Here is a 70,214-nt window from a genome sequence, read left to right as displayed (position 1 = left end):
TAAACACGGGAGATCAGGTGGGGAAAATCTAAACCGGAAGTGGGAATCAGTTTTAAGCGCACCTGGGCGTCTGCATTAGGGCACTTCCTTTCTCAGCAGGTAAGGCTGCAGACAAGTGGTATCGAGAAGGTAGTCAGAACTGCACCCCAAACCTTGCGCAAACTGGAGCTATACAACACTGAAGAGGCAGCCGGTAAGAAATTCCTTTTAATATTAGCGCTGTGGTTTGACGCGCCTGTGCCACGTAAGGCACGGCTTTTTTTTTTGGATGAGACGGCCGCTGGTGACGCGCGCCTCACTTTAGTTATTGGTACTAGATTAGAAGTATTAACACGGTGCAATTGGTCAGAAAGTGGGATCTGGAACACCGTCGATCGCCTGTGTCGCGTAGGTGCACACGGCGGCTCGCGGTGGTTCATTTAATTGGCACCAATTGAGCTGATCAGCGAGCTTTGGGCATCGAAGGAACGCGCTATGCTCATTTCTTTTCAGTGGGCCTATATTATTTAGAGCTTTTATAGTAATAATTTTAGTTAGTTGACAAGAGAGGCGCAATGCAAATAGTTTAATAAATAGATCAAATAAAATAACGAAATAATGAAGAAAGAAATGAAGTAAAGAATAAGTTAATAAATGCAGGTTAAGGGGACAAAATTATTTCCAACCGTTGTTAAAATGTTTAATGGTTAATATACTGCTGAACAACATGATTTATATCTTATATAAATACTTGCATATGTATATTATTGTGCATATTATATATATTTAGGAATATGTATATTGTGTATACTTATACTTTCCCCTTTTTTTTTTATTTTGAAGGTTTTCACCTATGCGTGCTATGCACTATGCGTGCTATGTGCTGTGCTACGCTGTGCTGTACTGTGCTGTACATTGTCACAACAAGACTTGTGCCTCACTAAATAAAACCCAAAACAGCAAAAGCATCGAGTGGATCCAGTCTTTCCTCAGTGTGGCTACTCGGACCCCCTTTTTCAAGTTCAGGGGATGCGCAAGGCTAGAAGGAACTTGACAAACACACCAAAAAATTACAAGTCCAGATGAGGGATTTTGAGGGGGGTTGGACGGAGGTCCGCTATGGGAGGAGGCGCCAACGCCTCCGTCAACCACAGGGGGACCGGGATGGCAGGAACGACTGGGGGATGGAGCGTGCTCCTCCTGCCCCATTCAGGGGACGGGCTCAGACCCTCCCGCCTAACCCTAACCCTAACCCTAGCCCTAGCCCTAACCCTAACCCTAACCCTAACCCTAACCCTAACCCTAACCCTAACCCTAACCCTAACCCTAACCCTAACATTTCCCTCCTGTTTATCACACATTTATCTGTTTGCAGTCCCTCCTAGGCTCTCCTCTCGGTTTTCACCTAGCAGGTCATCTATGTCAGAAATTGTGCTTACACCTGAACGGAAGTGTTCTCGTCTTCTGAGTCAAAGTACTTTTCTTGGTCAGGAAACAAGTCAGGGGCATGTCCATGATGGCTATCTGAGTCGTCACTGTCATCGCTGCCACCTGCCACCAGTAGGGGGTACATTTCATTTACCTTGTTGTAATTGGTGCCATGGCTAAATCCACAGTCCATGTGATTGTAACCTTCAGGATAGGGATACAACAACATCCACATAAGGCACACAAAAGAAGGGCAACAGCGAGTGCAATAAGCACGGACATCACATAAGGAGACCATTGTCCCCAAAGTTTTCTCCAGTCACCGAACATCTCAGTGTCAACACCAGTGTTCCTTCATCTTGGTGTTTAGCGCCTTTAAACCAGAAATCGCATGCAACAGCATTCCTGTGGAATCTGTATTGTTGGGGATGGACATGCCACATTGGTCGCCAAGCATGGCGCACACTCCATGCTGATTTGCCAGCAGTCCATCCAAGGCGATGCGATTCTGGAAGGCCATGAGTGACGTGGCATGGAGTTGTTCTCCAATTGCTGTGAGTCCGGCCTCGGTGTAGTTCCCAAGCTTTTGTATGTTATAGTGGAGGTAGTTAATCCTATCCGCATTTTTGTTAACTGTTATCCATGGGATAATACTTTTCAAACCTGATGCAACCTGATTTACTAGTTTGTATTCGTCTGGTACCCCTCGTGGCACGCTGATGGCATCGATGTCGGTGGGATTGTCTTGCATCATCCAGTCGGGGGCTGGAACTTCTCTCTTCCTTTGGAAGTAGTTTGGGATGTGGTGTTTATCTGCTTCAATGATAGCATTTAGTAACATGTCAACATTCATAGGGTAAATAGATATTGGAATCAGTAATGTCACTACTGCACATGTTCCGGTCATGTTATAAACGATGTCATCGAGGTATTCGTCCTCGCACCACTACCACACGTCTGCTCTAAAGTACTAAGTTGATGGGGGTGTGTTTCCTCCTTCTGTGTTGTAGGTATCTTGATTTTTTTTTACATGTCTACAATATTTGAACTCAACGTGACCTACATTTTTTTGCGGTTCCTTTTAGCTGTACACTGGTGAAATTTGCTCGGGCTACTTTAGTAGAGAATGGTGGGGGCCTTTTTGTCTCATTGACTACTGGGAATATAGTGTTTATATCATATAAACATTCTCGACAAAAACATTCTAATATTCTGAACATGATGGTGACAGTGTGGACATTTTTGTCATTACTTCAGGGACTCAAGTAGCATTGATCAGTGCTGGTACAATCTGGAGAAGTGGGGTCATGGTCATACATGCAACACAACTAATATTTTTAACATAGTTTGCTGCACTTTTTGCTGCTTGTTCAATGTTTAAAACCCAGTTGTTAAAAGTTCCTGAAATGGTTCCATGGTGATGCCTTCCATTTTTACTATTGGATTCATTACAATAATCATATAGACATAAACATTTATTAATTATTATATTATTTATAGCTTAACCCGACTACAATAGTTATTGGTAAGCCGGGGGACATTTTGGTTACTGTTTCATTTTTGTGCCATTCTGCTACAGTGCCCTCAAAACCAGGAAGCATTGTTGGGTTTTCTGGCCAAGGGTATGTGTTATAATCTTCACTGCTCAGCACGATGCCCCAGAGTCTAGGACTCTGAAGTCCCCTGCGTCACAGACGGGTCTTTACCTTCCTCGTCAGACTCCCGAACAATGACTAGTTTACAATGCGATTGATGTACCTCTTTTTGCAATTTCAATGTCGTCAATGTCGTTAACAATACTTGATAAGGTCCTTCCCACTTGGAAGAGTGTCAGTGTTTTCTTTTTACACTTATAAAACAATAAAGTCCATGTGTATTACTTGAAATAAATATTGTGGTTTTTGAAATTGGCCACACCGAGGTCGGAAGCTGCCCTGGGCATTGTGTTTTGCACACATTAAACATGCTCTACAAATTTTTTGGAATAAGAATTAAATTCATACATAGTAAAGTGGGTGTTAATAGTGTGGCACATCCCTCCTGTTGAGACATGTGCAAAACCATGGCTCAAAATAGCGTCCCACTTATGCAAATTTTTTGGCAAGATTGTTTTATTATCTGTCGACATATTAACCTTTTTGTCCAGGGTTGCTTTATTCCTAAGACAGTGGTCAATTTCTTGCTTTGGACTCTGTTGTTGCATGTCTGCCAGAATCTCAAAGTCTACTTGTAATTTTTTAGTGTTAAGATGGTTCAGTTCCTTTAGTGCTGCTTGTTTTATCATTTTATCAGCGAACGCATTTCCTAAGGATATCGGATCAGTATTATTTGTAATATGTGTCATGCATTTACATACAGCAATTTGTTTTGGCAATTGCACTGCTTCTAGTAATGCTGTTAGTAATCCGTCATGAGTTACTGGTTTTCCGTTGATGTTATCATACCTCTGTTTTGCCAATATTGTGCAAAGGTATGTACTGTTGAATATACATATTGGCTATCAGTATAAATTTTCACCTTTTGACCTTTCATTAATTTGCATGCTTCTGTAAGCGCTACTAATTCTGCTGCTTGCACAGAATAAGAGGATGGTAAATGTTCTGCTTTCAACACCATATCTTGTGTAACAACTGCATAGCCTGTTATTGTTTGTCCAAAATTATTTTTCTTCAAGGAACCATCTACAAAATCTCCTCTTTTTGTTAGTGCCTGATCTAATATGTCTGGTCTACACTTTGTAGTTTGTGTTGTTAGTTCATAACAATCATGTGGTTGGCCTTCCTCAGGGAGTGGTAGAAGGGTAGCTGGGTTGAGCGTGGTGCATCGCTCAAGTGTTAAATGTGGTTGGGACAAAAGTGTTGCCATGCAAGACAGATGTCCAGCAGGAGACAAAAATGTCACGTTAGTCTGTAATAGCAGGGTGGAAACCGCATGAGGTACTTTCAGTACGAGTAGATGGAATAATACAATGGTTGCACTTGTTTCCACGGCTATACATGCTGCTATTACAGCCCGCACACAAGGTTATGTAAAGACCTTTACAATCTACTGTTTGTATAAATGTTTTGCTGTAATCAGGTAGTGCTAGAATCGTACTTCCTACCAGTATATATATATATATATTTTTTTTAACACAGAATGCTTTTTCTGCCTCATTCGCATTTACGTTTGCAAAAAAAAACAAATATATATATATATATATATATATATATATATATATATATATATATATATATATATATATATATTAGGGTGTTCAGCCCTTATATGGTGATTTTTTTTCTTTCAAAATTTGAAGCGGCTAAGTGCTGAATCGGTTCCATTTCGTAAAACCATTAACTGAGCAAAATAACAGCTTTTTTCACACACGCATTCCCGTGCCTCACTATACCCAGGTATGTGATAACAACATTGTACCAGTACCAGGTGCCCACTGAAGGACGAAGTTGCATGCACTGCCAGCCGAGCCCAGTCCAGTTTGCTGCCCCTAGGCGAAAGCTCCTATAGTCCGCTGCCACAGGGGCGAGAAGCCGATGCCTTTATTTTCACATTACACATAGGTAGACACCATTACACGCAGCCAATGCCATTACCATGTGTTGCTATAGTGTGAAGGTGCGTTCACTGTACATGCTGTTAACTCGTAAAGTAACTGTTTTGTTTGCGTGTTCTGTTTGTTCTCTGTTCAGTATGCACATTCGGCATACTAAACACGGACCAACAAGGCCAGAATGGTGTCACTACAGACCATCGGATCGGTTCACGAAGGATTTTTTGGTTGGCTGGTACTCCTGACGGTGATGCTGAACCACTTGGAAGATGAACTGCCGCTCCTCTTCAGACTTGGTAAGAGCCACGTTGTAGTCTGTGGCGAGCTTTACAGCTCGTTCAGCGGCGTCATTGACCACCTTTAGTGCTGCCAGAGCCTGAGGCATGATCTCCAGGTCCTCCAGAGTTCGCGGCGTGTCGACCATCAACTTCAAGAATAGGTTCTGAGACCGTTGTGTGACGAACAGACTTAACTTCAAGTCAGCTGTTTTTGGACCAGCCTTCACGTTGAGGTTCACCCGACGGAGGTCCTTCTTTGTTGGCGGCACAGATGCCATGTTCTCCAGCATCTCCTTCTTCTCGTCTGGCGACACCTTCTTGGAGAACAGGGCAAGACCAACGAGATCCTCGCTCAGGTACCATAAGTGGTCCTTTACTTTCTGCATCGCCTTCCCCGCCACGTCAGCGTCGACCAGTTGACCATAGGCTTCGATTTCCTTCACCAGAAGCAGGTCGTTGATCGGAGCATCCGCGGCGTAGGGAGCCTCGAACCAGTGGCGACAGAGACCAGGAAGGTACACAACCGCTGGATGGCCTGTTCCTGGTGCTTGCTGATGGCGAAGTTCGCTGCTTCCTTCAGCTGCCGTCGGAAGAGGCATATCTTCAGACAGTAAAGCCCCTTTGCCATCCAGCGGGCTCGGTGGTAGGCTCCAGGTCGGCGGAATGCCATCTTGGGCTTCTTCCCCAAGTAGGCCAGTGTCAGGTTCAGCAGCTCCAGGTAGTCGTCCCTGGTTTCGGCCTTCTCCCAACTCTGCCATGTGATGACGGCATGCCAGGAAGAGGAGTCGGGATCCAATAGCTCGCTCCACTACAGCACAAGCGCCACCGTGAACGCCTGTGTTGGCAGCTGTCGTATCGAAGCAGAGTCCCGCCAGCCAAGGTTTGACTTGAGGCCATTCTTCCAAAACCTTCAGGATTGCTCCTCCCATGGCCACGCCAGTCCCTGCCGGGATGGAGGGGACGGACAAAATCTTCTCCAGACCCATTCCTGTCAACACAATCGCCAAGCGATCGCTTCGCCCACCCTCAGGATCCGGGAGGAGCTTGCCGTTGAAGTGGAGGATCAGGGGGACTTATGGTTTGAACTCTTCTTGAAGTTCTTGCAGTTCAGTACGCACCTCTTTTCTAGCTTCATGGAGTGATCCAACAGACAGAGTCAGTTCTCCAACGTTGACCCCCGCAGCCATGAGGGCAGGAGTGACGCCATGCATGGCGGCCCTCGTGGATACCCCGGCTCGGTCGCAGGAAGCAACGAAGAGTGGATCATCGATGACGCGGCGCCGATTGACTGACGGCCCTGGCTGAGGTTCATTCCCCAGGGGTGATACTCATTGTCGTTGTGATCGTCTTCAGATGAAGTGGCTTGAGATTGCTCACACTCAACCGCTGATTTGGCCAAAAGTCTGTCGATTTCACTCTTCGACTTCCAGCGACGCCTCTCGAGGTCCTTTTGTTTCTTGTCTTTTGCCTTGATTCTCGCCTCGTACTTCTTATCCACTTATTCTTACCACCTAGGAACATCACCCGGGCACCGCGTTGATCCCTCAGGAAGTCCCTGTCTTCTTGAATTTCAATGTGGGACATCACGTTCCCTTTGGCGATGTCGAAAAGACCTAGACAATACTTATTGTACTCTGCTTCTTTCTTTTCCTGCGCTTCCCCTCCCCTGGCGTGGTTTTTCATCACTTTCCGGTATTTCTCGTATTCCACCTTCAACTTTTGAACGGCGTTACGTTTTTCTGCAGTAGTAATGGAGGATTGGTTCCACAAACGGATGACCTCCTCAATGACCAGCGCTGATGCTGAACTCAGATCCTGTTTCTCATTCTTGAGGAAGAAGAAAAGTCGCAGGAGGACCTCCTTGACTGTCGGGAGCTGTTTTAACGAGGACAAACTCTCTTTCCGAGCATTTCCTAGAAGCACAACGTCTCTCTTGGATCGTGTGCTAGCCATCTGGAAAGAAAGAGAACGGGTAAAGCATTACAGTAAGAGTAACTTCTCCCAAGCAATAATACACGCTAGGCTGATGTGGTGAGGCACGGGATTGGGATGTCGCGGGAGAAATTGCAAACTGCGGTGCAATACTCTCGGGTAGTAGAGCTGAATCAAAACTCAGCACAACGAATATCACAAACTTTTATTTTTCTGAACACCCTAATATATATATATATATATATATATATATATATATATATATATATATATATATATATATATATATATATATATATATATATATATATATATATATATATATATATATTTTTTTTTTTTTTTTTTTTTTTTTTTTGCGAACCTGAACTTTCTTTCTCTATGTGACATCTGTTGGTAGAATTTAACAATGTGTGTGGGTCAGGCACACAAGGTGCTCTTGCCACCACAGCTTGATTTACAGCTTGTCCTGTATCATTCTCCATCCCACAGAGAGTGGCACTTTTTCTCACTGGGAAAATAGGGATGTTACATGGTGGGTTATCGCATTCTACTAAGACTTTAGCTTTTAACAAATCTTCTATTGCTGGTTTTATTCCTTCATATGCATTTAGTTTTATTAGGTGTACTTGTAATTATACTACTGGTTCATCATTTGGTTCTGGTTGTATTTGTTAAGACAAGCTTAGTCATGCTGAATATAGCTTTTGGTTCCTTTTTGACTTGTGGTTTTCCACTTTTATTTCCCATCTTGGGAATAATTTAGTCCCTGTTGTGATGAGCTTCCTAGGGAAAACTAACAACAGGGTTGTTTGTCAGTGAGAGAGTAATTAACTTTTCTTTGAGGTAATTCTCAAGCTTCTACCCCGGTGAGGGCGGAGAATTCTTGCCTCTGCTTCCTCAAAGACTTACTCTTTTTCTCACCCTTTAATATGAAGACCTGTCTAGTGACAAAATCTCCCATTCACACACTCATTTGTACTTTGAAAACGTTTTCACATTCAAACCCCGAAAAGGCCTTTAACCGTGGAGGCTCTCCTTTCCTAGCCTAGCATGACCGTCAACTCCGTCTTTGCACAAAGAACTGCTAACTCGGTCTTTTTTTTTTTTGTCCCGTCCAGCCATTGGGGCATATAGTATTGTTGATCTAAATGCCCTTACATGCTAAACAGATTTGCTCTGTGTCAGGAAAGGTGTTGGCTCCAACTTCCCTGTACCATGAAATTTTATTTGCCGTTATTTGATGTTTTTGTTTTGCCATTTGGAGCGACCGGACCGGAGCAAGAAGAAGAACAGAAAAGAAGAAGAGAAAGGTGGGGGTGGGGGGGGCAGTAGAGGGAGAGACAAAAACAGCAGCAACAAGAATTCCCATAACAACAACAGTGACAAACAGAACAGTTAAATGTCAATGATGGCTAAGGGTCACAATGGAGATGATATCAGTGAAATGAAACAGTCCAACTTACCAGTAGCAATAGTAACAATGAAGACATGAACCATGATAGTGAACACAATTACAGCCATACAGTTGCAGTAATTAAAATCTCACTGCTTGACATCATTTTTACTGTAATAATAGCAGACCAATAGCATATAGACATCAGGGATAAGATGGTAGATTGTGTAGAGAAGCACCCATGTGCTGTGAGTGTCCATATGGAGGTGTGTACTTCTGTGTATATATTCATATATGTGTGCGTAAGCGTGCTTGTGTATGTGAATGCGAGTGTGTGAATGTGTAATTGTCACTGAGAATGACAAAAGGAGAGAGACTGCCTTCTACCACCCAGCAAACTCCGCCCCGCGCAGCCAGGTCAAGCCCCCACCGCCAGAGATCCTCCGGCCCCGTGGGTGTGGGCAAAGCCAGGGCCGACTCCCCAAGCAACTCCCCTAAGAGACCAGCAAGAGGCCATGGAGGAGCAATCCCAACCGGCAACAGGGCGCCAGCAGGCCGGAGGAGAGCCACACCCCCGAGACCAGCGGGAGACCATACCCCACTAGGGCAGAAGGGCATCGAAGGCAACACACCTGTGGGCACAGAGGCGCCCCCGCCAACCGGGAGGGAGCCCATCCACGGCCGGAGGCGCCGCCCCCCCGCCCCCCACACACCCCCAGGAAGCAGAACCTGGCCCGCCCCAGGTAACCCCAGGCCTGACCACCGACATAGGACCGCCCCGGCCAGGACAGAAGAGGCCCGGGCACACTGCCCCATGGAGGACCGGGCGGTAGAGATGGAACACCCTGCGCCAGACCCCTGCAGAGCCCCCCCCCCCGTATATCTATATGGCCATATACACACACACACACCCACATACATATATATATATATATATATATATATATATATATATATATATATATATATATATATATATATATATATATATATATATATATATATATATATATAATTATAATAAAACTTATCATTATTTATCTAAGTATTTAAAACAATAAATACATAAAATAATCTCAGACACACGCGCACACCCCATCCACTCAATACGCACACACAGTTGGTGTTGGTCAGTTGGTCAGAGCGTGGTGCTAATAACGCCAAGGTCACGGGTTCAACCCCCGTACTAGCCACTCTTCTTTATGTGCTCCAGGAACAACAAAAGCCCAGGGCGGCAACTTACCGGCCCCCATAACCGACATCACACCACCCACCCTCGACAAGGCCGGGGAAAGGTAAAGAAAACAGCATGCCAAAGCAGAGCGGCAAAAAACCTCTTGGTCACCAAGACTCAAGGAGCAGATCAATGGGGGCAGTGGACCCCATTATCCTCTTCAGACCACGAGTGCAGAGAATGCGGACCGTGAAGAAACGACAAAAGCCCCCGTTGACAACAACTAACAGTACACCACCACAAGGAAAACAGCATGGCGGCGACAAAAGCCCAAAACCCCCCAGGCCCCATAACCAACAGCGCACAACTCAGTCAACTGCGAAACACCCCCATCAAGGCTGCCAACCGACCGGGGAAAGGTAAAGAAAACAGCATGGCAAAGCAGAGCAGCGGCAAACCTCTCGCCCACCGTGACTGCATGATCAATGGGGGCAGATGACCCCATTGTCCGAGAAGCAAAATTTCGACCACGAGCACAGAGAATGCGGTCTGTTAAGGATGAGTTAGTTGATTTGAGCTGGAAACATTTGATGCAAAGGTGTCCTGTGGTTGGTTTGCTCAGTTGGTCAGAGCGTGGTGCTAATAACGCCAAGGTCACGGGTTCAACCCCCGTACTGACCATCCATCTTTATGTGCTCCAGGAACAACAAAAGCCCACGGCGACAACCCGCTGGTCTCCATAACCAACATCACCCCACCCACCGGTGAAACACCCTCGACAAGACTGCCGAAAGACCGGGGAAAGGTAAAGAAAACAGCACGTCAAAGCAGAGCGGCAACAAACCTCTTGGTCACCAAGACTGCAAGGAGCAGCTCAAAGGTGGCAGTGGACCCTATTATCCTCTACCCAAAATTTTACATCACGAGTGCAGAGAATGCGGACCGTGAAGGAACAAAAAAGCCCTCGTTCACAACACCCCGCCCCTCATAACCCCTCCGGTCCCCATAACCAACAGCGCACAACCCAGTCAACTGCGAAAACACCCGCATCATGGCCGCCAACTGACCGGGGAAAGGTAAGTATTTGCCCAAGCAGGGGCTTGTTGGTCTAGTGGTATGATTCTTGCTTTGGGTGCAAGAGGTCCCGAGTTCAATTCTCGGACAAGCCCTCCCTCCCCCTGAACTACTTTTCTACACAGTTCCCAGAACACCACCATCAGTGAAGTTATGTAATCTGACAGGATGTACTTCAGGGCCCGGCGCTGTCTGTACCCTTGCAGGTTCCGTGGTGTAATGTTTAGCACCCCGGACTTTGAATCCAGTGGTCTAAGTTCAAGTCTTGGTGGAACCAAGGGATTGTCCTGTTGCCCTTGTATTTTGAGGGCAAAAAGGAGACGTTTGCACCGTGTGCCACCGCACCACCACCAGAGGTCAGCCCTGAGTATCGGCCGGAAGAAGGCATCCATCTGTAAGGTAGAATTACACCAAGAGATATTAATGCCGGGTTGTACCAATCGGGAACCTGTGGAAACGGTAATGCACATAAATTTACCTTTCGCCAGTGTGCTGCTGAATATGAGCTTACCTTTGACCTCTGTAACCTCGGGGTGCGCTATGGCGAATGGCCGACAATTAGCCGAGGCTGCTTCTGGAGCAGTGGATGTATTCATCAGGGACACTCGGCGGAAATCACAGCGGGAACTATTTGCAATAAGGGGCCCACTCCCAGGCGCGCTAAACAATTTGTTTTCCTTGTTTTAGCTTGTTCCACCATCAAAAGCCAATTGTTAAACTGTCCCAAAATACCTGTCAAGAGCACAAACAAGGTGTCCACCAGGTACCCACCTATCGCCCTCAGACCCCAGCGTACCGATTGAGTCTGCTTCGGGGTACATAAAATAAAAAAAAAACATAAAATATTGCAATGGTGTCCAGTGGCCGGTTAGCTCAGTTGGTCAGAGCGTGGTGCTAATAACGCCAAGGTCACGGGTTCAACCCCCGTACTAGCCACTCTTCTTTATGTGCTCCAGGAACAACAAAAGCCCAGGGCGGCAACTTACCGGCCCCCATAACCGACATCACACCACCCACCCTCGACAAGGCCGGGGAAAGGTAAAGAAAACAGCATGCCAAAGCAGAGCGGCAAAAAACCTCTTGGTCACCAAGACTCAAGGAGCAGATCAATGGGGGCAGTGGACCCCATTATCCTCTTCAGACCACGAGTGCAGAGAATGCGGACCGTGAAGAAACGACAAAAGCCCCCGTTGACAACAACTAACAGTACACCACCACAAGGAAAACAGCATGGCGGCGACAAAAGCCCAAAACCCCCCAGGCCCCATAACCAACAGCGCACAACCCAGTCAACTGCGAAACACCCCCATCAAGGCTGCCAACCGACCGGGGAAAGGTAAAGAAAACAGCATGGCAAAGCAGAGCAGCGGCAAACCTCTCGCCCACCGTGACTGCATGATCAATGGGGGCAGATGACCCCATTGTCCGAGAAGCAAAATTTCGACCACGAGCACAGAGAATGCGGTCTGTTAAGGATGAGTTAGTTGATTTCTCCAGTGTTTCCTCAGGGGGGTCCTCCACACTGGGGGCTGTTTGGGTATGCTGAGGGGGTGCCATCCTTGGGTCCCTTCGACACGGCCGGCTGGGGGGTTCCTCCCTTTAATGTGGGGGTCCGCCCGTCTAACAGAGTCGGAGGGCCCGGGTGCTGGTCCTCCGATGGCACGGCCTGCAGCTTCTCCCAGTGTGGACGGCCCCAAAGGTGGCGTTTCCTTGTTCCTCAGTACCATGCCATGTCTCCCTACTGTGGGTGATTGTGTGCTTGCGTGTGTGTGTGTGTGTGGGTGGATGGGTGTGTGTGTGTGGGTCTAGTATGGAGGGTGGGAAGGAGGGGCTTTCTTTTTTCGTCATTGTTTTCCTTTTTAATTGTGGTAATTGTTTTAATTCTGGAAAGCACTTTGTGTCGCATCTCCTTGCAGGAAAAGTGCTCTACAAATAAAGTCGATTTGATTTGATTTGATTTGAGCTGGAAACATTTGATGCAAAGGTGTCCTGTGGTTGGTTTGCTCAGTTGGTCAGAGCGTGGTGCTAATAACGCCAAGGTCACGGGTTCAACCCCCGTACTGACCATCCATCTTTATGTGCTCCAGGAACAACAAAAGCCCACGGCGACAACCCGCTGGTCTCCATAACCAACATCACCCCACCCACCGGTGAAACACCCTCGACAAGACTGCCGAAAGACCGGGGAAAGGTAAAGAAAACAGCACGTCAAAGCAGAGCGGCAACAAACCTCTTGGTCACCAAGACTGCAAGGAGCAGCTCAAAGGTGGCAGTGGACCCTATTATCCTCTACCCAAAATTTTACATCACGAGTGCAGAGAATGCGGACCGTGAAGGAACAAAAAAGCCCTCGTTCACAACACCCCGCCCCTCATAACCCCTCCGGTCCCCATAACCAACAGCGCACAACCCAGTCAACTGCGAAAACACCCGCATCATGGCCGCCAACTGACCGGGGAAAGGTAAGTATTTGCCCAAGCAGGGGCTTGTTGGTCCAGTGGTATGATTCTTGCTTTGGGTGCAAGAGGTCCCGAGTTCAATTCTCGGACAAGCCCTCCCTCCCCCTGAACTACTTTTCTACACAGTTCCCAGAACACCACCATCAGTGAAGTTATGTAATCTGACAGGATGTACTTCAGGGCCCGGCGCTGTCTGTACCCTTGCAGGTTCCGTGGTGTAATGTTTATCACCCCGGACTTTGAATCCAGTGGTCTAAGTTCAAGTCTTGGTGGAACCAAGGGATTGTCCTGTTGCCCTTGTATTTTGAGGGCAAAAAGGAGACGTTTGCACCGTGTGCCACCGCACCACCACCAGAGGTCAGCCCTGAGTATCGGCCGGAAGAAGGCATCCATCTGTAAGGTAGAATTACACCAAGAGATATTAATGCCGGGTTGTACCAATCGGGAACCTGTGGAAACGGTAATGCACATAAATTTACCTTTCGCCAGTGTGCTGCTGAATATGAGCTTACCTTTTACCTCTGTAACCTCGGGGTGCGCTATGGCGAATGGCCGACAATTAGCCGAGGCTGCTTCTGGAGCAGTGGATGTATTCATCAGGGACACTCGGCGGAAATCACAGCGGGAACTATTTGCAATAAGGGGCCCACTCCCAGGCGCGCTAAACAATTTGTTTTCCTTGTTTTAGCTTGTTCCACCATCAAAAGCCAATTGTTAAACTGTCCCAAAATACCTGTCAAGAGCACAAACAAGGTGTCCACCAGGTACCCACCTATCGCCCTCAGACCCCAGCGTACCGATTGAGTCTGCTTCGGGGTACATAAAATAAAAAAAAACATAAAATATTGCAATGGTGTCCAGTGGCCGGTTAGCTCAGTTGGTCAGAGCGTGGTGCTAATAACGCCAAGGTCACGGGTTCAACCCCCGTACTAGCCACTCTTCTTTATGTGCTCCAGGAACAACAAAAGCCCAGGGCGGCAACTTACCGGCCCCCATAACCGACATCACACCACCCACCCTCGACAAGGCCGGGGAAAGGTAAAGAAAACAGCATGCCAAAGCAGAGCGGCAAAAAACCTCTTGGTCACCAAGACTCAAGGAGCAGATCAATGGGGGCAGTGGACCCCATTATCCTCTTCAGACCACGAGTGCAGAGAATGCGGACCGTGAAGAAACGACAAAAGCCCCCGTTGACAACAACTAACAGTACACCACCACAAGGAAAACAGCATGGCGGCGACAAAAGCCCAAAACCACCCAGGCCCCATAACCAACAGCGCACAACCCAGTCAACTGCGAAACACCCCCATCAAGGCTGCCAACCGACCGGGGAAAGGTAAAGAAAACAGCATGGCAAAGCAGAGCAGCGGCAAACCTCTCGCCCACCGTGACTGCATGATCAATGGGGGCAGATGACCCCATTGTCCGAGAAGCAAAATTTCGACCACGAGCACAGAGAATGCGGTCTGTTAAGGATGAGTTAGTTGATTTGAGCTGGAAACATTTGATGCAAAGGTGTCCTGTGGTTGGTTAGCTCAGTTGGTCAGAGCGTGGTGCTAATAACGCCAAGGTCACGGGTTCAACCCCCATACTGACCATCCATCTTTATGTGCTCAAAGAATAACAAAAGCCCACGGCGACAACCCACTCCATAACCAACATCACCCCACCCACCTGTGAAACACCCTCGACAAGACTGCCGAAAGACCGGGGAAAGGTAAAGAAAACAGCACGTCAAAGCAGAGCGGCAACACACATCTTGGTCACCAAGACTGCAAGGAGCAGATCAAAGGTGGCAGTGGACCCTATTATCCTCTACCCAAAATTTTACATCACGAGTGCAGAGAATGCGGACCGTGAAGGAACAAAAAAGCCCTCGTCCACAACACCCCGCCCCTCATAACCCCCCGGTCCCCATAACCAACAGCGCACAACCCAGTCAACTGTGAAAACACCCGCATCATGGCCGCCAACTGAGGTAAGTATTTGCCCAAGCAGGGGCTTGTTGGTCTAGTGGTATGATTCTTGCTTAGGGTGCAAGAGGTCCCGAGTTCAATTCTCGGACAAGCCCTCCCTCCCCCTGAACTACTTTTCTACACAATTCCCAGAACACCACCATCAGTGAAGTTATGTCAACGCTAATGTAATCTGACAGGATGTACTTCAGGGCCCGGCGCTGTCTGTACCCTTGCAGGTTCCGTGGTGTAATGGTTAGCACCCCGGACTTTGAATCCAGTGGGCTAAGTTCAAGTCTTGGTAGAACCAAGGGATTGTCCTGTTGCCCTTGTATTTTGAGGGCAAAAAGGAGACGTTTGCACCGTGTGCCACCACACCACCACCAGAGGTCAGCCCTGAGTATCGGCCGGAAGAAGGCATCCATCTGTAAGGTAGAATTACACCAAGAGATATTAATGTCGGGTTGTACCAATCGGGAACCTGTGGAAACGGTAATGCACATAAATTTACCTTTCGCCAGTGTGCTGCTGAATATGGGCTTACCTTTGACCTCGGTAACCAGGGGGTGTGCTATGGCGAATGGCTGACAATTAGCCGAGGCTGCTTCTGGAGCAGTGGATGTATTCATCAGGGACACTCGGCGGAAATCACAGCGGGAACTATTTGCAATAAGGGGCCCACTCCCAGGCGCGCTAAACAATTTGTTTTCCTTGTTTTAGCTTGTTCCACCATCAAAAGCCAATTGTTAAACTGTCCCAAAATACCTGTCAAGAGCACAAACAAGGTGTCCACCAGGTACCCACCTATCGCCCTCAGACCCCAGCGTACCGATTGAGTCTGCTTCGGGGTACATAAAATAAAAAAAAACATAAAATATTGCAATGGTGTCCAGTGGCCGGTTAGCTCAGTTGGTCGGAGCGTGGTGCTAATAACGCCAAGGTCACGGGTTCAACCCCCGTACTAGCCACTCTTCTTTATGTGCTCCAGGAACAACAAAAGCCCAGGGCGGCAACTTACCGGCCCCCATAACCGACATCACACCACCCACCCTCGACAAGGCCGGGGAAAGGTAAAGAAAACAGCATGTCAAAGCAGAGCGGCAAAAAACCTCTTGGTCACCAAGACTCAAGGAGCAGATCAATGGGGGCAGTGGACCCCATTATCCTCTTCAGACCACGAGTGCAGAGAATGCGGACCGTGAAGAAACGACAAAAGCCCCCGTTGACAACAACTAACAGTACACCACCACAAGGAAAACAGCATGGCGGCGACAAAAGCCCAAAACCCCCCAGGCCCCATAACCAACAGCGCACAACCCAGTCAACTGCGAAACACCCCCATCAAGGCTGCCAACCGACCGGGGAAAGGTAAAGAAAACAGCATGGCAAAGCAGAGCAGCGGCAAACCTCTCGCCCACCGTGACTGCATGATCAATGGGGGCAGATGACCCCATTGTCCGAGAAGCAAAATTTCGACCACGAGCACAGAGAATGCGGTCTGTTAAGGATGAGTTAGTTGATTTGAGCTGGAAACATTTGATGCAAAGGTGTCCTGTGGTTGGTTTGCTCAGTTGGTCAGAGCGTGGTGCTAATAACGCCAAGGTCACGGGTTCAACCCCCGTACTGACCATCCATCTTTATGTGCTCCAGGAACAACAAAAGCCCACGGCGACAACCCGCTGGTCTCCATAACCAACATCACCCCACCCACCGGTGAAACACCCTCGACAAGACTGCCGAAAGACCGGGGAAAGGTAAAGAAAACAGCACGTCAAAGCAGAGCGGCAACACACATCTTGGTCACCAAGACTGCAAGGAGCAGCTCAAAGGTGGCAGTGGACCCTATTATCCTCTACCCAAAATTTTACATCACGAGTGCAGAGAATGCGGACCGTGAAGGAACAAAAAAGCCCTCGTTCACAACACCCCGTCCCTCATAACCCCTCCGGTCCCCATAACCAACAGCGCACAACCCAGTCAACTGCGAAAACACCCGCATCATGGCCGACAACTGACCGGGGAAAGGGAACCCTTGCAGGTTCCGTGGTGTAATGGTTAGCACCCCGGACTTTGAATCCAGTGGTGTAAGTTCAAGTCTTGGTGGAACCAAGGGATTGTCCTGTTGCCCTTGTATTTTGAGGGCAAAAAGGAGGCGTTTGCAAGTGGACCTGAGACCCTGTCACTGGTCACCTGAACAGGGACTTGAATCCGGGACACTCAGATCAAAAATCTAACCTTCAGTTGACTGGCTCAACCTTTGCTGATATTTGGCTTGTCCATGTGGACAGTTTAAGACCTCATTCGATCTTGGAGGTGTCAATTCCGGGACCTGCCTCTTTCATTCCACTTCTTCTTCCTCCTCCAGTCATCCCCACCCACCGCGGCTGAAGCAGTGGCAATACAGCCTGGACAACAGTGTTAGTGTGAGCCCATAGAGGGTTACCTGAATCCCTCTTTGACAGAGCCCCTCTTGAAATTGACTTTTTTTTTTGTCCCGTCCAGCCATTGGGGCAGATAGTATTGTTGATCTAAATGCCCTTACATGCTAAACAGATTTGCTCTGTGTCAGGAAAGGTGTTGGCTACAACTTTCCTGTACCATGAAATTTTATTTGCTGTTAATTGATGTTTTTATTATGCGCATTTGGAGCGACCGGACCGGAGCAAGAAGAAACACAGAAAAGAAGAAGAGAAGGTCGGGTGGGGTGGGGGGGGGGGGGGGGCAGTAGAGAGAGAGACAAAAACAGCAGCAACAAGAATTCCCATAACAACAACAGTGACAAACAGAACAGTTAAATGTCAATGATGGCTAAGGGTCACAATGGAGATGATATCAGTGAAATGAAACAGTCCAACTTACCAGTAGCAATAGTAACAATGAAGACATGACCCATGATAGTAAACACAATTACAGCCATACAGTTACAGTAATTAAAATCTCACTGCTTGACATCATTTTTACTGTAATAATAGCATACCAATAGCATATAGACATCAGGGATAAGATGGTAGATTGTGTAGAGAAGCACCCATGTGCTGTGAGTGTCCATATGGAGGTGTGTACTTCTGTGTATATATTCATATATGTGTGCGTAAGCGTGCTTGTGTATGTGAATGCGAGTGTGTGAATGTGTAATTGTCACTGAGAATGACAAAAGGAGAGAGACTGCCTTCTACCACCCAGCAAACCCCGCCCCGCGCAGCCAGGTCAAGCCCCCACCGCCAGAGATCCTCCGGCCCCGTGGGTGTGGGCAAAGCCAGGGCCGACTCTCCAAGACCCGCCCCCGAAGCATCTCCCTGAAGAGACCAGCAAGAGGCCATGGAGGAGCAATCCCAACCGGCAACAGGGTGCCAGCAGGCCGGAGGAGAGCCGAACCCCCGAGACCAGCGGGAGACCATACCCCACTAGGGCAGAAGGGCATAGAGGGCCACACACCTGTGGGCACAGGGGCGCCCCCGCCAACCGGGAGGGAGCCCATCCACGGCCGGAGGCGCCGCCCCCCGCCCCCCACACACCCCCAGGAAGCAGAACCCGGCCCGCCCCAGGTAACCCCAGGCCTGAGTACCAACACAGGACCGCCCCGGCCAGGACAGAAGAGGCCCGGGCACACTGCCCCATGAAGGACCGGGCGGTAGAGATGGAAAGCCCTGCGCCAGACCCCCGCAGAGCCACCCCGTATATCTATATAGCCATATACACACACGCACACCCACACATATATATATAATTATAATAAAACTAATCATTATTTATCTAAGTATTTAAAACAATAAATACATAAAATAATCTCAGACACACGCAAGCACACACTGTGGACGTCCCCGGGTTGGGCGTCCGGGGCATCACAGGGCAGGGGACCCAGGGGTCCCAGACCCACAACCAGGCCCCGAGCCCAGGGAGGTACGGACCGCCAAGGGATAGCACCCCCAGACTCCCCTCGACCACGGCATCAGGGGCGGGCGAGGGGAGGAGGCCCGCACATGAGCAAGCGGAGGGGGCGTGCAGGCGAGTGGTAAGGCGCTCCACCGCGCCGGCCGACACCCGCCGGGCAGCTCACCCCCGTGAGGGAGAGCCATAGCTCCAAGTCATGGGGAGGCCAAGCACCAGAGCCGAGGAGTTAAGACCAGCGCAAGGCCACCGACGGACCCCACCATCCACCGGGAGGGCCGACCTCCCCCCCGCCCCCAGAACCAGCAGCGCTCCACTCACATACCGGAGAACCATCCCTGACGAGCCCTAATGCAAGACTGGGGATGGGCAAAGACAGGGACAGCGATGCAGCAGAGCATAGGACCAGTGGCAGCAGACACCCAAACGCCCAGAAGAGCACCGTCCCCCCAGCAGGCCCCACTCCAAGGAGCATGTCCCCATGAGCAGGATCAGGCCCCCTCCCAACACACAGCCCGGTCCCCGCAGCAGCCACCACAGCACAGCAACCCCAAGCCACCACCGTAAACTTCAGGCCACCAGCAGCGCGGACCCCACTGCCTGGAGGCCGGTGAACGCCCCCCCCCAAGGGCACGTTGGTGCCCGCGACCCAGGACAGACCCAGGGAGGTAGCGCCAACCATGACCCTAGGGCAAGCCCCGGCGTCAGCTGGTTTGAAATTGACTTTTAATTACTGAAGTGTGTGTGAGTGTTGCCTTGCTTTTATGCTTTTAAGGATGTTCTTTTTCGTTGGCAGGTGCTGAGGGCCCAGAGCGGCAGCGGTTTCCCTGTTGGTCCCCTTTTTTCCCACTTTTGGTTTACTGAGTCACGGATGCAGTGTGGTTTGGATCCCTCCCATTATGCTACCGCTGTCGTGGTAAGCCCCAGCCCAGGCCTCTTTTCTTTTTGACTCCTCCCATCACCACTTTATTTGCATTATTCATGGTTTGTCACTCATTTTAAGATAATCGTTTAATAAAATAACTACTTTTATCATTGTAAATCACGAAAAAAGGTTATGATACACTTGTAGTCCATGGCTAATGACCCTGATGATTAATGACCCTAATGACCCTAATGACCCTAATGATGGTTAATGACCCTAATGATGATTAATGACCCTGATGGTTAATGACCCTAACGATGATTAATGACCCTGATGGTTAATGAACCTGATGATTATTGACCCTGATGATTAATGACCCTGATGATTATTGACCCTGATTGATGACCTGTCATCACCATGTGTCTTAAGTTGTGTCATCACCGTGCGCCGGAAGTGGCGTCATCACCGTGTGCCTTAAGTTGCGTCATCACCGTGCGCCGGAAGTGGCGTCATCACCGTGTGCCTTAAGTTGCGTCATCACCGTGTGCCGGAAGTGGCGTCATCACCGTGTGCCGGATGTGGCGTCATCACCGTGCGCCGGAAGTGGCGTCATCACCGTGTGCCTTAAGTTGCGTCATCACCGTGTGCCGGATGTGGCGTCATCACCGTGTGCCGGATGTAGCGTCATCACCGTGTGCCGGATGTGGCGTCATCACCGTGTGCCGGAAGTGGCGTCATCACCGTGTGCCAGATGTGGCGTCATCGCCGTGTGCCGGATGTGGCGTCATCGCCGTGTGCAGGAAGTGGCGTCATCGCCGTGTGCCGGAAGTGGCGTCATCGCCGTGTGCCGGAAGTGGCGTCATCGCCGTGTGCCGGAAGTGACGACGTCACCACGTGCCGAACATGGCGCCATCACAGCGCAGCGGCCTGCAAAATACCCGAGATCGATTTATCGACTAATTTGGATTAAATATTGGTGTAATTAATACAATAACATATATTATTTATAATTAATTGTAAACCACCCCCCTACCCCTCCCGTCAGTCCTCACACAGCCCTTCTATGTCGATCCATCGGGCCGGTTTTCTCTTATGTGTTTTCTGTATGTGAATCAATTTTAAAAAACATGTGAACGAATTAAATAATGAACGCCTTACCTCGTAGATCCACCGGCATTTCCGTCCGTCCGTCAGGCGTGTGGGTATAAACTCTGATAGAACCGCTTTTGGAGATCCTCAGAGTCTAACCTCAGATTTTAACAAAGTATTTTAACAAAGGGCCGACTGCAGCTTCAGGCGTGAGCGCCTTAACAAATGGCCTTCCGCTTCTTCAGGGATGTGTGTGCGTGTGTGCGGCCTAAGGCGACCCGTGAATGTGGGACCGTGGGGGTTTAATTTGTTAAAAAACATAGACGTTTGACCCCCCTCGGACTTTAGCAAACGGTCGACAGCATCTCCGGATGTGTGTGAGTGTGCGGCCTAAGGCATCCCGCGACCGCGCGACCCGGGGGTTTAATTTGTTTAAAAACATGCATTGTTAAAAAATGGAGGTAATTATCCAATCACTCCATATTACAGTCTGACCTATGGTGGCAGTGCGGGGGGCCGACTTAGACATGTACGGACATGTCCGGCTTTTAAAAAACTACCGCCGCCTCATCATGGCGTATCGGGGGGTTGTGGGGGCCCGGAGTACAATAAGCCACAAAACTTAGCTCCGGATGAGACGGCCTCATTGTACTCAAAACTCGTCCGTCTTCATGAAAGCATTCTACCACCCACGACAGTATTCCGCGGGTTTAAAACAGGATCAACAGTCAAACAAAAGTCATTACCTACATACACTTCTGCAGAGAGCTCAACACATTTGTGATGAAACCTGGTGACTATGCGTTGTTTTATAACTTAAAACCAAACCTTTAACTTCAAGAATCCAATCAATTACTGGCATTATATTTTTGTAGATATTGTAAAAGCAGGAGTTCATCCACAACGGGGAAATCACACTCGTGAGTACTTATGACAAAATTTAAGTCGGCGATATTCACATTGTTTTAATTGACGGCGTTATGACTTGTAGCGGACTTTGATGAGGAGTTGCCACAGGTGGAAGTTGGTAAGTACTGATTTGCATTAAGTTTGGATCATAAGCGTAGTAAAGCTTATTTTAAAACATCAGCTACAGAGCTATGTGTTACAAGATGTATGACTTTAAAAACATCAATTACAGCGCTACACAAAGTTGCGGAAGGGCGATTTTGCGGAACGTTCAAAGACCGGAGAGAAGGTGATCATACAAAGGAGAATGATTTTGAACCTCATGTTCACCGAATGAGTGTTGAAGCGCATCGACAGGACTTGGGTATGTATCGATCTACATCAAGTTAACAACGAGGCTCGTGATGACGTTTAAACATGAATTACAGGATTAAGCAACATCGCAAAGGAGTGTGTAGAAGCGGATGGAGGTCGTGAGAAAGATCTGGCTTCTGTGGTGACAGAGGGGTGTGACCAAGACTCTGATGATAAACCAGGTAATGTGTAATTGATGATGCAATACAATATCCGATCATTATAATATGGTGATACCCTATCATTATAATAACGACGGTGATATTATTCCTTCGCAGAAAGAAGCAGAGGTCGGGGTAAACGACAAAGCAGAGGAGTGACAGATCGAAAGAAAAGAATCAGAGCTCGAAAGCTGTTGATGAAAAGTCTTCTCACCCACGTGCTTCACATCTTAGCTGAAGTCTGGTAATGTGGATCGTTTTTTTGCTTTTGCCAGACCTATGGATTTTAATATGGATGAGGGTTACCCAGTCGATGTACCGTGTGAACTGACGGATGTCATAAACGAGTTAAATAGAATCCCCAACGAGCAAAATGACCCACTACCCGAAACAAACGATCATTATGATGCTGGTGATGATCCTTTTTTAGCCATCAGGCAAATCGCAGACTTTGAAGACTTTTTTAATCCGCTTGAAAGAGCGCTTGAGCGGCTTAATCAGCCATCAGCGTCTGGTTGTATACACGACGAGTCGTCCTCACAAACCCGGGGAGATCTGACCGAACCACTACCCGAAACAAATGCTGGTTATGGTGATGATGAAGATCCTTTTTTTGCTTTTGCCAGACCTATGGGTTTTAATATGGATGTGGGTTACCCAGTCGATGTACCGTGTGAACTGACGGATGTCATAAACGAGTTAAATAGATTCCCCAACGAGCAAAATGACCCACTACCCGAAACAAACGATCATTATGATACTGGTGATGATCCTTTTTTTGCCATCAGGCAAATCACAGACTTTGAAGACTTTTTTAATCCGCCTGAAAGAGCGCTCGAGCGGCTTAATCAGCCATCAGCGTCTGGTTGTATACACGACGAGCCGTCCTCACAAGCCGGGGGAGGTCTGGCCGAGCCACAGATTGTGAACAGAGACCGTTTCAACAATGTGGAAATAAGACGTGTGCTAAACATTCCCCCTCCTGAGCGTGTACCTAACTTTGCGACCTTCTACGTAGGTGTTATGGAACACGTGAATGATTTAGTCGATAGAGCTATAGGTGTTTCAGCACCGGGGGATGTTGTGCAGCTGGAGTTGATGGGGGAGGGATTGAGACAACACATAGTCGCCCGAGCGACGGATGACCCTAACGATATCAGAACTGCGTTTCAAGATTTACTGGATCGATTGGTACAATCCAACCTAGAAGTCATGACCGATGCTGGTTTAGAACTCGTCATGCAGGTGGTGCGTGACCGGAGAGGTGGGGGAAAACGCAAGTTGGAGAATACACTTGATTGTGAAATCATCCAAAAGAAAAAACGGCATTTGTACACTTTGTACAATAGAGATCAATTATGCTTCGCCACCATTATAGCTCTGATGCTAGATAGCCATCAGACGGTAGAGTCTGCCAGGCAACGGGCTCGGTACCTACAGCATTGTGTAGGCTTGAGCGAACATACCCCGGTGGGTTTTAATGACATCCATAAATTTGAGACGGTTCTGAATCGTAAAATTGTTGTCTTGTACAGAAATGAGGGATTTACACCGCTTTGTCATTTTGAGACAAATTTCACCAAATCGACAGACACATTGTTTTTGTTTTTGGCGCAGAATCACTACTACGGTGTAAAATCAGTAGCGGCTTTTGTCGGGCACAGGTATTTCTGCCATTTTTGCTACAAAGGTCACGACAATCTCAACACACATCGATGTCAATGGCATTGCCCCGTTTGCACCACACACGACTGCATGCGGCAGGAGATGGCTGGAGTTTACTGCTCCGATTGTCACAAAGTATGCCGCACCAAAGTTTGTTTTGCCAAACACAAGGAGCGCAAACACACGACCAAAAGCGGGGTCTGCGTTAGCACGTGCGACTTGTGGAAAAGGTGTGATCAATGCAATATGACGTACTACGTCAACAAGAACAAACCCCCCAGAAAGCATGTATGTCCTGTTAGACGATGTCAGACCTGCAATGAACAAATGCCTCGTGATAATGATGCAACCCCCCACCTGTGTTTCATGCAACCGCTAACGACAGAAAAACCATGCGATAGCCTGATATTCTATGATTTTGAAACCTACGTTGATCAAAACAACAAACACGTCCCTTACCTGGTGTGTACAAAAACATTGGGCGGAACTGAGCTGAGTTGGTTTGGGGTGGACTGCGTCAAAAAATTTCTCCTCCACTTCAGGAGCAATAAGTTTAAAGGGTCGACTTTAATAGCTCACAACGCAAGAGGATTTGACAGCTATTTGATCCTCAATCAAATGATAGAGATGAAACTCACGCCGTCCATTATCATGACGGGGAGTAAAGTTCTGAGTTTTACAGACCAAGATTATAATTTAAAGTACATCGATTCGCTGTCATTCCTCACCATGCGACTCAGCGCCATGCCCAAAGCCTTAGGGTTTGAAAATCAAACTAAAGGTTATTTTCCACACGAGTTCAGCTCCATGGGGCATCTAAAGTACGTAGGCCCATACCCGCCACCCGACGCTTACGGCCTACAACGTATGGCTCCGGCTGAGAAAGAGTTGTTTCTTGCTTGGTACGGTAAAGAGTGCGGTGGCACATTTAACTTTGAGAAGGAGGCTTTACTCTATTGCAAAAACGATGTTGACATTTTGTTCCAGGCGTGCTCTAGATTCAGAGATGAATTTCTTAGCGAGACGGATGTAGACCCGATGAGCTGCATCACCATAGCCTCAGCCTGTATGAAAGTGTTCAGGACCAGGTTCTTAAAACCTAACACGGTCGCTATACCGCCGCCAGACAATTATGCGCGTCAACACAAATCATACTCACAAGCGGGCATCCAATATTTGGAATGGGTTGCTCACAGCGAAAAAGTGTTCATTAAACACGCGCTGAACTCTGGTGAAAAAAAGATTGGCGAGTACTTTGTAGACGGTTATGCCGAGTCAGGGGGTATAAAATATGTCTGGGAGTTCCTGGGGTGTTTTTTTCACGGATGCTCCGATTGTTTTCAACCGTCTGAGATTTGTCCATTAACGAAGCGCCCCTTTCAGGAGCTGCGTGACAAAACTGAGAAGAAATTAGAGGCGTTAAAGACCAAACACGGGACGCGTGTCACGGTAATGAAGGAGCACGAGTGGGATAACATGAAAAAGACGCATCCGGGGGTGCGGGCATTCCTGCGTAACTATAACCATCCGGAGCCTCTTTCACCGCGGCAGGCCTTTTTCGGGGGTCGAACGAGTGCGTTTACTCTAAGGTATACGGCTGCGCAAAACGAACGCGTGATGTACGTTGATGTCACCTCCCTGTATCCTTATGTGAACAGCAACTTTGCTTACCCGCTAGGTCACCCCCGCGTTATCCACAGAGACTTTGATGACCCGCGAAACTATTACGGTCTCATTAAAGCGAAAATTTACCCGCCTAGAGGCCTTTTCTTTCCTGTTCTTCCGCACAAAACATCCAAGGGGAAACTGGTGTTTCCACTATGTCGTACATGTGCCGAAACAAACAACCAGGAGGGGTCGTGTTCCCATGATGATGACAAGAGGGCTCTGACCGGTGTGTGGGTCACGGTTGAATTCAACAAAGCCGTTGAATTAGGTTACAGGGTGGCCGCGATTATGGAGGTGTGGCATTTTGAAAGGTCTAGCGACGCCATCTTTGTGGATTATATGCATACTTTTCTGAAGGGGAAACAGGAGGCCTCCGGGTACCCCCCCGGTGTGGTTGATGACGAAAGCAGAGAAAAGTACCTACGCGACTACCAAACCCATCAGGGTATCCGCTTAGACCCGTCTAAAATCAAACCAAACCCGGCAAAGAGACAGATGTCTAAACTCTTTCTGAATTCTCTTTGGGGGAAACTAGGACAGAGGGATAATTTAGCCCAAACCGAACTCGTCAGAAACCCTGACGATTTTTTCAACCTCATGTTTTCGGGTAAATATGAACTCAAGTACTTTTCCTTCCTCAACGATGATGTGGCGATGATACAGTATAATTACAATCAGCGTTACATCAAGCCCTCCGGTAAATCCTCCAACATCTTTTACGCCTGTTTTACAACGGCGTACGCCAGGATGTTAATGTACAGGTACCTGGAGCAGCTACAGACGCGGGTTCTTTACACTGACACAGACAGCCTTATTTACGTCGTTAAAGAGGGGGAGACACCTCTCCCGCTGGGGGATTACTTGGGCGATTTGACGGACGAACTGAACGGTGACAGCATTCAGGAGTTTGTCGCAGCCGGTCCTAAAAGCTACGCTTACCAAACCCGCGACAGCGGGAAAACTGTGTTGAAGGTGAAAGGTATCACACAAACGCAAGAGTGCTGCGAACGAGTCAATTTTGACAGCGTCAAAACACTGGTGGAGGGTTACATTCAATCAGACCGCACACAGGCCGCAGCTCTTGAAACACCCCAGCATAGCATCATACGTGATAAAAGGGGGTTTCATTTGAAAAACACAACATTCATGAAAAAGTTCAGGGTGGTGTACGACAAAAGACGGCTCTTGCCTGACGGGACAACGCTCCCGTTTGGCTATTAGCACAAAAATGGATATGGGGCGGGTTAATTTCGACCCTAGGTTAGAGCTACCGTTTTCATGTCTGATTTCAGTTCCCAGCGGTTGTGGAAAAACCTTTTTTGTAAAAAGTATTTTAGAAAACTGTGAACATGTCATGAAATGTGTACCGCAAAATGTGGTGTGGATCTACACCTCTTATCAACCCATGTACGATGAAATGCAAAAAAGGAATAAAAGACTCAAGTTTGTGGAGGGATTGCCTGATTCCTTTGACGATGAAAACCTCTTTCCACGTGACCAGACGCATCTCATCATCCTGGATGATTTGATCTTCCAAGCTTCGGATCACCCCGAGGTTGTAAAAATATTTACGCAGTACAGACATCATAGGAATATGAGCGTCATTTTGATGACTCAAAACGTCTTCCACCAAGGTAAATACAGCCGGACAATCAGTTTAAACAGTAATTATATGGTGCTGTTTAAAAACCCTAGAGATATGCTTCAAACAAGAGTTTTAGCTCACCAGATTTTCCCCATGAGAAAGAAATATTTTTTAGAGAGTTTTGAGGACGCCACCAAAGAGCCGCACGGGTATTTATTACTGGATCTGACCCCCGCATGTCCAGAACAATATAGACTGAGGACGGGGTTACTACCCCACCACTGGCCTACCGTTTACATGCCTAAAGGTTGATATCATGTCTAAGCTTTTAAAAAGAAACGCCCCGCAGCTCAAAGCCCTGTTTCACGCAACACCGAGAAAGCGTAAAGATATCTTGACTCACGGCTCCTCAGACTTGGTGAAGGCTCTATGCGAGATTGCGTTAAATCTCTTAAGAGGTCACATACCGCTGTCGTCGTCTCAGTACAAAAAATTTAAAAAACAAAAGAATATTATACGCTTACTGGCAAATAAAAAAACCAGTCTGAAACGAAAAAGAACCGCTCTCAGTCAGAGGGGCGGCTTTATTCTCCCCCTGCTTGCCACGGTTGTGCCGGCGTTGGGTAGTCTTTTGGGGGGACTATTGAGGAGAGATTAATAATATTTAAAAAAGATGTCTCTGAGGACGACGCAGAAGATGTTTCTTGTTTCGCCGCAACAATTGGAGCGGCTGGGTAGAACAGAGCCATCCATCCGACAAGACGCGGAACATGATTTGGATTTAAAAATGAGGGCCGTGTTAGAAGATCGGACGTTGAATCAGTACGATAAGGTTAAAAAGTACGAGGCTTTGTTGGAGCGCTACCTGGGATTCCTTAAACAAGATCAGAACGAGCGTCATTCGCTAACCTTAACCGTGCCTCGGGATCCTATTCATGACCTTATCCAGAAGGGGGAGAGCGAGAGGAAAAAAGAGCAGCCGGGGGAGGAGGGGGTAATGGGTGCTGGTCGCGAGGACGGCGGTTGGACGGACATTTTACAAAATATCCCCGCACGCCGACGCAGAAATGCTGAATATGTTTTGAAGAAATTATCCGTCGATAGAACAGCGTGGACCCCGATGAGTGAGTTTGTTTTTCAAGGAAAACCTATAAAAGGGTCGCATATGACGGATCTACTCAAACACCTCACAATAGACTATGGAAAAAAAAAACAGGAACCCCCGCCTAGAGGTTGGAACGAGTTTCTCCACGTGCTCTCTGAAGTCAATGTTCCTACAACAACCGTATCTAACCCTCAAGCTCGTGAACAATTTAGGACCGTCAAAAACGGATCGCCTAACCAAGAGGCGCATCAGGATGTAGTCGTCAAAAAGAAGAAGAGGAGAAAGACATCCGCGAGTATAAAGTGGACGTCTTTTTGAATGAAAAACGTGTTCGATATGATAAATAAAATATATAATAATCACACAAAGGCATTCGCGCGTCTTTAATGAAGTGTTTATTATATTGTCACAAACACCGACAATCTTTAAACTTGTGAAAAGAACACGCCCGCTGCCCCCCGCAGTTTAAAAAATCACGTTCAACAAATGCGGAGACCATAGCATCGTTTTTAAGCACATCGTCTGTGTAACTGTCTATGACGTCTTGATAAGACAGACCGCACCCTCTTCTGCATAGGTAGTACACACAGTGTTGACCGCATGTGGTGGATAGCTCGTGTTGAAGTTGTTGGTTATGATACACTATACGATCAGAATTATTCTCCAAAAATGTCACTATACTTTGGGGGTAATATTTGAAATCCGGGGGGAATCCAAAAGAGTCAAAGAAACTGCAGTTACCACCCTTTTCCAAGGACAAGGCGAGCCAGTGCTCTCCGGGTAAGCTACGCGGATGCGTATTGACGATGTAAAAGCACGGCGGTTTGGGATGTAGCGCTTGTAGCTCGTCTGAGGCGTAAACGCCCTGAAATAGTTTGCCCTGGAGACGTTTCATGAGGGTTTCAATCTCTTTTCCGTTCATGACGTCAGTAATAGTCCACCAAAACCTGTCGCTTTGAATTAATTTCCAGAACGGAGTCGTAACAGGCGTACACAATGAGGGTGGTGGTGTGGGGGAGGGGGACTCTAAACCGCATCTCCAGTCTGACCGTGCCGCTGGATACAGGCGCAAGAGCCCCGGAATCTTCGTTGGGATTCAAATTAAAAACAAATAGAGCGTAACCCTGTTTGAAATCCTCGTGATCTATACAGAGCGGTATATCTTTTAAATGTCTTCCTGTGGATGTAAACAGGTTATGAAATTCACGAATCGCATTCCCTTCATTAAATTGAGGTTGGAAAGCTTTGGAGGGGATCTGGCGGCCATCTTGACACAGAGCTAAATATTCTACATCGTGATGGGCAAAGTTAAAAGGGTTAAGATCTCTTCTCCCTACAAACGCGTTGTGGTTTACGAGCCCCAAAACCACATACCTGGGTGTATTACCGAGGAAAAGATTATCTTGATGGCATATGCGGGAGTGTTGGGGTATAGAAAATGTTTTTACGTTAATTCTGGATAGAGGATAAAGAGCGTTATCTTTAGTCAAAGCGGCCGCGTGTCCTAAACTGACGGCGGGTGAGACGGTCACTTTTTTCACAAAAAGCGAGGCCCCCAGTATTTTTAGACGGAAATTTGCATCGGGGGGACTCATTAAACAAAAACTATCGCTGGCTTTGATGAGTTTGAGTCTGAGATCCACTTTGTTTAAGAGCAGTCTTTCGCAGAAAAAAATATCGGCGTGGATAGGACCGAGCACTTGAAACTCTCTCGACCCCGCAATCACTCGGGCTCTTTTGACCAGACCCTCATTAACGCCATCGCCGGCCATCGCCGTCGAGTCCATGAAACCTCGCGTGTCTTTATAAAACATACCGGCTGTGAATTGACTTTTTAGCGAATCCTCTGAAAAGTTCAACAACGTCTCTATTACGGCTCTGTAAGAGTGTGTGGCGCTGGACTGGGAGATCAGCCTGTCACCGAGGGTCACATCCACTTGTGAGAAAATTGTATTGATGGGGTAATTGATAATACCCACGCGGGCGTTAGGCTCCAAACGACCCCCATCCCCGTCGGTCACCTGCAGTCGCAGGTGAAGCAGTGTGTCCGAGAGGTCGAGATATTTACTTCCATCGCCGGGGATAAAGAATTCAATAGGTCCGTCGTTAGTCAGGGCCGACAAAGGTAGAATCTCAACATACTGGGTGTGCTCTATGGAGAGCTGGGTCATGGGGGCTGAAAACAGATCCAACTCGGTCAAGGCGCATTCTTGTGATTTGTGGTGTAACAACGCCATCTTTTTTTTTTGGAGTTAAGAGAAAATGTCGACGCTGCTTCTCGGACGTCTTCTGCGTGATACTGATTTCTTTTTTGAAGCGCTTTTGCGTTTTTTATACCCGTCGATGCGTAATCCGATAGGTCTCTTGGTTGCTCTTCGTGCTAAAACCATCAGACCCGAGCCTTCTTGCCCCTCCTCTTTTCGATGCATTTTTTCCAACACGCGCCTGGCCACATCGGTTACAATATTTTTGGCCGCTGTTTTTAAGTGGGGTTGTGCCAGACCGACGCCCTTCTTAACCATCGGCATGATAAAGCGAAATAATTTAGCAAAGACCGAGCCCAAGCCGCGACCGTATTGCACAGGTGCTCCGTGAAACCCCGGAGTTGACCCCCCGGCTTGATTTTCATAGTAATGGACGAATCGGTATAGATCCGGACGAACCTCGACCATCACCATCTTTTATTTATTTAGATGCTTTAAAATGTAACGTCACAATCACTTTTCCGTGTCTAAAGTCGACGGGTTGGTTCTGGTCGGTCTTGATTTCAACGCCTATGTTTTCAATATGCCTTCTACAAATAGGTATATAGTAAGCCGGGTTAAAAGAACGAGATACGATCTCTCCGTATTCCCCTTGAACCGGAACCGTCCTTAAAAGCGGAGCGAACGCGTCTCCGACTATCTGATGCGAGGTGATGTCGGTATAAATGAATAAATTATAAAACCCCGCGTTTATATCGGCTGTGTGAGGTGATTCGACTGCAAACGGACCGCACGTAAACCACCGTCCGGGGTTCAAACCGAGTATGTACGCCAGCGGTGGGGAAAACCTTAATTTAAAACGACCGCTCCCCTTCCATGTGAACTTGCGTTTGAGCGTGTTGTAATATAGACCAATTTCTGGAGCAATTTTTTTAATAGCATGGTTTATCTCTTTCGTAATGATTTCTACCGTGTTATAACATCCGGCATCCGTGGTTAGAGTTTGGATTTTAAATCGATTCTCATCAAAAGTTTCGGGGGACTCGTATTGCATCGTCTCATCGATGTAAGTATCCCCGCGCCCACGGCGTACGTTAAAGTCTTCGGGGTTGATCTCGGTCGTCTTGAGTTCGGGGGCTCCGTGTTGCCACATGTCAACGATGTGAAATACCCCGGACCCTCGTTGTACATTGAACCACGTACGGGGGTAGCATATCTCTGTGAGAGCCACTTGCCATTTTCCTTGGAGGTGAATATGTTGAGCTAAATTTACTCTGTAAGCGGCTGTTGTATTCCCTGGAAACACGTCGTAGCTGGAGTTTGACGGTAAAGTCACATAAAAACCTTCCTCCGAATTGGACTCCATGACCGCTTCTGCGGGGGGTTTCTACTGTAGGGTGAGCTTTATATATCCGTTATCTCAGCGGCTGGGACCCACGAGTCAAACTTTTCAGGCCAACCCTTCCAGCGTATCAGACACTGCTTCTGACCTCTAAACGTACGTCTTTTAAGAATTTTTTCAATGTGAAACGCCTTATCTTTTGATATTTTAACTTTTTGTAGCTCCGCCTCATAAAATGAGCCTTCAATGGGTTCCCCGTCGTAATCCACAAGCTTGTACACGGGGGGAAACCTACGTATGGTTTCGGCTATTGTAAACAATTCATTTGTAAAACTCTGCTCGTATTTCTTATCAAATACACCCCTCAGTTTAGAGATTCTTACGAGATCCCCTTTTTTGAAATTCATTTTTAATTGTTTTTGATACCTGAGGGGGATGGCTCCGTACAGATTTTGAAAAACCTGCAGAGTATTTTCTGAATTAACTTGATTGGGTTTCATTTTTATACTGCTATGGTATGCGTCATTGTAGCTATTGACTAAATCCTGTACGACATCGATGTATCGCTGCGTGTTGTTAGCCGTGAGGAATTTAGCCATCCTGGTCTTTAGACTTCTGTTGAAGCGTTCGACAACCGACGCTTTCAGATCACTGGCTGTGGCAAAATGATCGATGTTGTGCTTTTTTAACAGAGCGGCTAACTGTTTATTGAAAAATTCTTTGCCTCGATCCGTTTGCAGCTTCTTGGGTATTTGGCTTTCTAAAAAGATGGATCGAAAAGCTTCCGCGACTTCTGCCGCGGTCTTGTCTCTCAGCACACGCACGTAGGCTTTTTTTGAAAACACGTCTATGACGTTTAATAAATATTTATAACCGTCGTTGTGATCGGCGAACGCCTGCATATCGCAAAGATCTGCTTGAAATTGGTTTAAAGGTCTTGGTACAAAAACTTTATTCCTGGGGAAGTGAACTCTAGCCGGTTTATGCAGAGTATAAGCGTCTTGCTTGGATAAAAAATCTTTAACTTTGGCGATTTTGACTTTGCGACCCGTTTCATCCTGCAGGGCTTGATGTAATCGGTTTACACCGCTAAACCCAGCGGGGTGTGCGGGATCATAAAACATTTTACGCATGCGACGGTCACTCATAATGGAAATGATGTATTTCTGATTTAACAACCTAATTTACCAATGATGTGACACACACACACACACACACCCCGCCCACACCCACAAGGAGCTGGCATGCGGTCGCACGTTAACTTGGTTTAAATGCAAATGAATCAATACACAACCAACAGGATACAACTTGTATATTTTATTAAATTCACACAAAACATACATTTTCTACGTTCTAATGAGCGTTAAACCTTGAATCAAAATTGAACGTTTTACATTCGTATCAAGAAAAGATTGTAATGATTTCAACTCTGAAAGAATGTTTAAAGGCAGGTTGTTTTGCATACGGTATCTTACAGCATCCACAAACAAGGTGTAAATTGTAAATAAACGACCGACGTTAAAATCATTCTGCCAGTGTACAAGTATATCTTGAATTGTGTCAGACAGACTTGTTTCAGACATGTAAACCAGTTGTAAGACCAACGCGTCCCATGGTAGCTCCGACAGATCGAGAGATCTGACTTTTTGCATGTTTTTTTCCAGTTTTTCAACGACGGCATCCCCGTCCGAGGTGGGTCTTAATGCTCTGTCCAAAACGTCCATCCACCGCTGCGATATGTACCGGCTTTCGAGCCGGTTGTAAAGCGTTGTAAAGTAACCACCCATAATTTAGTCCTGATAAAATCTGTAGACCTCTTCAAGGATGTGGCGATGCTCGTCACATTCATCGGTCTCGACGTCTGTAATATCTACCTCAAACTGAAGCAGGGCTAGGTAGAATTCGGCAAGGTTTCTCACAGTAGCGGGGTCGGCTTGGCTGTCGCCCAGACGGATCATGTGGTGAATAGCCGGTAGAAATCTCGGTGTACAGACCCTCTTCATCAAAGGATAAAAGTGATCTCTGATCCAAAAATGGCGGTCCACATAAAGACACATGTGCTCGGTCTGGCTGGGGTGGTTCACTAGGCATCCGTAACACTCGTCTTTCACATATCCCCGCATTACACGTTTGAAAATGTGGCGGGTTGCCCTTTTAACGAGGTACATAGTGTAGGGGGATGGAAAGTTGAAAAAAGGACGTGCTCCGGGACCATCCTCATCCGCCTCGGTCTTTACAATGTTTAGATCATCATCATCTTCAATCTCTCCGACCTCTCTCTCCGGTGAGTTGGGTGGGGCGATGACGCTCGCCTCTTCTTCCTCCCCCTCAATCGGCTCTAGTAGGACTTTGTTAATACCTCCTCTCGGCCGGTTATTCGGCAATGTCGGCGGTCTGGGTGAATCGGGCATTGGCCGTGGCAAAGTTGAACCCTCTGTCGCTGTCCAGGGGTATACCGGTGGTAGAGGCATTGGCGGGGAATCGGGCCTCCGGGCGGCTGTCTCAATCGCCGATGCCCCTGAGATCTTTAGCTCAGATTCAACCATGACCTCCCAAAAAAGCGATCGGCAGGAAAAAGCTGTCTGTGTCCAGGCGTGTGTCTTTGGTTGTGAGTGACCATTTTTATACCCCATCTTCACAAGAGGTTACGTGTTGGGGGGTGTGTGATGTGAAACGACAACCCCCTAAAGCGTTTTCACGACCTGGACCAAATTCTGCCATAGGCGGGCTTGATAATATAGCTTGGTGAGCTCCTCCTTCAAGGGGGTAATTATCTCGATCCAGGCTCTCAAGGGTAATTTCAAAATGTTAAAAAAAACTCCACAATCTGAGTTGTATGATTCTAACATGAACTCTGCATCGTCCGCATCATCATCCATCTCTGGCTTTTTGGTTTTCTTGGATACCTTTACTCTGAAGAACCAGCGTCCGCTCGCAGATTTCCGAGACATCCATACAGCGCTGAAAGCCGTTTGTTGCTGCATGATCAATGGAATGATACAATCGAACACACCCCAGTCATTGGAATTCAGTGTTGCCACGTCGGGGAATGTTGTTATTTGAACATCATCGGTTTGAAAAAAGGACAACTCTCCCAGACCATAGTGGAACTTGTAACCCCAAAAACCACTTTGGCCATAATCCTCCAGACTCCATCTCGCCTCCAGAGGGTAATTCGGAAGCTTCTGCACCCGTTGCAGAAACATGAGGGTTTTACGTGAAGCATTTTTGTCGTCATCTTCATCGTGATGGTAAATAGAGACCGATGTTTCACTGATCATACTGTCGTGGGTGGTAGAATGCTTTCATGAAGACGGACGAGTTTTGAGTACAATGAGGCCGTCTCATCCGGAGCTAAGTTTTGTGGCTTATTGTACTCCGGGCCCCCACAACCCCCCGATACGCCATGATGAGGCGGCGGTAGTTTTTTAAAATCCGGACATGCCCGTACATGTCTAAGTCGGCCCCCCGCACTGCCACCATAGGTCAGACTGTAATATGGAGTGATTGGATAATTACCTCCATTTTTTAACAATGCATGTTTTTAAACAAATTAAACCCCCGGGTCGCGCGGTCGCGGGATGCCTTAGGCCGCACACTCACACACATCCGGAGATGCTGTCGACCGTTTGCTAAAGTCCGAGGGGGGTCAAACGTCTATGTTTTTTAACAAATTAAACCCCCACGGTCCCACATTCACGGGTCGCCTTAGGCCGCACACACGCACACACATCCCTGAAGAAGCGGAAGGCCATTTGTTAAGGCGCTCACGCCTGAAGCTGCAGTCGGCCCTTTGTTAAAATACTTTGTTAAAATCTGAGGTTAGACTCTGAGGATCTCCAAAAGCGGTTCTATCAGAGTTTATACCCACACGCCTGACGGACGGACGGAAATGCCGGTGGATCTACGAGGTAAGGCGTTCATTATTTAATTCGTTCACATGTTTTTTAAAATTGATTCACATACAGAAAACACATAAGAGAAAACCGGCCCGATGGATCGACATAGAAGGGCTGTGTGAGGACTGACGGGAGGGGTAGGGGGGTGGTTTACAATTAATTATAAATAATATATGTTATTGTATTAATTACACCAATATTTAATCCAAATTAGTCGATAAATCGATCTCGGGTATTTTGCAGGCCGCTGCGCTGTGATGGCGCCATGTTCGGCACGTGGTGACGTCGTCACGGTCGCCACGTGGCTATGGCGCCGCGTCCAGCACTTTGGCGCACGGTGATGACGCCGCATCCGGCACACGGTGATGACGCCACTTCCGGCACACGGCGATGACGCCACATCCGGCACACGGCGATGACGCCACATCCGGCACACGGCGATGACACCACATCCGGCACACGGCGATGACGCCACTTCCGGCACACGGTGATGACGCCACATCCGGCACACGGTGATGACGCTACATCCGGCACACGGTGATGACGCTACATCCGGCACACGGTGATGACGCCACATCCGGCACACGGTGATGACGCTACATCCGGCACACGGTGATGACGCCACTTCCGGCACACGGTGATGACGCCACATCCGGCACACGGTGATGACGCCACTTCCGGCACACGGTGATGACGCAACTTAAGGCACACAGTGATGACGCCACTTCCGGCACACGGTGATGACACAACTTAAGACACATGGTGATGACAGGTCATCAATCAGGGTCAATAATCATCAGGGTCATTAATCATCAGGGTCAATAATCATCAGGGTCATTAACCATCAGGGTCATTAATCATCGTTAGGGTCATTAACCATCAGGGTCATTAATCATCATTAGGGTCATTAACCATCATTAGGGTCATTAGGGTCATTAATCATCAGGGTCATTAGCCATCGACTACAAGTGTATCATAACCTTTTTTTGTCACTCCTTGTGGAAGGCAATAAGGAAGGAGGGGGAAATCCTAGAGCCAAGCGGAATTCCAAGGTTCATCATGGCCAATGGGCAAGAGAAAAGGGCACTTGGAAAAGCCACCCTGCTCCTCACCCTGCAGGACTTCCACGGCACTCTGGTAGTACATGTGATGCCTGACAACCATTTGTGTATGCCGCTGCTCCTAGGTCTTGACTTCATGGCCCTGACTGAGATCACTCTGAAACCTCATCTCCGCAAGTATGCTATGTCAGGTGGGAAAGAGTTTAGGTTTCTCAACAAAACCCGAGATAAACTACACTGGAATCATACTCAATCTTCTGTGAATTTTTACATGGCTGTTGACGAGGAGCCCAAAGGCCACCCATCCAACATTCCATTCTTTGAGGCTCAGCCCGAAGTTGTGAGGCCGCTGCTGCAGAAGTGGCCAAACGTTTGGACTGAGACCACTGGTGCCACCCGGATCATTACCCATAAAATCAGGACGACCGATGAGGTGCCGGTGAGGCGGAGCGCTTACAGGGTGTCCTGCCAAAAACAGCAGATAATCGAAGAGCGATTGAGCCATCAACATCGCCGTGGGCATCGCCTGTAGTGCTGACTCCCCGGAAGGATGGGGCACCCCGGTTCTGCTTGGATTACAGGGGCCTCAATGCTAAAACACTGCATGATGCGTACCCCATGCCCCTGGTCCATGAGATATTGGAGTCCCTGCTCGGCGCCACCTATTTCAGCTCCCTGGACTTGCAGAGTGGATACTGGCAAGTGGCCATGGATGTGGAGTGCAAGCCGAAGACTGCCATGACCACCCACCTAGGCCTGTTCCAGTTCAAGGTTATGCCTTTTGGACTGCAGAATGCTGGGGCTACCTTCCAGCGGTTGATGGAGACCGTCTTGGGTGAGCTGAGAGGGAGGACCTGTTTCATGTACATTGACGACATCATTGTATTCTCGAAGACAGAGGAACATCTCCTCGACCTTGACGCTGTGTTCGAAAATTACATCAAGCCAACTTAACGCTCAACGTGAAAAAGTGCCACTTACTCCAACGCCAGCTCACCTTTTTGGGACATCTGGTTTCCGGGAAAGGGGTGGAGGTGGATCCAGCTAAGATCTCTGCTATTACTGCCTACCCGCCGCCAACCAACCTGAAAAGTCTCCAGAGGTTTCTGGGGTTGGTGGGCTGGTACCATAAATTCATCCCCAGGCTCGCTGACTTAGCAGCGCCCTTAAACCATCTAAAAAAGAAGGATGTGTCTTGGGAATGGAGCCCAAGTTGCCAAGAGGCCTTCAACCACCTCAAAGCCTTGCTGCAGTCACCGCCATTTCACCCGATGGGGGGTTCCTAAATACATGGTGTCCGACCGTGACCCCCAGTTCACTAGTCAGTTGATGTCCCGGTTGTGTGAAGCTTGGGGAGTGTCCCATAAGCTGACCACAGCCTACCACACCCAAACAAACATGACTGAAAGAGTCAATCGGACCTTAAAAACAATGATTGCCTCCTTTGTGGGGAACCATCATCAAGACTGGGATGGATGGTTGCCTGAGTTCCGTCTCGCTCTCAACACCGCAGTCCACGAGACAACAGGCACCACTCCCGCCATGTTGGCCCTTGGTAGGAACTTGATGGGACCGCTGGAACGACTGGTACACAAAGCTCCATCACCACACACATCCGCATACCACACAATACACACACACACACAGTTGCACAATGAAGTGGAGAGACATGTTGGTGCGGCCAAAGCTCGACAAGCCAGATATTGTAATGCAGGTCGCAGAGATGTACACTTCGCTGTCGGGGATCTGGTCTGCGTTAGGGCACACCCACTATCCAAAGCTTCGGCAAAATTCTATGCCAAACTTGCTCCCAGATGGGTAGGCCCTGCTCGGGTAGAGAAGAAATTAGGTCCTGTAAACTATAAATGTGGTAGACATGAAGTCCTATTACGGCCCCGGTAAGCCGCTGGCTGGGGGGGGGTGTAATGGGCACAGAAGTCCATCAGCTGAGGTAGTGGGGTCCATAAGTGCTTCGCTACGATATACTCAGCTGTAAGAAAAACTACTGCCATGATCTGTGTACGGGGAAACAGGTACAGGACCATATATACGTGCATCATCATTGTTACCATGCATCCTCCTCATCTGCAAGAGCGACTGCAGTGAGCAGACACGCCTGTAGGTGGTTGGAGAAAGAGAAAAATTGTGACGTCACACACCCGAGGGGATGCTGAGAGCCGGCGTTTTAGCCACTGTGATGGAAAAATTTATATTTCACAGGTATAACATAGGTTACACATTGTGTGAATTACTTTAAGGCCTTTTGTAGAGCTTCAACATTTGCATCCGAGCACATCCTGCTGTCCCTTCAAAGATGGTGGAACAGCAGGAGGCTATCTGTAACCTGGGGTTAGGGACAGTGTCGGAGGAGGTCATTCTTTGATCAAAGCTTTACCTTCATGGGATAAGGGGACATCAGGATGTCCCACCAAATGGCTGACCCTAGGAGGTTGTCTCGCATGGGTGTGACAAACCGTGCCAGAAGATTGGGTGTGTAGACTAACCCCCATACATGAGGGTGGCATCGGGGGAGTGACAAGAAAGTCTCTTTTCTCTTGTAATGTAATTCATTTGCATGCTATGGAGTATAAAAGTTCCCGCCAAGAGACCACTCTTGGCCAGACACCTACAGACCACCATGCATACTGTGTGTTGTCTGACCCCTTTGTTTTGCAAAGGTAATAAAAACTGCCAGAGCTATGTATTTATTTCAGGCATTCTCTATCCTACTTAGGATGATAGAAATTTTTTCCACAACACCACGAGGGCCAACTTTGTCAAGCGACAGCTGACGGGATTTCCTTTTCCCTCCTGGCTTGAGCAATTGGACTTTGGGCAAGGTTCCAGACCCAGGGATTGGATGGAGAAGTGGATGCGCGTCCGTGAGTGGAACCGCGGCTTTCACCTCTGTTTTGTGGACAAGCACTGACTCTTCGGGAACTTTGGGACACTTGCGGGGTGGGGGGTACACTTTCGGGATTAATTTGGGTGTTTCATGGTTGTCTTTGTTGGCGGGTGGGACGTTGAGTTAGTTAGTTGGTTAGTTAGTTAGGTTGGTTGGGAGGGGATGACATGCGGGGTTGGTTTTGGTGTAATTAAACTGCCGTGGTGTGGCAACCCAACATTTTCGACAGTTTCCTTTTTTTTTCTTATAGCTGATATCCACTCCCCCCGCGACCTTCCTTTTTGCGTTGTAGCCTCGTTACCTCCATAGGAGGCCGCGATCGTTACAAAGTTGAGTAGCAAAGCAAAAAGGCGTGTATGGTACTCGCAGACAAGTCCTACTGATACAAAGTGGTTTGGAGGTCAGGGGTCTAATGACCTGGAAGCTGTTGATAATAGTTCATATAAAAAATACATATAAAATCCTAGCAGAGTTGAGTAGCAAAGTAAAAAGGCATGTATGGTACTAGGAAACCATTCCTACTGATACAAAGTGGTTTGGAGGTCAAAGATCACATGACCTGGAAGCTATTGATAATGATTTGTGTAAAAAAATAATCACGAATCCTAGTAAAGTTAAGTACCAAATCAAAAAGGTGTGTATGGTACTAACAGACAATTCCTTCTGATACAAAGTGGTTTGTAGGTCAAAGGCCATATGACCTGGAAGGTATTGATAATGACTTGTGTAACAAATTCATATTAAATCTGATTAAACATTATTTGAAAAACAAAAAGGTGTGCATAGTACTACGAGGCCAGTTTTCACATGAAATGGATTTATTGTAAGTCATTCAAAATATTAGCCCAATAATTCAATCAATACATTTGTCAATGATTTTTTTATGCAGCATAGCACGTGCATAACAGCCAAATTTCACAGATGGAGTTAATATACTGCTTTTTAATACTCCAGCAATACTTTGTGCAGAAGGTATTAACACAGTAACCCAAAGTTCAGCAGCTGGACAGGGCAGCACAGGACATGAGATGGGGACAATGAAAACAATCCGACAAATGGTGTCCCTTTAGCAGTTCCAGTTGTTTTGAGGATACAGGCTGTCAACCAGTCTGGTGGCCCTGGAGCAAATAGACCAGTGTCTTTTCCCTGAAGGCAGCGAGAACACCACTCAAATAATTAATCTATTATAGCTCACCAACAGTGACAAGGTATGCATTGTAATATTAATATAAGGTGATTAACATAAAGTGATTTGAAGTGCCAAGGTCGCATGGCCTGCATGCTATAATACAAAATCTTTCAATTTTTAATGTTAAAATGTCATATGAAGCCCAATAAAATATAAAACTTCTAAAAATGGGCTTCAGAATCAGAAAAGGTTTATTGCCATGTATGATCAAACACATACGAGGAATTTGTTTTGGTATAGTAGGTGCAGACACATCTATTTAAAAAAGAATGAAAAATACAAAATATGAGAAATACTAAATATACAGAATAACAGTATAGATATATGTACACAGTCTGTTTTTTGTTTGTTATTCCGGAAGTGCAGTCTGATTGTCCAAACTGAGCGTTAATGTAACGTATACAATGAAAGTGTCAAAGTGGCAGGATGAGGCAGAGGTGGGGTGTGAAGAGTGTCAGGTGGGGTTCCGGGCTTTGTTGATGAGACTGACAGCAGACGGGAAGAAACTGTTCTTGTGGCGTGAGGTTTTGGTCCTGATGGACCGCAGCCTCCTGCCAGAGGCGAGCGTCTCGAAGAGTCTGTGTCCGGGGTGAGAGGGATCGGCCACAATCCTTTCTGCACACCTCAGGGTCCTGGAGGCGTACAGATCTGGAGGGACGGGAAATTGCAGCCAATCACCTTCTCTGCACACCAAATTATTATTTGACACGGTTGTGGATCAATTTCTGGTGTGATTTAATTTTTTTTTTAGCAAACTCTCTTCAATGGAATAGAAATGAATGGAAATTTATTGACGGTCCCTAGTCCGAACAAGCGGCATAGAGGGCGGGACTTCCGTGTGAGCTCCCCGCAGCAGGAGAGAGCAGCCCGGCCGGCACAGTGAGGGGAACGACCGCCGTTTCTATGGAGGAGAATATCCAACGTGAAACTAACTTCACCACGGTGTCACAGATTTCGGTTTTCCTGAGCGAAAGCCTTCATCTGGTGCTTTAGATCGATGGATGAAAACTATCCTCTGCTATGACTGCCATGTCACCCTGCTTATTTATGACAGTTTTGAACTGGGGACCTTTCACAGGTTAGGGGCACATGGTTACCACAACACTATGGAAATCATATGAAGTGCTGAGCTTTGAACAGGATTGGTGAAATAATGCCAGTCTGAGTGGCCACAAGTGAGAATTATTCCTTGTGCGCATTTCCTTGTGGTCTTTTCCCTTAATGTATATATAGAAATAAACATAAAAATGAAATCTATAGGAACATTAATAAAAACTAAAATAAGCATGTGTAAAACTATAAAAACATTTGGTTAAGATCCAAAATAAAAGGTACAGGGTATAAAATAATCATTAAATAAAAGTCAAGTTCAAAAGTTAAAAAAAGAGTATACTAGGAGCAAGAGTTAAAAGCCAAATTAAATAGGCGGGTTTTGAGCCTATTTGTAAAAATCTCAACGTTCTCTACGGCCCTCAGGTCCTCCAGCAGGCTGTTCCACAAACGGGGCCATAAAACTGGAAAGATGCCTCATCGTGTGTGTCCATGTTTTAACTCTGGAAATACATAACAGGCCGATGTCGGAGGACCTGAGGGTCCGCGAGGGTTCGTAACTTATAAGTAATTCAGAAAGATAAGAAGGCCCACAACCCCTGAGACATTTAAAAACCATTACGAGAACCTTCAAATCGAACCTGAAACATACAGGGAGCCAATGCAGTGATTTTAGAAGCAGTGTAATATGCGCCTGCCTTCTGGTCCTCGTCAGCACACATGCATCAAAAGTTGTTCTGTAAAAGTTGTAGACTTGTGATGTTTCTTTTAGGAAGACCAGAAAGCAGGGCATTGCATTAGTCAATACGACTGGAAATAAAAGCATGCATCAGCATCTCTCTCTAGCTTCTGGATTGTTGCTTTTTTCTTGTCTTGCCAAATAGGACCTCTCTCTCGAACCCATTTTACTCTTGGCAAAACAGTGACAATCCAGATCCTAACCTCAAACTACTGCTATTTTTGTTTTGTTTTGAGAGTTATTACTTTTATTGTTTTATGAGTTCTTATCTTGACACATTCTTGCAGGATTAACAGAAACATCTGCAGGCAGGGTTGCTGTTGGCGCATCCAGGCACCTCCAGGACCTGGGGGTCACTGGGGGTCTGAGATCAGGGTCACAGGAACATTCCCTCTTCAGCACAGTCAAACACTTTCTATTGTCTAAGCAAATGGATATGAGGGTGATAACTGACATTATATTCATTCTATCTACATTTTATTCTAACAAAAGGAAAACGTGCATGACAGCCTTTTCAATTGATTTGAGTCTAAAATTCAAGCTTTGCTCACAGACAAATTTGAAGCAGCTGGAATGAGCAATCTGCACCTCCGAATCTGAGTTTATGGTTCTTGCCCAGAAAAGCATAGCTCACAGCCGTAACGGTATCGTGGTTCGTACTCTGTGTTGTGGCCGCAGCAACCCTGGTCGAATCAGGGTCATGGCAGGTGTGTGTTGCTTTTGGAATTGTATTGTCTGTCCACTTGTGTGGTGATATACAAATACACTAGTTTTGACCACACCTGTATCACATCAGTAAACATCATTAGTAGTGATGAGGTGCCAGGGCTTCGAAGTGTGTGTCGAAAAATCGAGTGGGCACTTCTACAAAGCGTGTACCAAGGCTTGATTCATTTGAGGGAGGGGCCAGAATTGTACCACATGACCTTCACCCATCCATGGTAAGGTTAATAGTACTACATTATAATAGTAACATATTACAGTATAAACAACACAACCATGAAGCTAGCCATATCACATGATACGTGGCATTTATGGACAAGAAAACATTCAGTATTTTATATATACTGTATATTTTATCTTACACTTTGTAGATTAATCATTCGGTTATACATTTTTTTGTGGTACATAATTTCCAAGAGCCAAAACAGATCAGCATTCAATGCATCACACATGAAGATACATCCGCCTGTAATTCGATCCACGGCCAGCAGGTGGTTTCGTGTGCACATGAAGATTCAAGAAATGAATCCATTCTCTAACCAGTTGACTGAAATGGTTCCAAGCCTCGTGGGGCTTCATTGCTGATGCTAATGATTCATTAGCATGCTGTAAGATTTTAGTTTTTAAAATGGCCTCTTACTAGCCCAGGATAGCCATAGCCTCTGAAGCGCACCCCAGACCAGACAGTCCAACAGTATTTTCCCCAGCACACACACAACAGGCCTTCCACCCAGCAATTCACCAGCCCCTTTTACCCGTGAAGGGCCAACCATAATTCCCCAATGAGAGGGTGAGGCAATTTATCTAAAAGGTACCATATTTACAATTTCAACACTTTTCTTTTATGTTCCAAAAGCCTTTCAATATTAGCACACTTAAGTTCCACTTTCTGGATACATTTTAAGCACTAGACTACATTTAACTACATTTACCCAGAAACTATACAGTTAACCCCCCCCCCCACCCCTCCTCCAGGTGATACTTGGGAGAGTCCAATCAAGGTGATCAGCCTCTAGCCTGCACTCCCATGGGCGCACCTCCATGCTTGTGCCCCGATCAATCACCTTCTCGTAAGAAAGGAGAAACTGATGAGAAATTAGGAACCAAACCAATGACTTCTAAATGAAAACTAACTAAGGTGGCAATGAAACAACTTAAATGGCAAACAAATATAATTAAAGTACTAACCAGGATGTATGTGTAAATAACAAAAGCCAGCTATATACACAAATAAGTAAACATGGCCGTGTGTAGGTGGGGCATACACCTGATCAAAGAGGGATGATTGGCAGCTCCCTCACACATGCAATCAATCAAAGTATAAGGTACGATGTCGGAGATCAAGAACGCTTTTGTTGGCAAGAAACAGCCATAACATACCACTTGGAGAATACAGGTATCAAACCCACTATCTCCTGCATGTAAAGCAAGAGCTCTGTCCTTTGAGTTCATTCCCGCCGGTGCACAAGAAGGCTGCCACAGTTTCTGCAACACCAAAACACTAATTAAGACTCATTTGGAGTCAGCCCCAATCTGCCCCCACTTCGGACACATCGTCGTGTTTCATTGTTTGGCAACTGCTTTGTGACTTCACCAGTCCCCTTAAAAGCCCCTTCCTTCAGGTTTCCATAGTGTAGTGGTTATCACGTTTGCCTCACACACAAAAGGTCCCCAGTTCAAAACTGGGTGGAAACATGGCCTTTCAAGACCTCCTTTTACAAAAAAATCAAGATGACAAATAAGAACAAGGATATGTGCTTGATGTCTGAAGGTGTGTACACGAGCATCCATCCCCAGTTTGGACACACAATCCATATTTCCCGGATGACTGATGGGCTAGGAATACATAACAGGTCGGTGTTCGAGGACCTGATGGACCGCGAGGGTTCATCACGTAAAAGAAATTCAGAAAAATAAGAAGGCCCACAACCCCTAAGGCATTTAAAAACCATTAAGAGAACCTTCAAATGGATCCTGAAACATACAGGCAAAGATATCTTTCAGATGTATCAATAAAAATGCTGAATCGCCCAATATGGGGCTCGAACCCACAACCATGAGATTAAGAGTCTCATGCTCTACGGCTGAGCTAATCAGGCCTTTTGCTATTCTAGATATAATTTTTTGTTCTGTTTTTATTGATGCGGCCATCCTGATGTTTGATCAATTCCACAGCTGACCTAGTTTCTCAGGGAACAGAAGGAGCGAGACCTGTAGGGTCAGGATGGCCAAGTGGTCGAAGGCGCTGCATTCAGGTTGCAGTCTCTAATGAGGTGTGTGTTCAAATCCCACTTCTGACAGTGCGGGGCCGCAAGTCTTTCCAGTTCCAGTTAAAAGCCTGGCTCCTCATGTAGTTTCCATAAAGTACCAAGGTATTGTCCTGTTGCCCTTGTATTTTGAGGGCAAAAGGAGGCGTTTGCAAGAGGACCTCAGACCTGGTCACCTGAACAGGGACTTGAATCCGGGACACTCAGATCAAAAGTTTCATGTTCGGGACCAAATGGTCCTTCGAGCCGAATATCTTCCCAGTGACCTGCAAGATCCAGAGGGAGGCAGGGATGTTCTGTGCCTCCATTGTCGAGGCGGCAGTGGCCCTAAGGTGGTCAGGGCCTGTCGTGGCGGTAATCCTAGAACCTGTTGGTGGATACCGTTGGTGAGGGATGCCGTCAAGCTGAAGGAGTTCTATTGGGCCTTTGTGGCTCATGGGACTTCAGCTGACAGGAACCGACAGACCAGGCGATCCGCGGCTTTGGCATTCGCTGAGGCAAAAACTCTGACATGGGAGGAGTTTGGAGAAGCCATGGAGAAGGACTTCCGGACGGCTTCGAAGAGATTCTGGACCACCATCCGGCGTCTCAGGAAAGGAAAGCAGTACACAGTGAAGACGCTGTCAAACGCTTGGCTGTACTCATTTGCCTCAAAACAACAAGACCTTCGATAGCTCATTTGGAAGAGCGGAGGACTGTAGTGGTTCAAGCTGGCATCCTTAGGTCGCTGGTTCAAGTCCGGCTCGAAGGACAAGCTGTTTCTTATGTTATGTCTGCCAGGAAAGAATGGCAATACCTTCTTGTCTGAAGGACCTCCACTTCCCTGTCAATGGAGTTGGACTTGAGTCTTTGTCACGCAGTCTGAAATTGGCAAACGGAGTAATTCTGATTGAGTGATCATTTGAGTGTCTATTTGAATACGTTTCATCTCAACTCCTGTTGGGAAAGGACAGCCATTTCCGTGAGAGCACAAGACCCCTGGATTGTACCCGAAAATACTTTGCGCTCAACAGAGAGTAAAGTTGTTGTCCTGGTTTGCAAAGCCTCCATTGTAACGCCAGAAGGTGCCAGTCACATTCAAAACAAAGGGTTCCATGGTGTAATGGTTAGCACTCTGGACTCTGAATCCAGTGGTCCAAGTTCAAGTCTTGGTGGAACCTACTTGCCCTGCAGCAATTGAGTGTTTGGACTGAGTCTTCCTGTAAGAGTATGATGACTTATTGACTTACTCTACAAATCAGTGGTAACTGTGGATCAGGATGAGGTCCCCAAACGACGCCAATGTCTGTGACAGCTGATGTCAAGGATCAGCTGATCAGAAGATACTTGGTTTGTGTGCGGGGCCACAAGTCTTTCCAGTTCCAGTTAAAAGCCAGTCTCCTCATGTAGTTTCCGTAGAGTACCAAGGGATTATCCTGTTGCCCTCGTAGTTTGAGGGCAAAAAGGAGGCGTTTGCAAGTGGACTTATGACCTGGTCACCTGAACAGGGACTTGAATCCAGTTTCATGTTCAGGTGACTGGCTCAACCTTTGTCTTGTCTGACCATGAACAAGATATTTGCCTTGTCCATGTGGGCTGTTTAAGACCTCAGTCCATCTTGGAGGTGGAAATTTCGGGACCAGGGCTTCTTCATCTCAACAAGGACAAGTCTAGAGAACACGGCCAGGATTAGGTTTGGGGTATTTGTCTGACGCTGATGGATAGATCCTGGACTCAATTCTGATCCCAACATCTCTTCGACAAAAAATGTATTACGGAAAAGGATTCCTATGAGAATGCAGGTATCAATTCTGCTACTTCTCACATGCTAAGCGAGCGCTCTACCATTTGAGCTAATTCCCCTGCTGTTGCAGCGTTGGCAGAGAAGGTCCAGTCTCAGAACTATTTTGGTTCCTTTGCTGGACTACGTCAAAGCGACACAGTCTCTGCCTTTCAGAGTGCTCCCTTAAAGCAGTCCCTGGTGGTCTAGTGGCTAGGATTTGCAGCTCTCACCGCCGCGGCATTGGTTCGATTCCCGGTCAAAGAATTGAGATTTGGATAGGTTTTGACTGGAGATAGAGTCGCCAGATGGTCAACCTCCCACCTGTAGGCAGACTCGTCACCCACATTACTGAGGCCACATCGGCGATGACGACAGGACTTGGCACAGACATAGCTTCACCCTTCCCCCACTTTTGGCACCAACTGAAAAAGCAAGAACCAAAAACTCTGACTTGGAGGTGCTGATTGCTGCTTCCAGTTGCTTCCTATTCGTCTGTGAGCAACACTTGAATTTTAGAGTCAGGTTCATTGAAAAGGTTTGCAAGCTAGCCAGGACCAGCGGCATCCACCTGCAGGAGGATTTGGTGGTCCTTCTCCAACTGGACAACATCTGCCACAGTCCAGGGCGGTGGCAACTTCTGATTGGCCGGCCTATGCCGCATCTGCACAATCTGAAATATGTCAAAACAACTAGGCAGGAAGAGAAGGGGGCTTTTTGCAGCTGCGCCGTTCTAAGACGCGCTTAAAATGGTAGACCAACAGGGAGTATGATAATTAATCTCAAGTCTATAATTTATTGATGTGTTTTATTCGTATTTCTGTCGTCAGTCGCTTCAGGATGACAGCAGTTCGCAGATAGCGCTTAAAGATGACCCTAACCGTTCGACCGAGGACCAACCCAAATTCTCCACTCAAAACCTGTCCAAATGTCAGTTTCCTGACCGGGAATCGAACGTTATGGCTGCACTCTGAGAGACTGTGTCACTTTGACGTACTCCAGCAAAGGAACCAAAATAGTTGTTAGACTGGACCTTCTCTGCCAACGCTGCTCCAGCAGGGGAATTAGCTCAAATGGTAAAGCGCTCGCTTAGCATGTGAAAGGTAGTGGGATCAATGCATTCTACATAATTTCTTTTGTTTTTTGTGATGAAATTTTCCCAAGTAGCGCTTGCTTAGCATGTGAGAAGTAGGGGGATCAATGCCCACAGTCTCCAAGGAGTTATTTGCCCTTTGTAGAAGAGAAGTTGGGATTGGATCTACATCCGACAAATACCTTAAACCAGAACAAAATTCTCAGCGATGACTGAACATCTTGCTCCTTCTGTTCCCTGAGAAACTAGGACAGCTGAGGAATTGATCAAACATCAGGAAGGCAACATCAATAACAACAAAACAAAAAATGATGTTCAGGGCATAAAAAGGCCCGATTAGCTCAGTCGGTAGAGAATGACACTCTTAATCTCAGTGTCGTTTGTTCGAGCCCCACATTGGGCGATTCAGCGCTTTTATTGATACATCTTGAAGGTGATTATTCATTATATTGTTTTAATTTATTATACTCATCTCACAGTTTGTCTTGATACACCCACATGCCCGCATGGCTGCACTCTGAAAGGCAGAGACTGTGTCGCTTTGATGTACTCCAGCAAAGGAACCACAATAGTTATGAGACTGGACCTTCCCTGCCAACAGCAGCGGAATTAGCTCAAATGGTAGAGCGCTCGCTTAGCATGTGAGAGGTTGCGGGATCAATGCCCGCATTCTCCATAGTCTCTTCTGTTTTTTGTGATTAAATGTTCCAAGTACCGAACACTAATCTGGGCCCCAATCCCGATATCTAGGCCAAATACAGCCATAGGTATCACCCTAAACCCAGTCCTAACTGCATTCTCCAGTCTAGCACCTTGTCTTGTCTTGTTTTGGGATCAATGCCCGCAGTCTCCTAGGAGTTCTTTGCCTTTTGTAGAATAGATGTTGGGATTGGATCTACCCCTTAGCATTCGACAAATACCCCAAACCCGGGGAATTGCCTCAAATGGTAAAGTGCTTGCTTAGCATGCGAGAAGTAGCAGAATCCATACCCGCATTCTCCAAGGAATCCTTTGTATTTTGTAAAAGAGATGTCGGGATCGGAAATGAGTCCACGATCGATCCCTCAGCATCAGACAAATACCCCAAACCTAATCCTGGCCATGTTCTGTAGACTAGTCTCTTGTCATGGCATAATGAAGAATCCCAGTCCGTGATTTATTGTTCTAAAGTAGCGCTTCAAGGTGACCCCAACCATTCCACCGAGGCCGAAGACAAATCCTATCTCCAGGAAAAACCAATCCAGCCGCAGCAGTGAGAGCACTGAATCCTAGCCACTAGACCACCAGGGACTGCTTTTGGTCTGCACTCAGACCACAGGAGGAAGATAAAAGAGATTGGTTTCACATTTAAAACTTCTCCTCACTGCCTGAACAAGGACTTGAACCCTGGACCCTCAGATTAAAAGGCTGATGCTCTACCAGCTTAGCTATCCAGGCCCTTGATAAACGAGGACAACTCAATGAAGACAAAATCTTCTGGCATACTGTACTTGTCCTTGCAGAGATGAAGAAGCCCCGGTCCCGAAATGTCCACCTCCAAGATGGACGGAGGTCTTAAACTGCCCACATGGACAAGCCAAATATCTTTTGGACAAAAAGAGTTCATGGTCAGACAAGACAAAGGTTGAGCCTGTCACCTCAACATGAAACGTTTGATCTGAGTGTCCGGGATTCAAGTCCCTGTTCAGGTACCAGGTCTGAGGTCCACTTGCAAACGCCTCCGTTTTGCCCTCAAAATACAAGGGCAACAGGACAATCCCTTGGTACTTTATGGAAACTACATGAGTAGCCTGGCTTTTAACTGGAACTGGAAAGACTTGTGGCCCTGCACACAAACCAAGTATCTTCTGATCAGCTGATCCTTGACATCAGCTGTCACAGACATTGGCGTCGTTTGGGGACCTCATCCTGATCCATGGTTACCACTGATTTGTAGAGTAAATCAATAAGTCATCATATTCTTACTGTTAAGGAAGACACAGTCCAAACACTCGATTGCTGCAGGGCAAGTCGGTTCCACCAAGACTTTATACCATGGAACCCTTTGTTTTGGATGACTGGCACCTTCTGGCATAACAATGGAGGCATTGCAAACCAGGACACCAACTTTACTCTTTGATGAGCGCAAAGTATTTTGGGGTACAATCCAAGGGTCTTGTGCTCTCCAACAGGAGTTGAGATGAAACGTATTCAAATAGACAAACTGCATTGGCCACTCATTCAGAATTTCTCGGTTTGCCAATTTCAGACTGTGTGACAAAGACTCAAGTCCAACTCCATTGACAGGGAAGGTGAGGTCCTTCAGAAAAGACGGTATTGCCATTCTTTCCAGACACAACATAAGCAAAAGGCTTGTCTTTCGAGACGGACTTGAACTAGCGACCTAAGGATGCCAGCTAGAACCACTACAGTCTTCCGCTCTTCCAACTGACCTATGGAAGGTCTTGTTGTTTTGGGGTGAGTGAGTACAGCCGGGCGTTCGACGATGTCTCATTGAGGTTCTCTAATGCGCTGTGGCTGGGAATGCCACTATGGACAGGATTTGGATTAGATAATCAAGTATTGTGGTGGAGAGTCTGAGGTGGAAAGTCTCAGGTGGAGACTTTCTGATCGAATTCAGAGGTCATCAGTTGGTCCCGAAAACTGTCTGGGCACTTTTTTCACGATGAAAGGTATGAAAACAGCCCTGCTGCATTGGCCAGGAATCAGATCCGGGATCGCGGATCGATCGTGGATTCATTTCCGGTCCCAACATCTCTTCTACAAAAGGCAAAGAACTCCCAGGAGACTGCGGACATTGATCCCACAACAAGACAAGACAAGGTGCTAGACAGGACAATGCTAGACAGGACTGGGTTTAGGGTGATACCTATAGCTGTATTTGGCCTCGATATCGGGATTGGGGCCCGGATTAGTGTTCGGTACTTGGGAACATTTAATCACAAAAAAGAAAAGTGCTTTTTGAGAATGCGGGCATTGATCCCGCTACCTCTCACATGCTAAGCAAGCGCGCTACCCTGCTGATGCATTGTTGGCAGAGAAGGTCCAGTCTCATTCCTATTTTGGTTCCTTTGCTGGAGTACGTCAACGCGACACAGTCTCTGCCTTTCTGACTGCAGCCACGATGCAGTCCCTGGTGCTCTAGTGGCGGATTTGGGTTGGTCCTTGGTCGAACAGTTCGGGTAATCTTGAAGCGCTATCTGTGAACTGCTGTCATCCTGAGGCGACTGAATAAAACATCAATAAATGATGGACTTGAGTTTCTGGTAAGTACTACACAACAAGATAAGGTGCTGGACTGGAGAAGGCAGTTAGGACTGGGTTTAGGGTTAGGCCTAAGGCTGTATTTGGCATAGAAATTGGTATTGGGGCTCAGATTATTGTTTGGTACATGGGAACAATAAATCACGGACTGGGTTTCTTCACTATTACATGACAAGAGACTGGTCTAGAGAACACGGCCAGGATTAGGTTTGGGGTATTTGTCTGATGCTGATGGATAGATCCTGAAATCAATTTTGTCATCTCTTCTACAAAAAACAGATTTTGGAAAAGGATTCCTTGGCGAATGCGGGTATCAATTCTGTAGGGTTACGATTCGGGTAGAGCAAACCCGTCTCACTAGAACAAGACCTCTCTCAATCTTTTTCTCCAAGTGCTCAGCTGTGTTGTACAATCTGACAGTCCTTTGATGCCAAGTCATTCCAGTCGTGGATAATGGACCTGACCAGGAAAATGCCAGCTGTGGGATTTCAACCAGTGATACAACTAATTTAACTAATTGATGTCCCTGCGAGAACAGCCACCTACATTCAGTGGACACTCAGCAGAGGAGGGGAAAAGATAGTTGGTCAAATTACAAGCCTAGCAAAGAGGGGCTTGTTTGTTCAATTCCTGCAGTCCTCTTCTGGTATTTCCATGACTCTGGTTTTCATACTTTTCATCCGAGGTCATGTTGAAGTACAAAGAATGTTTTCCGGAGAAACGCAAGACCCCAGGATAGGTCTGCTTTGTACACTTCTCAGCAGCGGTCATGTTGAAAAGCACCCCTGGTTTACGCCACTTCAAGATGCAAGAAGCTGTCAGAAGTGGGATTTGAACCCACGCCTCATTAGAGACTGCAACCTGAATGCAGCGCCTTCGACCGCTCGGCCATCCTGACCCTCCATGTCTTGCTCCTTCTGTCCCCTGAGAAACTAGGTCAGTTGTGGACTTGATCAAACATCAGGATGGCCACATCAATAAAAACAGAGCAAAAAATCATATATAGAGCAGAAAAAGGCCCGGTTAGCTCAGTCGGTAAAGCATGAGACTCTTAATCTCATGGTAGTTGGTTGGAGCCCCACATTGGGCGATTCAGCACTTTTATTGATACATCTGAAAGATATCTTTCATGTTGAAAATTGTTCAACATGCAGAAAACATTTCATTCCAAATACACAAAAACAAGTCTTTTGACCAAAGGCCTGGGGGCTCACTTCGTAGGGCATCAGACTTTTAATCTGAGGGTCAAGAGTTCAAGTCCCTTCAGAGATCAAGCACATATCCTTGTTCCCATTTGTCACCTTGATTTTTTGTAAAAGAAGGACTTGGAAGGCCATGTTTCCACCCAGTTTCGAACTGGGGACCTTTTGCGTGTGAGGCAAACGTGACAACCACTATACTATGGAAACCCAAAGGAAGGGGCTCTTAAGGGGACTGGCGAAGTCACAAAGCAGTTGCCAAACAATGAAACATGACGATGTGTCCAAAGTGGGGGCAGATTGACAATTGTCCAAATTGACAAAGATTTCTCCTTTGTAGGGAAAATTGTTCCAGAAATAATGGGCTTTTCTTCAACAAAACAAGACATCACAATCACGGCTTGAAAGAAACACCTTAGCCACCCTCGGGCTCACCTTGATATCTCTGTGGACTCAACTTGTGCCCTTGGAGTCAATGGTTTGGCTTGTAACCTCCTCTAACCTTGTCTGGGTGCATATAAGTACTAGCATAGAAGTGTTTCAAATGTACTTCTTCCCTGAGATCATATTTCTCCTCTCTTGTAGAGAAGTATTGGATGACATTTTTAGCTAATTGCTTATTTTTAGCCTTATGCATTGAGTTTCTGGTAAGTACTACACAACAAGATAAGGTGCTTGACTGGAGAAGGCAGTTAGGACTGGGTCTAGGGTTAGACCTAAGGCTTTTTTGGCATAGAAATCGGGACTTGGGATCAGATTAGTGTTTGGTACTTGGGAACAATAAATCACGGACTGGGTTTATTCACGATTGCATTACAAGAGACTCGTCTAGAGAACACGGCCAGGTGGACTCAACGTGTGCCCTTGAGGTCACTGGTTTGTCTTGTAACCTCATCTCTGGCCTTTTAAAGAATGAAGCCAGCCAATAAGCCTTTTCAAACTGTTTGCCAAGTCGCAACATGAACAGGGATTGTGCTGAATCCCAGGCTTGAATCAGGGACCTTCAGAACGTCAGTCTAACACTCTCCCAAGTGAGTATTTCAGCTTTTAAGGTGGCGTTCTGCTTTTTCAGTCATTTGCTAAAAGTGGGGGCAGTGGGAAGCTGTGTCTGTGCCACGTATGTTGCTGTGTACCTGGTCCAGTGTGTTCTCAACTTGGGTTGGAATGTCCCCATGCTGGTAACGGGTGGGGAATACAGTCCGTTGATGAGGATACAGAAAAGGTACAGAAAATGGATGGTTTTCATTGGTTGACGTCCCCAGATATATAGTATAGTGGACAGTGTCACCCCCTGTCACGTGGAAAACTGGTGCACAATTCCCAGACATGGAGTTCCTGTTTTGTATGTCACAATGTGACATATAACCTTCAGTAGGGTTACGATTCGGGTAGAGCAAACCCGAAGACCTCTCTCAATCTTTTTCTCCAAGTGCTCAGCTGTGTTGTACAATCTGACAGTCCTTTGCTGCCAAGTCATTCCAGTCGTGGATAATGGACCTGACCAGGAAAATGCCAGCTGTGGGATTTCAACCAGTGATACAACTAATTTAACTAATTGATGTCCCTGTGAGAACAGCCACCTACATTCAGTGGACACTCAGCAGAGGAGGGGAAAAGATAGTTGGTCAAATTACAAGACTAGCAAAGAGGGGCTTGTTTGTTCAATTCCCGCAGTCCTCTTCTGGTATTTCCATGAATCTGGTTTTCATACTTTTCATCCGAGGTCATGTTGAAGTACAAAGAGTGTTTTCCGGAGAAACGCAAGACCCCAGGATGCAATAGGTCTGCTTTGTACACTTTTCAGCAGCGGTCATGTTGAAAAGCACCCCTGGTTTACTGGGTGACGCCACTTCAAGATGCAAGAAGCTGTCAGAAGTGGGATTCGAACCCACGCCTCATTAGAGACTGCAACCTGAATGCAGCGCCTTCGACCGCTCGGCCATCCTGACCCTCCAGGTTTTGCTCCTTCTCTCCCCTGAGAAACTAGGTCAGTTGTGGAATTGATCAAACATCAGGATGGCCACATCAATAAAAACAGAACAAAAAATGATATCTAGAGCAGAAAAAGGCCCGGTTAGCTCAGTCAGTAGAGCATGAGACTCTTAATCTCATGGTAGTTGGTTGGAGCCCCACATTGGGTGATTCAGCACTTTTACATCTGAAAGATATCTTTCATGTTGAAAATTGTTCAACATGCAGAAAACATTTCATTCCAAATACACAAAAACAAGTCCTTTGACCAAAGGCATGGGGGCTCACTTCGAAGGGCATCAGACTTTAAATCTGAGTGTCAAGAGTTCAAGTCCCTTCAGAGATCAAGCACATGTCCTTGTTCCTATTTGTCACCTTAACTTTTTTTTGTAAAAGAAGGACTTGAATGGCCATGTTTCCACCCAGTTTCGAACTGGGGACCTTATGCGTGTTAGGCAAACGTGATAACCGCTACACTATGGAAACCTGATGGAAGGGGCTTTTAAGGGGACTGAGCTCAATTTTATTCCACACATTAAAAATGTTACAAAAACAGGATTTTATTTTTCATTTAAAGAATACAGCCAGAGTCCGCCCGTTCCTCTCTCGGGCAAATAGAGAGATGCTGATGCATGCTTTTATTTCCAGTCGTATTGACTATTGCAATGCCCTGCTTTCTGGTCTTCCTAAAAGAAACATCACAAGTCTACAACTTTTACAGAACAACTTTTGCTGCACGTGTGCTGACGAGGACCAGAAGGCAGGCGCATATTACACCGCTTCTAAAATCACTGCATTGGCTCCCTGTATGTTTCAGGATCCATTTGAAGGTTCTCTTAATGGTTTTTAAATGCCTTGGGGGTTGTGGGCCTTCTTATTTTTTCTGAATTTCTTTTACGTTATGAACCCTCGCGGTCCATCAGGTCCTCCAACACCGACCTGTTATGTATTCCCAGCCCATCAGTCATCCGGGAAATATGGATTGTGTGTCCAAACTGGGGATGGATGCTCGTGTGTACACCTTCAGACATCAAGCACATATCCTTGTTCCCATTTGTCATCTTGATTTTTTTGTAAAAGGAGGTCTTGAAAGGCCATGTTTCCACCCAGTTTTGAACAGGGGACCTTTTGCGTGTGAGGCAAACGTGATAACCACTACACTATGGAAACCTGAAGGATGGGGCTTTTAAGGGGACTGGTGAAGTCACAAAGCAGTTGCCAAACAATGAAACATGACGATGTGTCCAAAGTGGGGGCAGATTGACAATTGTCCAAATGGACAAAGATGTCTCCTTTGTAGAGAAAACTGTTCCAGAAATAATGGGCTTTTCTTCAACAAAACAAGACATCACAATCGCGGCTTGAAAGAAACACCTTAGCCACCCTCGGGGTCACTTTGATATCTTGGTGGACTCAACTTGTGCCCTTGGAGTCAATGGTTTGTAACCTCCTCTAACATTGTCTGGATGGCTGGATGTCTGGCCTTTTGAAGAATGAAGCTAAGGTCCTTTCAGCCAGCCAATAAGCCTTTTCAAACTATTTGCCAAGTCACAACATAAACAGGGATTTTTCTGAAAACCGGTCTTGAACCAGGGACCTTTAGAACTTCAGTCTAACGTTCTCCCAAGTGAGTATTTCAGCTTCTAAGGTGGTGTTCTGCTTTTTCAGTCGTGGGTAAAAGTGGGGGCAGGGTGAAGCTGTGTCTGTGCCACGTGTGTTGCTGTGTACCTGGTCCAGTGTGTTCTCAACTTGGGTTGGAATGTCCCCATGCCGGTAACGGGTGGGGAATACAGTCCGTTGATGAGGATAAGAGCTACAGAAAAATGGAAGGATTTCACTGGTTGAAGTCTCCAGCTACCATAAAAACGGTCATAGGCCACAAGCCTGTTCTGAATTCCGCTTTGGCCAATCGACACTACATCAACTCAGCAGCAGTCCTTGTTAGTATAGTGGCCAGTATCTCTGCCTGTCACATGGAAGATTACGCGGTTCGATTCCCAGACGTGGAGTTCCTGTTTTGTGTGTCACGTTGAACCTTGAGCAGGGTTGCGGTTGCAACAACCAGTCCGGGAGAACAAGACCTCTATTCATCTTCTTCTCCAAGTGCTCAGCTGTGTTGTACAATCTGACAGTCCTTTGCTACCAAATCATTCCAGTCGTGGATAATGGAGCTGACAAGGAAAATGACAGCTGTGGGATTTCAACCAGTGGCTCCTGAGCGAAAGGAGCCTTAATCTGGTGCTTCAGACCACTCATCCACCCAACCCAAAACGGTGCCCTGATCAGGAAAAAACTGTGACCTTGTGAGGTTCGCTGACAACGGAGGACACTGAAATGGAGCCGCACAAAGGAGGGTACCTGCACTGTTTACGTGTCCGTCGACCAGGTAGACCGGGATTCGATTGGCGGACTTGGAATTGTTTTCATGTGCAGTGACAGCAGTTCACAGACAGCGCTGAAAGATGACCCGAACCGTTCGACCGAGGACCAAGACAAATCCTATCTCCAGTCAAAACCTAACCAAATGTCAGTTCCCTGACCGGTGTTAGGGTTAAACCCAAAACATTATCACTAACTGTGAAAGAAGACACAAAGACGTGAGATATAGGCTTGCAAGGAGAGTGATCAGAGACTGTTCAGTAACATTCATCCAACCTACTCTGAAAAACAGTCTATGCTCTCCTTCTTTTATTAAAGTTTAGGTGTGCCCTATTACATAGGTCTCAATCGTCTAAGGGAGGGGGAACAGTTCACACGGTTGAGACTGGTTTCAACATCAAGCATATTTTGAGAAAGCAAAGACAGATAGGAGACATCAAGCTTATTTTGAGAAAGCAGAATGTCTCAAGGAGACATCCTGTTATTGAGTGTCTAAAGGAATGTGATGAGTTATGCAAACGTGTGATCTATGTGCATGTAATAGTAACTTGGATAATATGAAGCAAGCTTATTGAATTTGATTACATGATATATACAGCTTTATTCCAACTACCGGGAATCGAACAACGGCCGCGGTGGTGAGAGCACCAAGTCCCAGCCACTAGACAACCAGGGACTGCATCATGTCTGCACTCTGAAAGGCAGAGACTGTGTCGCTTTGACGTACTCCAGCAAAGGAACCAAAATAGTTCTGAGACTGGACCTTCTCTGCCAACACTGCATCAGCAGGGGAATTAGCTCAAATGGTAGAGCGCTCGCATTCTCCATGAACTCCTTTGTTTTTTGATGAAATGTTCCCAAGTAGCGAATACTAATCCGGGCCCCAATCCCGATATCTAGGCCAAATACAGCCATAGGTATCACCCTAAACTGGATTCAGAGTCCAGAGTGCTAACCATTACACCATGGAACCCTTTGTTTTGGATGTGACTGGCACCTTCTGGCGTAACAATGGAGGCTTTGCAAACCAGGACAACAACTTTACTCTCTGATGAGCGTAAAGTATTTTCGGGTACAATCCAGGGGTCTTGTGCTCTCATGGAAATGGCTGTTCTTTTCCAACAGGAGTTGAGATGAAACGTATTCAAATAGACACTCAAATGATCACTCAATCAGAATTACTCCGTTTGCCAATTTCAGACTGCGTGACAAAGACTCAAGTCCAACTCCATTGACAGGGAAGCGGAGGTCCTTCAGACAAGACGGTATTGCCATTCTTTGCTGGCAGACATAACACAAGAAACAGCTTGTCCTTCGAGCCGGACTTGAACCAGCGACCTAGGGATGCCAGCTTGAACCACTACAGTCCTCCGCTCTTCCAACTGAGCTATCGAAGGTCTTGTTGCTTTGGTGCGAATGAGTACAGCCAAGCGTTTGACAGCGTCTTCACTGTGTACTGCTTTCCTTTCCTGAGACGCCGGATCCAGAATCTCTTCGAAGCCGTCCGGAAGTCCTTCTCCATGGCTTCTCCAAACTCCTCCCATGTCAGAGTTTTTGGCTCAGCGAATGCCAAAGCCGCGGACCGCTTGGCCTGTCGGTTCCTGTCAGCTGAAGTCCCATGAGCCAAAAAGGCCCAATAGAACTCCTTCAGCTTGACGGCATCCCTCACCAACGGTATCCACCAACGGGTTCTAGGATTACCGCCACGACAGGCCCTGACCACCTTAGGGCCACTGCCGCCTCGACAATGGAGGCACAGAACATCCCTGCCTCCCTCTGGATCTTGCAGGTCACTGGGAAGATATTTGGCTCGAAGGACCATTTGGTCCCGAACATGAAACTTTTGATCTGAGTGTCCCGGATTCAAGTCCCTGTTCAGGTGACCAGGTCTGAGGTCCTCTTGCAAACGCCTCCTTTGCCCTCAAAATACAAGGACAACACCTTGGTACTTTATGGAAACTACATGAGGAGCCAGGCTTTTAACTGGAACTGGAAAGACTTGCGGCCCCGCACTGTCAGAAGTGGGATTTGAACCCACGCCTCATTAGAGACTGCAACCTGAATGCAGCGCCTTCGACCGCTCGTCCATCCTGACCCTCCAGGTCTTGCTCCTTCTGTTCCCTGAGAAACTAGGTCAGCTGTGGAATTGATCAAACATCAGGATGGCCACATCAATAAAAACAGAACAAAAAATGATATCTAGAGCAGCAAAAGGCCTGATTAGCTCAGTCGGTAGAGCATGAGACTCTTAATCTCATGGTCGTGGGTTCGAGCCCCATATTGGGCGATTCAGCACTTTTATTGATACATCTGAAAGATATCTTTCCTGTTGAAAACTGTTCAACATGCAGAAAACATTTCATTCCAAATACACAAAAACAAGTCTTTTGACCAAAGGCCTGGGGGCTCACTTCGTAGGGCATCAGACTTTAAATCTGAGTGTCAAGAGTTCAAGTCCCTTCAGAGATCAAGCACAAGTCCTTGTTCCTATTTGTCACCTTAACTTTTTTTGTAAAAGAAGGACTTGAATGGCCATGTTTCCACCCAGTTTCGAACTGGGGACCTTTTGCGTGTTAGACAAACGTGATAACCGCTACACTATTGTTAGGGTTAAACCCAAAACATTATCACCCACTGTGAAAGAAGACACAAAGACGTGAGATATAGGCTTGCAAGGAGAGTGATCAGAGACTGTTCAGTAACATTCATCCAACCTACTCTGAAAACAGTCTCTGCTCTCCTTCTTTTTATTAATTAGAGTTTAGGTGTGCCCTATTACATAGGTCTCAATCGTCTAAGGGAGGGGGAACAGTTCACACGGTTGAGACTGGTTTCAACATCAAGCATATTTTGAGAAAGCAAAGACAGATAGGAGACATCAAGCTTATTTTGAGAAAGCAGAATGTCTCAAGGAGACATCCTGTTATTGAGTGTCTAAAGGAATGTGATGAGTTGTGCAAACGTGTGATCTATGTGCATGTAATAGTAACTTAGATAATATGAAGTAAGCTTATTGAATGTGCTTTATTCCAACAATATGTGTTTCAAAAACATTGTGCATTTGGACATTTGCGGGGCTAAGAAAACAGACCACATTAGCAAAACAAAAGAGGTTCGGGTCTAACATTTAAGGGAAGCGCTCTACTATCTGAGGTAATTCCCCTGCTGCTGCAATGTTGGCAGAGAAGGTCCAGTCACAGAACTATTTTGGTTCCTTTGCTGGAGTACGTCAAAGTGACACTGTCTCTGCCTTGCTGAGTGCAGACATAAGGCAGTTCCTGGTGGTCTAGTGGCTAGGATTCGGCGTTCTCACCGCCGTGGCCCGGGTTCGATTCCCGGTCAGGGAATTGACATTTGGGTAGGTTTTGACTGGAGATAGGATTTGTCTTCGGCCTCGGTCGAATGGTCGGGGTCATCTTGAAGCACAAACCGTTGTCATCCTGAAGCGACTGACAACAGAAATATAAACAAAACATGGACACACAATGGACAACACAATAAGACAAGGTCCTCGACTGAGAATGCTGTCAGGACACATGCTGTCACATTAGGGTGAGACAGAGCATTTGTCGGATGCTCAGGGATAGATCCTTGTTAGAATAAAATGTAGATAGAATGAATATAGCATCAGTTATCACCCTTATATCCATTTGCTTAGACAATAGAAAGAGTGTTTGAATGTGCTGAAGAAGAAATGTTCCTGTGACCCTGATCAGAGACCCCCAGCAACCCCCAGGTCCTGGATGTGCCTGGATGCGCCAACCGCAACCCTGCAGATGTTCACGTTTATCCTGCAAGAACGTGTCAAGATAAGAACTCATAAAACAATAAAAGTAATACACACACATACACACACATACACATAGAGAAACAAATACAGCTCGTGCAACTGCCACCACTAGAGTTGCATGACCATGTAGTAGGGACCCCCAAAAGAGAATAAATAAAGAGGAGTTTGAACTGCATACTCAGTGGAGCGGCATGTCACTGGGTATGTGGTTTCACTCTCCTCGCTGCGAGTAACTTTGAATATTGTTGTCTGTCTCTTCTGTATTTCTGCATTTAAGTGTTTTTACAAGTGTCACAGGAGTTTGAACCTGACAACCCACTGACTCACAACGACCTTGCACATCTACACGTGTCAGGGTTCAACATATTGGCCTCTCATGTTACATGGTGTGACTAGGGATGTGGAGTCAGTACTTCAGTCTACGCATTGAACGTCTGCAGCAACTGCACTAAGCCACTTGCTGCCGCTGCCTTTGCTCAGAATGAAGTCACAAGAGTGCCATACAGACTGACTCCTTGAGATAACCAGAGTCCTGTCTCTGAATTTGGACACAGGTCAAGTGGCTGGGCTTGTTGTGGGCGACCTGATGAGACCACCACTCAGCATGTGGCATGTGCGAGAGACTAGTCCGGGCGGGACCGGTGCAACTCATACTTACCTGGCAGGGGAGATACCATGATCAAGAAGGTGGTTCACCCAGGGCGAGGCTCAGCCATTGCACATGGGTTGAGCTGACCTCTGCGAATTCCCCAAATGCGTGAATCTCGACTGCATAATTTGTGGTAGTGGGGGACTGCGTTCGCGCTCTCCCCTTATCCCGTGTTTAAAACAAGAGGCAGGTGCAGCACCGCGCCAAGCTCCTTGGCTTGCGAGTGCAGCCAGACCGTGCAAGAAACGACCAGCCCAGCACTACCAATGCTTGCTGGAAAGGTCTGCCCGTCCACGGGAGACAACCAACCAGCCGTGAGGCCGATCTGCTCTCAGTCAGGAAACCTCAATGAGAAACGGCAACAAGACAGAGAAAGAGCGTCGGCAACCATTTCGATTGATCTGAGTCTAAAGTTCAAGGTTTGCTCGCAGGCAAATTTGAAGCAGCGAGAATGAGCAATCCGCACCTCTGAGTAAGAGTTCATGGTTCTCACCCAAAAAACGATAGCTTGTAGCCGTAATCGTGTTGTTGTTTGTATTCTGTGTTTTGTCTGAGTCACGGCTGGTGTGTGTTGCTTTTTGCTGTTTTCTTGCCTGAAAGGACTTCTCGCTCAGCCAAAGCAAAGCCAGGTAAAAACGTAATCATTTGTACCTTTGTTGGAATAGTTGCATCTTGTGCCTGTAGTGACACTGCCTGCAGTGATGGTTATTTCACCACCACCACCTGCTCATACCCCATTGGAGCAGCAGCAACCACCTCCTGTGTCAAAAAACTCAAACAAAAACCATGTCTGTGCTGTGGCCAACCAAAATGAAAATATCAAGTGGATGGGACATCAACCACGACGTTCATCAACAAGGCCCTGTCAGATAATCTTATTGCTGCAGAAGGTCTGGCAGACCCGAAGATGCCATTTAAAGATTTCAGTCAAACAGACTTCTTCCAGCGAGAGGTGGATGAGACAAGAAAGAGGGTGGAGGAAAAACAGCAGAAGAAGAGAAAGAGGGAGGAATCTCCTCCACCCCCTGTCCGAAAGTGCCTCTGCAGGATGCAGCTGAAGCAGGGCCGGAAAAGCCCCCGCATCCACACTGGCTTCAGAGAAGTACATCTACTGTCCTGCCAAAGTGTTCTCCATCTATAGAGAGCACAGGATGGGAAAAGAGATGAGCTGGAGGGAGTTCCAGGCCTCTCCGTTTTATGAAAAGGAGAAACAAAGGCGGCAAAATAAATGAACAATGTGTATATTCTTTATTCATAACTGCTTACATGTAGATTTTTTTTATTATGATTGAGAGTGTTCTTGAGTGTGGCAACCTGATAAATAAATATTCTTCGTGACATTGCATTGATTTTGTATTTTATTTCAAGCACTGCTATCAATATAAGCCTGATATGAATAGTTTGTAATTATATAGGGATTAATTGGAAAAAAATAATATTGTGGAGAAGAAAACTGTGACTTGACTGCTGGCTTAGACGGGATTCAAATACCTGACTTCATTTCTCCAAAGTCTCTCTGCTTGTCTGACATCTGTCTCGCATCCTGATTGGCTGGCAGCAAATGTCAACAACACAAGCGCGGCCCGGCCAACGCTCTGACCAATTGCACAGAGACTACATCAGCATCACTGCAGTAAGGTTTCAATAAGTTTCTACTTCTGACAGAAATGTGCAAATACTCAAGTGCTGTCCACCTTAACTGTCAGGTGGTCCGTTCTCTTACGTTTCAGGTGTCATTCTGAGTTCTACCCTTTTGCAGGAAAAAGAGCCTTTGTACTTTTTCACATGAACTCTAAAGAAAGGTACAAGCTGATATACACTGCATTGGCTGGGAATTGGACCCGGGCCTCCCTCTTGGCAAGCGAGAATTCTACCACTGAACCACCAATGCCACATGGGTTTGTGCTGTCGGAGAAAAGTGGCTGAGCCTATGCAAAGTGGCGCTGAATGACAAAACATCACAATGTCATACTCTTTGGATTCAAGCACCTTCTGGCGTAACGGGATCCACAACAATCATGTCAGGTGTGGATGCACCGTAGACTCGTTTTTGAAGGGCAAGTGACAAAAAGAGGTACGTGGCTCAAAATTCAGCTGCCAAAGTTTCACGGACCAAGCACCCAGGTACTGCTGGGATTTGAACCCAGGATCTCCTGTTTATTAGACAGGCACTTTCACCAGCTAAGCCATAGTGCCAGCTGAGCATGTCAACCTGGCAATGCTGCCTTTACTCTTCTAGACAGTAACTGCTTGCAACGTTGAGACAACGCCATTTGTCGTGTGTCATTCGGTCAGCAGGTGGGGAATCCCGTATATATTTGGCACCGATACAAAGGGTTTACCTATTGGGAAGAATGTAAGGGCTCTCCAAAAGAGTCCAACATAAGTGTCACACGAGGGTCTGGAAATGGTCCCTGGGACTGACACAAATAACTAGGTTGTTAATCTGGACTAACATAACATAATACCCACATGGGAAACAAAACGCAGAGTGTGTGAATGCCTTTTAAAAAGTGGCCTCTGGAGGGTCAGGGTGGCCGAGTGGTCGAAGGCACTGCCTTCAGATTGCAGTCTCGAATGAGGCGTGGGTTCGAATCCCACTAGTGACAGCTTCTTGCATCTTGAAGTGGCTTCACCCTTCATTCTAGAGTGGCCGAGGCTGTTACTCCTGGGCAGTAAACCAGGGGTGCTTTTCAAAATGTCTGCTGCTGAAAAGTGTACAAAGAAGACCTTTCTCCTTTCTCCATTTCTCCTGAAAACAGGCTTTGTATCTCAACATGACCTCTGATAAAAAAAGTATGGAAATACCAGTAGAGGACTGCTGGAATTGGAACCAATGAGCCCCTCTTTGCTAGGCATGTAATTTGACCAACTAAAGCATCGTGCCTGTGAAGCATGCAAACTTGACTTGAATGGTGCCTTTAGTAGAAAAGGAAATCCTGTGCATCTGGCATGGACACAAAAACAGTTCACCAATGGGGAAACATGTTCATACAAGGGAGGGAGACCAAAGTGTCAATTGTCACCAGCGAAACACCCTCGAGAGGTAAACAAAACAGCATGTCAAAGCAGAGCGTCAACAATCCTCTCAGTCACCAAGACTGCAAGGAGCAGATCAATGGGGGCAGTGGACCCCATTATCCTCTACCCAAAATTTAGACCACGAGTGCAGAGAATGCGGACCGTGAAGGAACAACAAAAGCCCCCGTCGACAACACCCTGCCCCTCATAACCCCCCGGCCCCATAACTAACAGCGCAGAACCCAGTGAACTGCGAAACACCCCCATCAAGGCAACCAACCGACCAGGTAAAGGTAAAGAAAACAGCATGGCACAGAGAATGCGGTCTGTTAAGGATGAGTTAGTCGATTTTAGCTGAAAACATTTGATGCAATGGTGTCCTGTGGTCGATTAGCTCAGTTGGTCAGAGCGTGGTGCTAATAAAGCCACAGTCATGGGTTCATTGGAGGAAGGAAAGAAATCGGGGCACAAACACCAGTCATGTTCTCGGTCGGTAACCTATCACTCACGTCGGGTCCACCGCACCACTACCAGAGGTCAGCCCTGAGGAGCGACCAGAAGAAGGCATCCACCAGTAAGGTAGAATTACACTAAGAGGTATTAATGCCGGGTTGTACAAATCGGGAACCTGTGGACATAAATTTACCGTTCGCCACTGTGCTGCTGAATATAAGCTTACCTTTGACATCTGTAACCTCGGGGTGCGCGAATGGCCTACAATTAGCCAATAAAACAAAGGATTCCTTGTAGAATTTAGGCAATCGATCCCGCTACCTCTCACATGCAAAGCAAGCGCTATACCATTTGAGCTAATTCCCCTGCTTTTCCTGAATTGGCAGAGAAGGTCCAGTCTCAGAACTATATTGGTTCTTGAATTAACTCAGAGCAAATGACTACTGGATCGTGGGAGGGAGCAAAGCAGTGGCTCAACATATTTGACAGTGCATCCCATGCCAGAAAGCTCGAGGAGCCACAGAGGAACAAAAGATGGCTGACTTACCTCAAGACCACATTGAGCCTTCTCCACCAATTACCTATGGTGGCATGGATTGTTTTGGCCCCTTTCACACAAAACAAGGGCGTGAAGAACAAAAACAGTACAGTCTACTATTCACTTGTCTATGTTCTGGAGGTGTTCACATAGAGATGCTGGAGGACTTGACCACTGACTCATTCATAAATGCCCCAAGATGCTTCATTGCCATCAGAGGTGCTGTTTGGCACATCCGATCAGATCAGGGAACATACTTAGTTTGAACTAAAAATGAAATGGAAAAGTCTCTAAAGGAAATAAACACAGAAAGAGTAACAGAATACCTGGCAGACAAGCAATGCAACTTTGTTATAAATGCAAGCCATATGGGAGGTGTTTGGGAGCGCCAGATCAGAACCATCAAAAGCGTGCTCATTTCAGTCCTAGCAAACAGTGCTGGCAGGTTGAGTGACAGTTCCTTGAGAACCTTTCTTTAGGAAGCCATGTCTGTTGTGAATAATCACCCTCTTACTGTGGACAATGTAAACAGCCCATGTGTCTGGAACCGCTGACACCTAACCACCTGATTACCATGTAGTCATTTATTCCCATGCCACCACGTGTTTCCAAAATGGCACTGCGGACGGCTGCCTTGGTGTGTTGGTCCTCCAGCACCTGGACTCCGCAGGAACCTATGCTAGGATCCTGTTTGTGGACTTCAGCTCCGCCTTCAACACCATCCTCCCAACTCTGCTCCAGGAGAAGTTCTCCCAGCTGTGCGTGCCTGACTCCACCTGCAGGTGGATTACAGACTTCCTGTCTGACAGGAAACAGTGCGTGAAGCTGGGGAAACACATCTCAGATACAAAAACCGTCAGCACCTGATCCCCCCAGGGCTGCGTTCTTTCTCCTTTGCTCTTCTCCCTGTACACAAACAGTTGCACCTCCAGTCACCAGTCTGTCAAGCTCCCGAAGTCTGCGGACGACACCACCCTCATCGGACTCATCTCTGACGGCGACAAGTTTGCCTACAGGTGAGAGGTTGACCATCTGGTGACTTGGTGCAACCTGAACAACCTGGAGCTCAACGCCCTAAAAACAGTGGTGATGGTTGTGGACAACAGGAAGAACTCAGCCTCTCCTGTCCCCATCACCCTCTGTGAGTCTACGATTGACATTGTGGAGTCCTTCTGCATCCTGGGTACCATCATCTCCCAGGACCTCCAGTGGGAGCCGAACATCAGCTCCCTCATCAAGAAGGCACAGCAGAGGATGTACTTCCTACGTTCCTATGGCAGCTGAAGAAATTCATCCTGCCAAAGACAATGTTGGTGCACTTCTACAGCTCCATCATTGAGTCCATCCTCACCTCCTGCAATCTCCCGTCCCTCCAGGATCTGTACGCCTCCAGGACCCTAAGGCGTGCAGAAAAGGATTGTGGCCAATCCTTCTCAACCCGGACACAGTCTCTTTGAGAGGAGGCTGCGGCCCATCAGGACCAAAACCTCACGCCACAAGAACAGTTTCTTCCCGTCTGCTGTCAGCCTCATCAACAAGTCCCGGAACCCCCCCCCCCCCCCCCCCCCCCCCCCCGACACTGTTCACACCCCACCTCTGCCTCATCCTGCCACTTTGACACTCTATATGCGTTAAATTAACGCTCAGTTTGGACTCTTAGGAAAAACAATCAGACTGCAGTTCCGGAACAACAAACAAAAAACAGACCGTGTACATATATTTATACTGTATATTTTGTATTTTCATTTTTTAATAGATGTGTCTGCACCTACTTCACCAAAACAAATCCCCAGTCGAGGTCAGCAGGCCCCGTCTCCACTGTAAACAGTGTGGACTGGGCAATGCTTCCCTTTTCGGAGGGTCCGGACGGTTTGCCAGAACCCCTTCGAGGCCGACCAAAAGTCGTGCTCCATGGCCTCACCGAATTCCTCCCACATCCGAGTTTTTGCCTCGACAACCGCCAAAGCCGTGAACCGTTTGGCCTGACAGTACCTGTCAGCTGCTTCCGGAGTCCCACAAGCCATCAATGCTCGATAGGACTCCTTCTTCAGCTTGATGGCGGCCCTGACCTCTGGTGTCCACCATCGGGTTCGGGGCCTGCCGCCACGACTGGCATCGACCGCCTTGCGGCCGCAGCTCCGCTCAGCCAACTCAGCAATGGAGGCACGGAATATGGCCCATTCGGACTCAATATCCCGGTCCTCCCCCGGGATGCAGGCGAAGCTCTGCCAGAGGTGAGAGTTGAAGACTCGACGAACGGGAGACTCTGCCAGACGTTCCCAGCACACCCTCACTACTCGTTTGGGTCTACCAGGTCTGTCCAGCATCCTCCCCCGCCATCTAATCCAACTCATCACCAGGTGGTGATCAGTTGACAGCTCAGCCCCTCTCTTCACCCGCCTGTCCAGAACATGCGGACGCAGGTCTGATGACAAGACTGCAAAGTCGATCATAGACCTGCAGCCAAGGGTGTCCTGGTGCCAAGTGCACTTATGGACATCCCAGAATTTCTAGGCGCAGCCAAGGTGTTGAGGGAATCTGTTTCAGGGGCCTTAGAATCTCATCGCTGCTATTTGCAGATGACGTGGTTCTTATGGCCTCTACGGGCTGTGACCTTCAGCGCTTACTGGGACGGTTTGCATCTGAGTGCGAAGCGTCTGGGATGAGACTCAGTACCTCCAAATCAGAGGCCGTGGTTCTCAGTCGTAAAAGGGTGGAGTGCTCCCTCCGGGTTGGGAATGAGGTCCTACCCCAGGTGGAGGAGTTTAGGTATCTTAGGTATGGTCACGAGTGAGGGACAGTGGGAGCGTGAGGTCGACAGACGGATCGGCGCAGCCTCGGCAGTAATGCGGTCGCTGTAACGGACCGTCGTGGTTAAAAAAGCTTTCAATTTACCGGTCGATCTACGTATGTTCCCACCCTCACCTATGGTCATGAGCTTTGGGTCATGACCGAAAGAATGACATCTCGGATACAGGCGGCTGAAATGAGTTTCCTCCGTAGGGTAGCTGGACTCACCCTAAGACATAGGGTGAGGAGCTCAGTCATCCGGGAGGGCTCAGAGTAGAGCCGCTTCTCCTTCACATCGAGAGGAGTCAGTTGAGGTTGCTCGGGCATCTAGGCCGGATGCCTCCCGGACGCCTCCCTGGTGAGGTGTTCCGGGCATACCCAGCCGGGAAAAGGCCCCGGGGCAGACCTAGGACACGCTGGAGGGATTATGTCTCACAGCTGGCCTGGGAACACCTTGGTGTCCTCCCGGTGGAGATGGAGGAGGTTGCCGGGGACCGGGAAATCTGGGCTTCCCTACTAAGACTGCTGCCCCCCGCGACCTGGACCTGGATAAGCGGAGGAAAATGGATGGATGGATGGATGGACTTGTATACTAAAATGAGATGGAGATAATTGCAATATTTGTCGGAATAGTTCTGGAACAAATGGTGGAAGGAGTATCTGACCAACACTGCTCTGAGACAAAGATGGCATACGCCAAGAAGAAACATGCAAGTTGGAGATGTGGTGATCGTCAAAGAGGAGGAGATTCCCCGAAACGAATGGAAACTGGCTGGGATTTTTCAAGTCCATAAGAGTGACAATGGACTAGTGAGGACAGTTACGGTGTTTCACGATGCTTCAATGTCCCGCAATGGCGTGTGAATGCACTCAAGAGCAATAAATGCATCGAGAACAGCAGTAAAGGAAGCGTGAACTCTTTACTGGACCAGGTCAGCTAAGTAACAAAGACCATACATCTGCAAGCTCTTCAAAGGACACGTAAAGAGTACAGCCATAGCAGAGGATGGTTTCGATCCATCGACCTCTGGGTTATGGGCCCAGCACGCTACCGCTGCGCCACTCTGCTGCTGACATCTGTACAAGTACCCAGCTTTGTGCGGCTCCTTTTGAGTGTCCTCTGTTGTCAGTGAACCTCACAAGGTCACAGTTTTTTTTCCTGATCAGGGCACCGTTTTAGGTTGGGTGGATGAGTGATCGAAAGCGCCAGATTAAGGTTCCTTACGCTCAGGAGGCACTGGTTGAAATCCCACGGCTGGCATTTTCCTGGTCAGCTCCATTATCCACGACTGGAATGATTTGGCAGCAAAAGACTGTCAGATTGTACAAGACACCTGAACACCTTGAGAAGAAGATTAAGAGAGGTTTTGTTCTAATGAGAAGGGTTTGTTTGTTGACATTGTGACATACAAAAG

At 47.2% G+C, this 70,214-nt stretch overlaps 24 non-coding genes across 24 annotated transcripts; 16 read left to right on the top strand and 8 right to left on the bottom strand.

The window, feature by feature from the left end:
• The first annotated feature begins 10,344 nt into the window (after nucleotides 1–10,344).
• On the top strand, nucleotides 10,345–10,418 carry trnai-aau (transfer RNA isoleucine (anticodon AAU)). Its single transcript has one exon. It is a non-coding gene; the product is annotated as a tRNA-Ile (tRNA).
• Nucleotides 10,419–10,834: 416 nt separating this feature from the next.
• Nucleotides 10,835–10,906, top strand: trnap-ugg (transfer RNA proline (anticodon UGG)). The gene has a single exon. It is a non-coding gene; the product is annotated as a tRNA-Pro (tRNA).
• A 767-nt stretch (nucleotides 10,907–11,673) lies between these two features.
• trnai-aau (transfer RNA isoleucine (anticodon AAU)) lies at nucleotides 11,674–11,747 on the top strand. Its single transcript has one exon. It is a non-coding gene; the product is annotated as a tRNA-Ile (tRNA).
• A 1,057-nt stretch (nucleotides 11,748–12,804) lies between these two features.
• On the top strand, nucleotides 12,805–12,878 carry trnai-aau (transfer RNA isoleucine (anticodon AAU)). The gene has a single exon. It is a non-coding gene; the product is annotated as a tRNA-Ile (tRNA).
• Nucleotides 12,879–13,294: 416 nt separating this feature from the next.
• Nucleotides 13,295–13,366, top strand: trnap-ugg (transfer RNA proline (anticodon UGG)). Its single transcript has one exon. It is a non-coding gene; the product is annotated as a tRNA-Pro (tRNA).
• A 766-nt stretch (nucleotides 13,367–14,132) lies between these two features.
• trnai-aau (transfer RNA isoleucine (anticodon AAU)) lies at nucleotides 14,133–14,206 on the top strand. Its single transcript has one exon. It is a non-coding gene; the product is annotated as a tRNA-Ile (tRNA).
• A 588-nt stretch (nucleotides 14,207–14,794) lies between these two features.
• trnai-aau (transfer RNA isoleucine (anticodon AAU)) lies at nucleotides 14,795–14,868 on the top strand. Its single transcript has one exon. It is a non-coding gene; the product is annotated as a tRNA-Ile (tRNA).
• Nucleotides 14,869–15,269: 401 nt separating this feature from the next.
• On the top strand, nucleotides 15,270–15,341 carry trnap-agg (transfer RNA proline (anticodon AGG)). The gene has a single exon. It is a non-coding gene; the product is annotated as a tRNA-Pro (tRNA).
• Nucleotides 15,342–16,119: 778 nt separating this feature from the next.
• On the top strand, nucleotides 16,120–16,193 carry trnai-aau (transfer RNA isoleucine (anticodon AAU)). The gene has a single exon. It is a non-coding gene; the product is annotated as a tRNA-Ile (tRNA).
• A 588-nt stretch (nucleotides 16,194–16,781) lies between these two features.
• trnai-aau (transfer RNA isoleucine (anticodon AAU)) lies at nucleotides 16,782–16,855 on the top strand. Its single transcript has one exon. It is a non-coding gene; the product is annotated as a tRNA-Ile (tRNA).
• A 28,393-nt stretch (nucleotides 16,856–45,248) lies between these two features.
• Nucleotides 45,249–45,321, top strand: trnav-cac (transfer RNA valine (anticodon CAC)). Its single transcript has one exon. It is a non-coding gene; the product is annotated as a tRNA-Val (tRNA).
• A 1,236-nt stretch (nucleotides 45,322–46,557) lies between these two features.
• trnay-gua (transfer RNA tyrosine (anticodon GUA)) lies at nucleotides 46,558–46,644 on the top strand. The gene is given in 2 exon segments: nucleotides 46,558–46,594; nucleotides 46,609–46,644. It is a non-coding gene; the product is annotated as a tRNA-Tyr (tRNA).
• Nucleotides 46,645–46,981: 337 nt separating this feature from the next.
• On the top strand, nucleotides 46,982–47,053 carry trnaq-cug (transfer RNA glutamine (anticodon CUG)). The gene has a single exon. It is a non-coding gene; the product is annotated as a tRNA-Gln (tRNA).
• Nucleotides 47,054–52,825: 5,772 nt separating this feature from the next.
• On the bottom strand, nucleotides 52,826–52,907 carry trnal-cag (transfer RNA leucine (anticodon CAG)). The gene has a single exon. It is a non-coding gene; the product is annotated as a tRNA-Leu (tRNA).
• Nucleotides 52,908–53,345: 438 nt separating this feature from the next.
• trnav-cac (transfer RNA valine (anticodon CAC)) lies at nucleotides 53,346–53,418 on the bottom strand. The gene has a single exon. It is a non-coding gene; the product is annotated as a tRNA-Val (tRNA).
• A 1,657-nt stretch (nucleotides 53,419–55,075) lies between these two features.
• trnal-cag (transfer RNA leucine (anticodon CAG)) lies at nucleotides 55,076–55,157 on the bottom strand. Its single transcript has one exon. It is a non-coding gene; the product is annotated as a tRNA-Leu (tRNA).
• A 435-nt stretch (nucleotides 55,158–55,592) lies between these two features.
• trnav-aac (transfer RNA valine (anticodon AAC)) lies at nucleotides 55,593–55,665 on the bottom strand. The gene has a single exon. It is a non-coding gene; the product is annotated as a tRNA-Val (tRNA).
• A 611-nt stretch (nucleotides 55,666–56,276) lies between these two features.
• Nucleotides 56,277–56,349, bottom strand: trnav-cac (transfer RNA valine (anticodon CAC)). The gene has a single exon. It is a non-coding gene; the product is annotated as a tRNA-Val (tRNA).
• Nucleotides 56,350–58,868: 2,519 nt separating this feature from the next.
• trnay-gua (transfer RNA tyrosine (anticodon GUA)) lies at nucleotides 58,869–58,955 on the bottom strand. Its single transcript is given in 2 exon segments — nucleotides 58,869–58,904; nucleotides 58,919–58,955. It is a non-coding gene; the product is annotated as a tRNA-Tyr (tRNA).
• A 616-nt stretch (nucleotides 58,956–59,571) lies between these two features.
• trnal-cag (transfer RNA leucine (anticodon CAG)) lies at nucleotides 59,572–59,653 on the bottom strand. The gene has a single exon. It is a non-coding gene; the product is annotated as a tRNA-Leu (tRNA).
• Nucleotides 59,654–59,772: 119 nt separating this feature from the next.
• On the top strand, nucleotides 59,773–59,845 carry trnak-cuu (transfer RNA lysine (anticodon CUU)). The gene has a single exon. It is a non-coding gene; the product is annotated as a tRNA-Lys (tRNA).
• A 988-nt stretch (nucleotides 59,846–60,833) lies between these two features.
• On the top strand, nucleotides 60,834–60,905 carry trnae-cuc (transfer RNA glutamic acid (anticodon CUC)). Its single transcript has one exon. It is a non-coding gene; the product is annotated as a tRNA-Glu (tRNA).
• A 1,093-nt stretch (nucleotides 60,906–61,998) lies between these two features.
• On the top strand, nucleotides 61,999–62,162 carry LOC131119545 (U1 spliceosomal RNA). The gene has a single exon (XR_009126358.1). It is a non-coding gene; the product is annotated as a U1 spliceosomal RNA (small nuclear RNA).
• Nucleotides 62,163–69,796: 7,634 nt separating this feature from the next.
• Nucleotides 69,797–69,868, bottom strand: trnam-cau (transfer RNA methionine (anticodon CAU)). The gene has a single exon. It is a non-coding gene; the product is annotated as a tRNA-Met (tRNA).
• Nucleotides 69,869–70,214: the final 346 nt, after the last annotated feature.

Source organism: Doryrhamphus excisus, unplaced genomic scaffold (assembly GCF_030265055.1).
Source record: "Doryrhamphus excisus isolate RoL2022-K1 unplaced genomic scaffold, RoL_Dexc_1.0 HiC_scaffold_27, whole genome shotgun sequence".
Taxonomy (NCBI): Eukaryota; Metazoa; Chordata; class Actinopteri; order Syngnathiformes; family Syngnathidae; genus Doryrhamphus; species Doryrhamphus excisus.
This window is presented reverse-complemented; position numbering and strand designations above follow the sequence as displayed.